Consider the following 72,089-nt stretch of genomic DNA (forward strand, 5'->3'; position numbering starts at 1 on the left):
TTATGATAAGCTGAAGTCTCCACCAAAGTAAATGTAATGCATTTCCTGAATCTCTGGACAAAAGTTATTGCAATATTTTTAGTGCAGTTGTGTTAAAGAGGCTAATTAAAATAATGCAATGGGAAATTGCCCAGTGTAGCATTATGCAAGTAAGGGATGGAAGTTTTCTGCATGCTACAAAATAGCCAGCCTGTTGAGTAGGTCTTTGCTATCCCAGGTGAAGCTAATAAGGAAGCAGCTGCCACATAAGGAAAATCAGAAGGCAGCCAGTCTCAAGGCAGACAGGTGTTCAGAGTACATAGATTAAAGGGAAGGATAAAACGATTGTTATACGTATGTGAAAGTAGGAGGGAGGAAAGAAGAAGGGAGAATGAGCCGGTGTGTGACAGATTGCTCAAGCCACTGTAGAGGAAAGGCAAAGATAATGTAGGGAAAAAAAAAGCAGGTTAAATGCAGGGCTTCCTCTATGGTTTGTTATGCAGAGTGTCACTGAAGGGCTGAAGATGAAGTGCCAGGCACAGTAAGGGCAGAGCATGGTATGGCCCTCCAATTGCCTACAAGCCCAATAAGGCCTGTAGGCAATTAATACTAACATTTGATATATGGTTTCTGAAATGTGGTGACAGTTATGAAATGTGGTAACAGGGAGGAGAAGAGGAAAAAGAAAGTGTTTGAGGCATTCCAGTAGTTCTTGTTAGGTCCTAACACCAGGCTGTTATGAAACTGGAGCCAAATGCCTATTTTATCATGAAATCACTTGACCTTGCTGCAAAACAATGCTGAGAAAATTGTGTAAGGTCAGAGGCACCATGGAATGATGGCAGATGAGGAATTGTTTTGCTTTTAAACTTTCATAAAAAAAGGAGCATGTATGGTAGAAATCCAAGACTATGACTTCTATGGAAAACAAACAGACAAATAACTACATGCAAACAAAAAAATAAACAGAAGAAAAGGACAAAGGAAAGTGAAAGGGATTCTGCTTCAGAAAAGAAAGAAATGTGTGTTGGAGGCTACATCAGTGGAAAAAGTGACTGGCCAGAAACCAGGTAAGGCAATTTGAATGAAAGAAACATTTCTGTTGAACTCTTTAGCTTTCTCCTAAGGTTGGAAACTCTTTTGTTTTTGTTTCTCTATTCAATTTGCCTCATGATGTTATATGACTAAAGTAAGAGGTTTTTGCACTACGTGTTCTGGGTATGACTCGCTGTATTTAGTTTCTATGGACAGGATACAAGCAAGTGGACTATGATCCATTTGCAGGTGGCCTTAGGAGACAAAGGTTCAGTGGCATGCAAACTTGAAAGAGCATTCCTGGATCACAGCAGGTGAAAATCTTCTGGGGGAAAGTAAATAATGTGAACAATCAAATATGTTTATATTTTACGTTTTGTATTAAAAACTTGTGTAAGGAATCATAGGATCATGAAATTGCTCAGGTTGGAAAAGGCCTTGAAGATCATCAAGTCCAACCACAACCTAACCATACTACCCTAACTTTAACAACCCTCCACTAAATCATGTCCCTGAGCACCACATCCAAATGGATTTTAAACACATTCAGGGATGGTGACTCAACTACCTTCCTGGGGAGCCTATTCCAGTGCTTAACAACCCTTTCTGTAATGAAGTGTTTCCTGATATCCACCTAAACTTCCCCTGGCACAGCTTGGGGCCATTTCCCCTCGTCCTGTCACTAGTGAGAAGAGACCAACCCCACTTTAGGAAGGTTTGAAATGGACTTGTAGGAAAGAATGAACTAAGCACTGATATTAGCTGTCTTGACATGCTGATAACTACTGCTGTTAGGATATTACAGCTACAAACCTTGCACAATTCAGAGTATCTGTCCATATCCAGACACTTTAATTATTGGCAAGTTTTTTATGTTTCTGGCTCACACGTACAGTAAATCTATGCTGAGTAAATTAGTTGAACAGTTGGCTCATCAATATTTACATAGGAGGCCTTTATAAATAACCCATCACACACGTTTGCTAAACTTACAGTCAAGACATCAAACACAAGCCCCAAGAGCCTGCCTCTGGAAACACTTGATGGAAGAAAGTTTGTACAGTGCATGGAAGAAAAATTACCAAACAACCCTTATCAATGTTAATATCTGTAAAATCTGCCTTCAGAATTACTCGTCTCTGTCACTGCTGTGCTGCATTATTTTCAATTATTCTTTGACAATTTGGGACAAATGAAAGCAAGCAAGTCAATAAAAAGCCTCCCTGGCCTGTAGTGTTGTCACCAAAAATGCAGAGAAGTGGCTTCTGATATCACAGAATACCCCTAAGTGAATACACGAGTTGCATATCTTTGTAGAGAATAATTAGCATGTTGAATTTATTTCATGATTTTACATGAGGTGTTAAGGAGCTCTTTTCTAAATGATTTGCAGGTGATTGAGATCTGTCGATATCACTTCATTTTTCTTAATGGGAATCATTTACCCAAGGCTAGAATGCTTCTTCTAGAAGAAAGGATGCATAGGGTAGCACAGGTGTAGATCTGAAATGGTTGATTTGAAGGCCATGTGCTACCTGTTCCCAGATTTTGCTTCTTGGAGTCTGTTCAGTGATGCTGAAATGAAACTTTCTTTGTGTACTTGATTGTGTAGTACCATCCTTGCTGCCTCTCACTCAGGGCTGAAACTCACCTGATAATTCTTGATGATTGCAGTAGCACCTCTTGCTGTGTGCAGAGCTGATCAACCCTGTCTGCCCTTCCTGTTGATTTCTATTTGCAGCCTGCTGAGGAATTCAAATACCATTACGTGAGAGGAAATGGGGCAGAGAGGGGAACAGAGAAGAACTCCTTAGGAGAAGCTCTGACCCAAAAGACTCATCTCATTGGACTTTGCTGATGGGGTAGGGAGCATTTTTATGAGCACTCTGAATACTTCAGGCACTGAGGAGATTGCCCTAAGGGAGGCCTTTGGAAGAACACACTGTTTGGTGGAGTCAGAGTAACCTGACAGATGCTTGTCTCAGCTCACCAAACTTTTGCACTGGTGGTGTTTTGGTTTGTTTTCTGTAAGCATCATAGCAAGAAGATCCTTTGAAGAGTGATTAAAATTCACAGGGAGCAACTTAAAGAGGAAGGAAATGTTGCCTTAGTGTTTCTAAGATGTTCCTCCTGTTGCACTGCAGTGGTTCATAGTGAGGAGGATGTCACAGGAGTGTCATGTGAAGATATGGGAAGGGACTTGTGGTGTGGAAGAGGAGAGGAATTGAGTCTTCTGACAGGAAAGATCCTTATGAAAGGGTGAGCTTCCTAGTGATTTGTCTGAAGTAAGTCTTTGATGAAGGGAGCATAATGATAACTTTGATATTTTAAGGAACTCATCTAGCCCCTGGCAGCATTTTTTCTGCCAGTAGAGCCACTTCTCAGAGCAGACATCATAAACAACAAAGAAAGTTGCCATGTTCCATGCTGTGCATCTTGCTGAGGAGTTCTCTCTTCAGAGGAAAGGATCATGTGCAGTCAGTGTACTCTGTGGCAAATTAGACAAAAACAAAATTTCATCTGAAGTAGCTTTGATCACTGCTGATTGCCATGATGTTAAATGTTGCTTGCCCTATATTGGGAACAACCAACCTTCCAGAGCCTGACAAGAAAACAAAACGTGTAAAGTCAGAGAATCGCGGGTTTGTAAACTACCTGATTTAGCCTCAGGCAGGTATTTTTAGCATGAAGACTGCTATACAGCATGAAAAATCTTTTATTCTTTCACCAATTTAATTAGTGCCTGAATGTGTTTTTAGTATATTATATTTGCTTTTTTTAGTAGCAGCTATAGCTTTTCATTGAGAATACAAAAACAGTAATAATGACATTTTGCAAGCAGTTCTGCCCTCAGTGATTGTATCTGTGCTAGCAGATAGACCAGATCAGGGCTCCTCTGGCCCTAATGACATGTGGCACAACTTACAGTCGTGTAGGTAGGCTTTTCTCCCCAAACAGCAGTCTCATCAGTATTGCCTATTATGAAAAATCCCTGGCCCGTGCTACACCCTGAAACGTGTCTTGCCACTGTTTGGGACCATTAGCACAGGCCAAAAGAGTGCCAAAAAACACACCAACAGTGAAATAGCACAGACATTCACAAGCCAGTGATCAGATCCACACCCTGGACCATTTCAGTTTGCTAGTACAATTGTAGCCATCTTGGTTTACAGCGCTGTTAATTTTCTGGGGAGGTGGCTTCTGTTCTGCTGTGCAATCACAAACATTTTGTAAAATGTAGCTCCTTCCTGTGGTGTGTCCATGGTAAATAAAAGGGCCCAATAAGGAGCTATACTCTTTCAACTAGCTGGAGAATAACAGAGCAGTTTCCTTCTCCAGGGGTGTTGTGGATTCCTCAGCTGCAGCTGGAGGAAACTCCTGGCTGGTCCCTCCAGCCAATTTGCATCTTTTGAATGGTGTGTCAACTCCTCAGTGTTTTGGATGCTTCAGATTACTTTCCTCATGTTCTTTAGAAACTTCTCAGTAAGGCCTAAGGAGCATCTCAGGGTTTTCAATGAAGCTGATAGAGGTTTTCTGAGGGACTGATAAGGCACCATGCATTTCAGGCTTCAGGAGGATTAACTCTTAATGTGCCCCCTGCATGCAGTGAGCCTGGGTAGTGTTGCAGAGGCAGCTGCCCTGCAACCTTCTGGAGGAGAAGCACCCTAGGGGATGAAGGATGAGTTTAGCAACGACTGGAAAACAAACTTATGTTAAAGGAATTGCAGTCGGCCTCCATGACTTAGTGCCACCAAGGAAGATGTGATTTAGAGGGCTGTTAGAGCAGGTACAGAGCAGGTTCTCTGCCAGTTTGAATTTGTATTTCCCTAGTGGGTCAGAAAGAAAAGGGACTTCTGCTTTTGATCAAGTTAATGAACAATCATACTGTGCTGTCTGAAGTAGATGAGGAGATATGGATATGATTTGTGTCTGTCTTTTCTGTGTACAAATATGGCAGCACATTGTATAAGAAACATGCAATTCTGAGACCAATATACAGGATTTGTCATTTTGTTTATTTTCAGAAGACTATTCATAGTAAATCAAATATCAATTTAATACAAATGGAGTGTGGGTGCCAGCCCTCCCTTTACAGCACAGTGTATGTATGCCTTCAGTCAGCTTGATTACTGCAATGGTAGTGTTGTAGCTTGAAAGAAAGCCTTTACCAGTATTCTGAAAGTGGAAAATCCTGTATAACCTTGATTATTGCTGAGGTATTTGGAGTTCACAGAAGACTTAAATTTAGTGAAAAAACAAAAACCTTCTTGTCCACTGAGGCTTGATTGTTTGATAGCAAAAACATGCCTGGCAATAAAAACAGGGAAGTGAGAAATTCCAGTTAAAGAGCTTAGGCCTGATGACTGTGCCATTTTATTTTTTTTTTTCTTTTCCAAGAAATAACAGCCCACGTCCTTTTCAGAAGACATCAGTGCATCTTGCTCAGAGCTGACTAGAAGGCTTGCTGTGGGAAACCCTGACAAAATTACTGAATGAAATCTTATGCTTTTTGTAAAATTTTCCTGATTTCCTGATTTGAGAAGAGGAAGCAGAGTTCTTTTGATGAGGTCTTGCATTTCAAGTTTTCAGGTTTTTCATAGGAAGCTGATTAGTAAAGACTGATGTGGTTTTGGATCACTTTTCATTCTAAGGGAAAATGTAATATTAGATACTGTTAAGCTTCAATGAAGAATGAACTCTTCTTCCTTGGACCTTCTTGTCATACTTAGCGCTTGATAGAAATGGTTTAACTTGCAAGCGACTTGTAAGTCTAATCATTGCCTTTCAGGTTGAGGAGTCCAGAAATGATGGTGGTCTGTTTTTTGAAGATATTTGTTTTTGTTGCACTTGAATCTTAGTAACAAGTTGTATTTAAGCTATTGAATCTTCAAATTTTTCCTTCCTTTGAGAGCAAAAATGATTATAGGGGAAAAAAAGTATCTTTTCGGCTACTTTTTAAGAAAGGAGGACAGAAGGCTAAGAATAAGTACAGAATAGGCAGAAGAAGTGAAACTGAATGCAGCAAGGAAGAGAACAGAATGGCCCTGCAGGAAGGTCTGAACTATCCTTACAGAATAGATCAGAATGACATCTAGACTAGAACAGAAGAAAGCATAAGGATGCTGTGGATGCTGTGTCTGAGCCTTGGTTACTATAGCATTGTCTAAAGTTCAGTGAAATTGTGTTAGATACCTTTGCAAAGGCTGTGCATTATGAGTTTCCACTCAATGTATAGGCTTTGAAGAGATAATGGTTTCTCTGTCTCATAGAGCTTTGCTACTTCTCCATCCTGCGCATCCATTCTCTTATGCCAGCAGAACTGCTTACATATCCAGCTGGAGAGCAGATTCACATGAAGACAAACCCAGGGAGAAAAAGTTTACAGCCAGTTCCATTTTTTGCTCTCTCAATGGCTGAGCTAGCTTGTGACAGCTAAGAGATCATGCATGTAGAATGATGATACAGTTATACACCTAGCAGGGAGCCTGCTGGTGGGGGCACATCTGCTGCTGCATTGTGCATGCAGCAGAGGTGGTCAGACAGCTGGAGGTGGCACTGTCTCAAACTTCTATGCCAAGATTTGCTGCAGGATGTTTTAAGAAGCCCTGATATACAGGATATCCTAAAAGACTCAACCACAGAAACATCAAACAAATGTGAAAAATGTGAAGGTGACAAGTGGAAAACTGTTATCAGAGACTACTATTCACGCGATTTTTTTGAGTGACAACTTTATCCTTTGAGGTTTCTCTGAAGTTCTATCTTTTTCCTCTGCACTGGGGCTGATGCTGATTTTATTTGGTATTATAAGTCATGTAAATTTTCGGTTCAGACAGAGTACAGTCCTTTTCCCCAGAACAAGTGTGGTTTTCTCCTTGCTGGGTATTTCAGCTAATATGATATATACGTCATGGGGTTTGTCCTCCTTTAAAATTCGTTGGACTGAGATTGGTTTGTTATTCACATATAATATAAGCTGACAGGAGAGATAATACAGGAGCGTGATTACACAGAATAATTCGTATTTTTTTTCTTCTAGGCAAGTAGATGCAGTTGGAAGGTATCTCTGTTTTCAAGGAGTGCTGTCTTTGTTCAGTCTGTAGCAAGAATGAGCTGTTGGATTTTTAGGATGGCAAGAGTGCAGGCAGCTGCTCTGGACATTTCCAGTCTCAAGATATACAGCAGAAAAGTTTAGATTTGCTCTGCTGAATATATTAAGAATAATATAAGAGGGGAGAGCCACAAGCTAGAAATAGGAAAATATTACTTAGATGAACAAACAACAACAATGGAAAAATGGGATGCTGGCTTTAAACCCTGTCTTTGTGGTCTCCTTTTCTTTCACACTCTGAAACCAAGGATAAAAATATCTGTATTCTCAGAAGGGATTAGGAGAGTCTAATACTTCAAAAGCTTATTCAAAATGAGTCTAGACAAACAAACAAACAAAAGAAAACCATAAACAAGCAAAACTTAGAAAAATAAGCCAAGAACCAGGAAAAAGAAATTTTAATTTTTCAGACAGAAAAATAGCCATATTCAATGTGACAAAAGCTAGATGATAAAACATATTAAATGGTGATAGTAGCTTTTGTTTTGCTTCAGTTTGGTGGATTTGGGGATAGAGAGGAGAAGAACTTTTTAAAATGAAGTTCATATACTTATTTTCCCTAGTTTCAACATATTGCTTTCCAATTGAAATGGTTCTTTGTTCAGAGTTTTACCTAATCTTAAGTTTTCTAAGAGGTAAAATGAATGACTTCATTTTTTGTCTAACCAGTCATCTGATAATACAGTTATATTCACAACTCCATTTGAAATAATGGAATGCAAATATGTCTTTCCCTACGGGGCCTACGTGCTCAGAATCCTTCTACGCTTCCACAGAGCTGTTCTTGCATCAGTAGAAAAATGTCCTGTTGAGGCACAGGGAAAACCCTTCCAGTAGTGACAATTAATGTCATGTGCATTAGGAGGTGCTGGAACTTAGAAGTTACATCCAGTACAAAGGCACGGTCTATGGAAATTAAGTATGGATTTCCTATATCAGAGCTTTGGGTGCATTGATTTACAATCTAACTTGCAAATTCTGTGATCTTCTCATTGATGCTAAGTAAAAAGCAAAAAGTGTCTGAACTCTTACCTGTAATAAACAGGTATGATGAGTTTTCCATCTCAGCTTTATGAATGTTCATTCCCTCCTGAACTGTCACTTCAGAATTTCATACTTATTGCTGAAAAGGATAGTTGTGAATGTTTTTAAAATGTTCTCATTGGGCGTATTTCACTTTTCTTTTAAGTGGCATCTTCACATATTTTTCTTAGCTAGATTCAGATTTCTGTCAATCACTTGGAGTTGAAATATCCTCATTCATTTGGATGGACTGTTTGGTCCTCTTGAGTTTTTCATGGGTTAAAGCAATGGTGTTGATCCCATGCTTCTTTGATTTGAATTTGGAGTGGGGAGGAAGATGCAGTTATTTAGTATGTGCACATCACCTTGCAATCCGTGAGTAGTCAATCCTGAAAAGCACTATCACTTGGAAATGCTCCTCGGTGCAAAAAGAGTGTAGGGACAGAAGAAGCAGAAAGAAGCTTGGACTCCTTGGACAACATCAAAGACATTTTGTGTGTCCAAATGGCCATTACTGGTGCTGTGGATTGCCTTCCTATAATTGTGCAACACCCATACCTGGACTGCTGCTCTTTATTTTCTTCTTCAGAGCTTTTTGCATACAATGAAAGAGCCCATAAGGAAAGCTGTCTGCAAGACAGTGTGAAAAGAGAACTAGGTAATGGAATCTAAAAAGGAAGTTCCAGTTATAACCTGAGATGGCAACGGAGGTATCACATCAGGAAGGCTTAGATGTCAGCTGTATTAAGACACAAATCCTGGTCTATTGTCTTGGTTCAGATAATTAACTCTTACTGTGAATCCAGTATGACATGAAGACAACTGTATATGATGAATCCTCAGCTAAGAGTAAGAATCGAATGAAGGTTCAGTAAACTACTTAGCAATGAATTCTATGACATTTCATAGGGAGCAAAACATGGGTGGAACAGGTAAGGGCTGGGCATATTATCATTTCTGGCATTATGTTAATTGCACTGCTGATGCTCTGTAAACTGCTGACAGTGCAGGAGTGGCTTGTTGCTGGACTCTGCCCTTGTTGATGCCAGAGGGGAAAGTCTAGTTCCCACCTCTTTAAAAGCCTTGCTGAGTGAAGGGGATCATGAGCCAGTGGTTGGAAATACAAGCAGAAGCGACTTGTAATTGATAAGGGGACAAAAGATGAAGAATCAGATGAGTATCAAGCAGGAAGATCAAAAGCGTCAGTGAAAGAGGTGGAAGGAAATCATTGTTATGTAGAAGTGTCTTTTAGATACTCACGTACTACTGTGGAGCTCATCCATAATGACGTGTTCACAATGTTGCACCAGAGTTTTGGCAATTCCTGTTTTATTGGGTTCATTCTTGCATCCTGAGTGGGACGACTAGCTACAGTGTCTGCTAAGCACAACCTAGGAGTTAGGGCAATTCAAATGCTGCTAATGAGCATGCGGTGCCTTATTCCTTCACAAGACAACTCAAGTCTACTCTCTGAAAATCGGCTATTGTGTACTTGCAGGGTGGTGAAGCCTCTACAGAGCATCGTGTACGTTAAGGAGAGGTTTTACTACTTCTTGTCAATCACTCAGAGAATCAGCAGGCAGCTTTGCTTTTCCTCTTGCTCAGGTATAGATTGGCATCATTTTATTTCAGCTGACACTGCCTAATTTTGTTACCATGCTGAGTAACTAAAATACTAACACCTCTGGGCACTGGAGAGAGTAACAGAATTTCCTTTTGTAGAAAGTATGATGTTCAATTACACAATTGGAGAAATTGGGATTTGGACCTTTCAGTTTCCAAGTCCCATTTTTCTCCACAAGTTGGATCAAAGAGAAAATTCTAGTGTGTTCAACAGTAGCCTGGAACAGAACCTCTCTGCAGCAATCTGCAGATAGAAATGGGACTTGAGTGGTGGGGAAGTTTTTTTTGTGGGCAATCAGCCAGACAGGGCTGAAGAGCTGTCAAGACTGTGGTGAGAAAGGCAGGCATTACGTGCAAATTTCAGGCAGAATGAGAAGTACGACTCAGTGGCCACAAGCATGAAACATGAGGTACATCTAAGGTGCTCTGTGGAGGGGCCTATCCATGGGAGTCTGAACTGCCCACACCAAGGCAAAGGGGGAGGCGAGTGACTCATGCTTCTGAGAAATTTGGAGGAATTTTGACTTGGACTAAACCCAACTGCTTTGTACTTTGGACTGTTTGGATTCCAGCCTGGAGCTAAGCGGCTCAAGCCTTTTCTGAAAAAAAGAGGTCTGTTTTACACACCATATCAGATCACATTCACCTGATTTAGTGTCTCTAAGAAAATAGTTCTTCAAAATATGTTTTTATGGAGTTAGTTTTATGAGCTGAAGTTTATGGATATCGTCTTATAAAATATACATGCAGTAATGTTCTGTAGGGTATTAAAAGTTAGTTCTACAGGCATTTTAATGACGTAAAAGATTAGATCTGTCTCTAACTCTGCTAAACGCAGAAGTGAAACCTTTACAGTAGAGAAAAGAGTAAAGTGTTTTGACACAGAGGTCTTACAGAGATGATCTGAGACCATCTGTAAAGTGACAGGTGATAACCCCGTGAGTGAAAATAGCATTTACTCCCCCTCTCTCCTTAAAAAGCAGAATTACTTGCTTTAAAACACACACGTGCAGTTTCAGAGACAATGCACCCTTTACTAGCAAGATAAGAATCAATTCAAGTTGTCAGATGACAAGGTGAGCCTTTTGCATTCCTTTTTAGTTTAAATTCATAGCTGTTGTTTAAAGCCAGCTATGTTCTCTCTCTGAAAGTAACTCTTTGAAAAGTGAGATTAAGAAGGCTGGCACCATTCATCCAGGTAATTGTGTACTGATTTGGTATAATGCAACTGGATTATGGTATTAGAAGGAGAAGAGAAAGTCCAGAGACAGGGTAAGATCCACCCTGGATGTATATTCTTTTATTTTTATTGTGAGAAAGTTGAGACACTGACAATCTGTATGTACTGTGTCACCTTGCAAGCTGAACAGATCAAGAAAATACTGCGTTCATACAGGAGGTCCTGAATATCCCTTATTCAACACCTAGTCATGCAATTTATGAGAGTAATGAGTATAAAAGGTAGGAATCTGGGTACTTTTCACCAGCCTCGAAAGAAGTTTCTGTACAATATGGAAAGCACTGCAGAATGAGGCTTGGGGACATTAAAATAGTTTGTCACACAACAGTCACTAATATACTGGGAATGGAATTATCAATAATGAAACACCATGTTCTAGCTACTAAGAGTGATCCTTTAATATCTTCCCATCTTGACAACGGTGAAGAGAAGGACCAGCACAAGATTGCATGTGTGATCTAGGGAGGCTGTAGAGAATCTGGCTTTCTACTGACTTTTTACACAGTCTGATAATGATGGGAAAAGAGGGAACAGCTTTAAACTAAAAGAGCTGAGATTTAGGCTAGATGTTAGGAAGAAGTTTGCTTTTTTTTTTTTTTTTTTTCTTACTCAGGGTGGTGAGGCACAGGCTTCCCAGAGAAGCTGTGGTTGGTCCATCACTGGATGCATTCAAGACCAGGTTGGATGGAGCCTGGGGTAAACTCAGCTGGTGGATGGAAACTCTGCCCGTTGACAGAGGCTTGGAGTTAGATGATCTTTAAAGTCCCCTCCAACCTAAGCCAGCCAAGGATTGCATGATTTCTAGCTCACTGAGATGTAGAAGCAGTAATAGGTTTATAAATAGGCTATTAACAATAGGTTTCCAGCAGGAGCTGGAAAGGTCACAACTGACTCAAATGTTCACATTATGTCTGAGAATCTGAGGGGGATTGATTGCAGAAATCTTGCTTCATTCCTGTGTAAAGGAGAACTTTCACAGAAAGCTGAATCCTAAGACCTGAATTTTGATTAATTTGTGGGTTTGCTTTAATTATTCACACCGTTCCTCTTGAAAACCACTGCCCACATATGCATGTTGAAACAGAACACCTATTTGTGATAATTTTCCTCTCCAGCAACCGCTTACTTTGAATTACAGAATTTGAAAACAGCTGACTGTGAGGCTATAGGAGTAAGTACTGCGTTGCACAATGAGGCAAAAAGTAACTGGAAGAAAAACCCCATTGTAAGCATTTGCTAAATAGTGCTGGAGAAGAAGAGTTTTTGCCTGCAAAGTGCAGCTGGTGTTTGACACGTTACATGAGGTAACTAAGAGGTCAGCATGCACTTCTAGTTAAGGTACAGGTGCTACATATTCCTTTCCTTGACCTTCCCTGCATTTCAAATCTGACTTAATCCCTCCCTCAAGAGACTTATGCAGCAGCATAATCACTTAATTTATGCCCACCCACAAGTGACCACAGGGGAAGCGTGCAAGGAAAATTTTCTATTGCTTTCGTTGGGAAATAGGAGAAGAGATTATTTTTGATGAGAGAGAGAATGAGAGAAAGATGCATATAAGTTTTTTCTATAGTTATCTTATGTATGCTACAGGCAATTATTTCAATAAGCCAAGTGAGTTTGGGTATGCATGGCTAACAGTAGAAAATAGAAACTGCATAAACTTCACAAATAGGTTTCACTGTACAGAAGACAAAGGATTTGTCTCTCATTTTTGATACCTGATATTTGTCATTTGAAATACATCTTGCATGCAATTTGTATCAGCTACAGACATAAATAACAAAGTTTTCCCCTAAAAAATTTCTTGTAGCTAAAGTCAGACCCACAAACTTTGGGTTATATCCTTTATTTCTCTTGGTACTGGCCTTCAGAACCTTCCAAAGGGTGTCTTTTGAAAACTTTTTTTTTCCCCTGAAACTTTTTGTCAGAGTGAAACCTTATGTCTAGTTCTAAAAGTCAAGACAGTGCTTACCAGTATAGTTATGGCATTGCTCATCTAATAGATTGCTGAGTATATGCACTGATATTCTGAAATACCGGGCATTTTGTATTTTAGAAGAAAAGTGCTTTAGATACTACTTACTGTATTTCCTAACTGTTGGTTTCTTTTATGATAATAATAGCAGCTTTAGAAAAGTTATTTACAGATGCTACTTTCTTTTTTTCTGTCACTCTTGCTCAGCCATTGCTAATTGGAAAGAAATTGCAGCCTAAACAGACAATCATTTGCAATGACACTGGGACATACAGAGAATTTTAATATGTGTCTTCATTGGCAAATACTACATAAAAAATACAAAAACCAACACAAAACAAAAATGCTGAAACAGAGAGCCACTCACCTTTTAAAGTTTCACAACAAATGCGTCCTTGACAGATGCATGAAGGATAACTACAGAAGGAAAAGTTACCTTAGTGTAGCAAGAGCTAAGTTGCTTGAAACAAGAGCTGCATCATTGCAGGCATTTGTGATAGGGTGGTGGAATATTGTTTAGGACTATTGGGCAGGACATGGGCAGGTTTTTCCTGCAATCCCCAGTAGGACTTAGAATCTTAAATTTTATTAAAAAAAAAAAAAAAAAAAAAAAAAAAACACCAGAAATATATGTCAGCCCAATAACCGTGCCTGGGGCAAAATCCTGACTGCTGTACCCTGGCCAGAGTAGCCTTTTGGAGCTGCTCTAGCAGGAAATGGTACTAACGGGTCCAGAGACCCACTGTAAGGTTGCATTTGTGAGTACGAGGCTTCATGGAGATATGGTTGGCCTGCAGGTAGTTTCCTAAAGAAAGATCATGTTTGTGAAGGCATAATTCATGCAATGTCATGTTAAGTGACTGTCCCAGAGATAGTGGAGCAGGCAGACTAGAAATGGGAAGGAGTAGAAAAAGAAGACAAACTATGGTCCACTTGGAGGGAAGCTGGGAGAGGACAGCTTGCGTAATCCTCCATGGACCAGGATGGGACTGGTATCCTCCACACCTTTTCTACCAGGCAAACCAGCTAGATTATTCTTCTCTACTTTCATATGTGTTTTATTTTGTGACTTGCCAAGGAACAAACGAAAATCATACACAATGAGAAGTGTACCAGGGATTTCTCAGTCCAGCCTCCTTTGCTTCCCTTCTCACAACTGTTGCATGTTCCTGTTTTATTTTAGAATAAGGTTTATAGAGTTGGCTCAATACCTCAATCAGCAGAGCACAGCACAAAAACTATCCCAGAGGGCCTCCAAAGGCCAATGCTGCATCCAGGAAAGTGCCAAGAAGCCTTGGAACAATGGCCATGAGCAGCTGCAGTAGATTTCCGCAGCTTCAATAGTTCTCTGCAGATGAAGAGAAGCTGAAAAAAAAGTAACTATCACAGTGACCTTGCTTATAGCTCAAATGTCATGGAATCCTATTTTTATTTACGAGGGGTCAATTTCATTGAGATTTTAATTGGAAGAGTCTGTGATGCAATGGAAGATAAATTAACCCACAGAATGTATAATTCATCTCATTTCCAAAGGTTTTATTGCTAGTCCCTTAGGCCCTGAGCACACCCCAGTCTGTGTTTGGGATAAGAAATACCTGATTTCTCTTGTCTCTCATCAAATTAGACTAGCACAGCCAGTACTTAATGGATGGCCATTCCCCAGAAAAGCCTGTGTGTGGTCCTGCTTCAGCTCAGCAAAAAACTCAACTATTTGCAGGCAAAAATATGAGGTTATCTGAGTTCCAAGCTCATATCCTCCTATTTTCTTAAGGCAGATTTTTTTCTATCTTGTTATGCAGCTGTAAATTGCAAAAGCTGTGTAACAAATACATTCGCATTGCCTGTCTACACGTACCTCATACCACCTTGGAGATAATTACTTCTTAGTCCCAGAATGGAGAAGTGTGATTTCTGATTTTCCTCTCAAGATATGCTATAGGGCGCTTCTTCTCAAAGTGCCTTTACAAGGCTGCCAGCTTTTTCTGTGGACCTGTTATCAGCATGAAAGATGTGCTACTTGCAGGGGCGTGAGTCTTTCCTTGCCCTGCGTGGAATATCTCAGGAACAATCCCTCTATCATCTGCAGCAACATTTCTTGTACAGCTCTTGCCAGCAGCTCCTATGCCATCCTGTAATTGTTTTCTGCTTGGACTTGCTTTCTTGCTCTTTCTTCCCAGCTCTTAACTCATTGATGTTGATCAGCCAATTACATATTCAACAAAGCTACCCACCACTCATTTGTCTTCATGATCCTCTAGGCAGTCCTCTGGCTTGTAAAAATCATGAACTGGTACAAGATGATGTTTGAGACAGCCTGTAAACAGGTCCTCAATATTGACCCATGAGGGGTGCTTCTGCTTCTGCACAGGCTAATGAATGTGCACACTGAAACAAATGTGTTTTATCACATCAGACTTTACACCACTTCCTCTGGGATAAATTTTATTGAAGCAGTAGAACTTTTTCAGCATCTTAAAAGACTCAGGTACTGAAAGACAGATTTATGCGCTCTCTGGTTTTATAAATGTGGCGTGCAATCAGTAGTCAGTGGAGTTCAAAATAAACTCTTTAAACGATTTTGCCCTTTTAACTGCAGGAATATAAGTTAAGTCCTGATGAGTGTTGAAATAAAATACTTAACATGGCATGAATTTAGAACGGAAAAAATTAGGTGTTCCACAGCTGATTGATTGTTCTGTAAACTTACTTCATCTCTTCCTTCCAAAGAGGTCAATAGATGTATTCAAAGCCTGTAGGTCCTAGTGGTGTTATTTTTATAGTGATCGCAGATAGTTGACTATTACGTAACTTAAACCACGATGTAATTTCATCATCTGCAGTTATTTCTAGATTTCTTAGCCTTTTGTCAGCTTCTAAATGATGGAAATTCTTGAGCCCAAAGTTTGCTATCCAGAAAGTACAGACTTTGAAATAGATTACTACTTAAGCCATGGCCACCTAAATTACATGGAAGTATAATTAACAGCTGGCTCTAATGCCCTTTGTACTGTCAGGGCAATGAAGAGTTAGCCTTTCTGGAATTAAAACAGCCAAATTCCACTCTATTTTTCCTGAACAGCTGCAGTACATTTACTGGAGGTAAATTTCTAAAACTGGTAGTGAAATTGAGTCCAAGACCTGAGTAATCATTGACTAACCTGAGAGCAGCACAGCAAGTTATCAATATCTGAAGGTATGATTTACTTTTTGTGCTAGTATGATGACCTGTGGGTCATGGGCTGGTCGAGCACAGGGAGTACACTGCACAGAAAGCAGCTGTCTCTTGTCCTGACCAACAGCTCCTTATGTTTCTGAGAGGCAGTATCTCTCACTTGGTTTCTACATCTCACCTGACCTTCTCTGTGGGACAGAAACATAATTGTTGGGTGCACACCCAAGGGAGATCCCTGCCTCCAGCGCATGTGAGGGATTGATGTCAGCCCTTCCTATGCTGTTTCATCAGAAGTCTGGAGTTAAAGTATGCTTCAGAAATGGCATATCTTATAACCTCTGGAGTAGATGCTGCTTGATTACAGTGTTCTCAGGCACTTGCACCAAATTCTGCTCTCATTTACACATCTACTCCTCTGATATTAATGGTGTTCCTACAGTACTTTCAGAAGTCTGCCTTTCATCTGCCCACTGCTAATTTATCAGTACTTAGAGCAGGCAAAACTTAACTTGTTTAAGACCCTTCTAAAGTATCTTCATCCCTCTGTCTCCGCCCTTTGTGATGAAGTTTTTCTTCCTTAATTACTGCTCTTGAATCTTCCATAACTTACATTTATGTGCCAAGAAGAGACATGTCCACATCTTGTAGAGTCTTAATGGGTGTAGCTATTCTTTCTGTAGATCTTCACACGCAGAGAGAGCACTTCAAAAAATGCAGAAGTCTCTTAGTTTATGTTCAGTCTATTTCTACAACCATTTACAAGATAAAAGATCCTTAGCTACGACTACTCAAGATCTTCAGACAGTCCAGCCCTTTCTTCCACACAGATGTACTTTTCATCTTCTTTGGAAACAGTCCTTCATCAGGGCTGAAATTCTGGTAAGAGTCAGTTAAACACTTTGCCACTGACTTCAGCAGAGGCCAGATCTCTGCCCAGATGTTCCTCCTTTGCTTTAACATCTTCCTGCACTCCTGGGCCCCTAGTACCACTCTGCTCCCTCCTCCATCATACACTTCACTCCTTTATTCTCCCCGATTGACAAATAACTATTTCTGGCAGGCATCGGAAGCAGCAGAGGATGCATGCTAATATCCTTGCCAGATGAATTTTCCATACAAGTGGGTCAGTGTCATGACTAGTGCAAGCATTCAGGGGAATACTCTGCCCTCATTCATTACAACAATCAGGCTCTCAAAATCCCTCAAATAAAATAGCTGGCATAAGCATCCTGTTATCTTTCTCTTTTGACTGTGTTAGCTGGTACAGGCCACTCTGCTCATGTACTCTGTGCACTGGATACATCCATGTGAAGATTTCCATTTAGTTCTCCAATTGCTTTTTCTGCTAGGTCTAATCTAATTGCTATCAGGATGAATAGCTGACTCTTCAAGTGGTAATGGAAAGACTCAGGAAATGCTTTTGAATTTTAAAATCTCCTTAGGACAGATTCTTCTCCTTCCAGAATATCTGCCAATTATATACAAATAATTGGTCAGTGCGAGAGATAACTTTAGATTGTAATACTAATGTGCTACAATTTGTTCACTGCGCTCACTGTGACATCACTTTAATAGATACAGCTTAGCAAGCATTAGATTTACAATGGTGTTTTTTGCCAGATTGGTCTGCAGAGTTAAATTCTTCAGCAGTTCTCAGAACTCTCCTGGATTATTCTCTCCGAGATAGATTTCATCTGCCCCTCTTTCCAATTCTAAGAACCTCCCACACACAGCCTTTTTCTCTTGCTATATATCTTTGCTTTCTTTGGCATTTGGATCTTAGACCTTGCTTTCATTTTTCCTGAAAGTTTTGGCTTGATTGCTGCTTGAAATAAAGATATATATATAATATATATATATATATATATATATATATATATATTTATATATATATATATATAAATTCTTAGGAAATTGTCCTAGAAAATCTATCAATAGACTTGCAGACAACCTAACCTCATCATCAATCTAGGCCAAATGATGCGGAAGCAGGAATGATTTTTGAGGACTAACAACTCCCGATTAACATCTCTCATGAATGCTCCTTCTCAAATGATAACGAATAACAGAGCTGGCTGTTATTTAGCACATTCCTTAGCATGTACAATTCTTCAAACTGGCGATCTAAACAGTTTGCTGACTCTGGCTCATTCTCTGTTCCTTGCTTTGCCAGGGCTAATGATGTAATATAAGACAAGGTATAGAGTAGGTAACAGTAAGATTTCTGTTTCCATTCCCTGTTTGTTTCTCTTTCCCATGTCAGTATGGCTATTTATTTTGATGCAGAGAGCAATTATGGTGATTCTGCTAGTTCCTAGTTGGACCACTTATTTGTCTCTCTGGGCACCAGTTATAACCATTTCAGGTGATTAGGGAATGTAATAGGAATCATTAAGCACACTACTCTTGGAAGTTAATTTCTATACCTGGCAGAGCTTTGGATTGTTCCAGTTTAGGAAGCACAATCTGTTCTGTACCTCTGGCAGGAGTTAGCAATAAGTCTGTAAGGAACACCCCTGGACCCACTGCACATAAAAATCTCAGACTGTTTGACGTACACAAAGGCACAATGGTGATGTGGTGACCTCAAGTTGAGAACTAATGTGATGAAATCAGGGACGTGCAACTTAAAGGGAAGATAACAGTTTCCAATACATAAGCATGAAAGGATGCCTTAGAGAGTGATTAATGTGGCATCCCATTAGCTTTAAGTACTGCAGAACATCTGGCATATTTCCCCCTTGACTGCAAATTTCTGAGCTCTAGTGTTATGTCATCTTACACTATTCGTTTTCTCCCCTACTCTATAAGTCATCTCAGCAATTGTTGTTCATATGAAAGTAATTATATAAATGCACTTGATTAAATTAGCTTTCATCTAGCACAGGTTAGGCATTTCTCTTTCAAAAATAACTCAGAGGAACTAATGTATTAGGCTTGTGCCATATGACTGAGAATAGAGTCCTTCAGCGCTGCTAAGCTGGTATGTTTCAGCACACCTAGAACCCAAATGTCACATCAGAGGGAGTCCACTGGGCACCATTCACATAGAGACCTAGGAAAATCTTGTCCATAGAGGTGACCAACTTACTGAAATTTTAATAGAATTTTGGAAGCTGACATTGTTCATTGAAGTTCTGTTTTTTATTACCCTTGGAGGTTTCATCTTAAAAGTCAATCAGAGAATGAAAAAGTCTAGACTTCATGGCACAGTGACCTTGGGCTCTCTTTTCTGTTGTCACGTCTTGGGTGCTTTAACATTGAGCAGATTGGATCCAAGTATAAGAGGATAAACTCAGAGTGATTAGGGATTTGTCCCGTGACTTCAGCACCGTTGGATCCTCTTGAGTGCTTTAAAAACCCTCATGAATTATGGGACATAACTGTGTGTGCCAGCACACATTTTTGAAAATTTTTCTTTTTTTTTTTGATGTCTCACAGTTGATAAAACAAAACAAAATAACTTTCAACCTCAAGGAAGGTAGCAACATGAATGCGGATCTTTTTGGCCCTCCCCAACTCCTGCCTTTCAAGTGCTGAGCGGAACTTTACCTGATGGCAGCCACCATGGTGTGAGGGGTGGTTCCCAGTCCTCACAGCCTTCTTCTGACTACTCTCAGTATCCAGAATGTGAGAGTTTAAATTCAAGCAGCTTGCCAAGAAAATATGTAGTGTGAGGAGGAGATACAACGAGCATGTCAAATATAGGGTATGTCATCACCAATCCCTCACTCAAGCACATAGTAAAACAAGAGACACAGGAGGCAGGAGAATGAGGAAGGCAAAAAGGAGGCACCCATCCCATGGAGCCCCTTGCTTGCCTTGGTGCTGTGGTGCAAGCAGAAAGGTAGGAAGCCCATCTGGGGCCTCTCTTCTGTGCCCTAGCTGGTCCTATTCTATGTCTAAACTTCTCACCCATAAAGTGGGGAGAATGGTACTGTGCCATCTCCCAACTGCAGTGTGAGGATATATAAACCTTGATGCATTAGAGTGCATGCATCTCAAACTTGTCATATGCTTTGGGCTCCATTTAACTGTATTCATTCATGTACACTCAGAGTGACTCATGGATCCTTTCTTTTCTTTTTTCTTCAGTTGGAGTCAATGGAAATACCCTGTTTTATGTCAGCTGTGTTTCATAACACTTCAATTAACACACACAACTTTTGGAATCCCTTAAATACAAATAGGCTCTGTAAAAATGCTTTTTTTTTTTTTTTTTCTTTTTAACTAAACAGGTTCTTGGCTCCAGTGTCCTACAGTTCTTGAGAGGAATCTCCATAATTCTGTAATTTATTTTATAAAAATCAAAAGCGGCTATCAACAGTATAATTAAGCCGTTTTGAATTAGGGGAGATAGAGATTGATAATGAATTATATGCTTGGAGCCCTCAATTAACATTATAATCTGTAGGTCCTCCTCCAGAGCAGGTCACTCATGCCCAAGAAAAATACAGCATCAGCATCCCAAAAACTCTGAAAAAATTCTGCTAACAGTATGGAAGTTTAATAGCAGGGAGCAAACAACAGAAGAAGTTTGATTTGGACAATCATGCACAAGTTTGTCTGCTTATTTGAAATGTATCCAAGTGACTGGAGCCTTAAAACCTTGTAAGAACAGGCTTTGTAAGATGGCTTGTCCCAGCTTTTTGGTTTAGTTGGTCAAAAGGAGAAAAATGGGAAGTATTTACAAATTGGGAAAGGTCACAGTGAGGAGACAGGGTGGAAATTTTTGTGGCTGCCTTAGATTTGCCCATTTATTTTTTGAATATTCCTTCTTCAGAAGAGAAGAAGTGTGATGTAAAAGCTTGTTAAGGCAGGGATTTTCACTTACTCTGCACTCTTTAGCACATGCAAACTCCATCTATTAAAATACATTTTTTAAGGCTGCAAAGCCACATATTAGGAATTCATATTAGGAAATGCCCTAATTAAAAGCATGTATGCAGCTTCAGCTCATCCTATTCGAAGGCCAGAGTTTGTGGGAGCCCCCCACAGCCAGCAGTCCCATGCAGCCAGTTGCACTCACCCTGCCACAGTGCCTGCAGAGGGGACAGATGGTTCCCACTTTGGAAGAAGCTGTGCCACACGGTGCTGGCTTGGCGTGGTTCAGGGTGCAGTACTGTGTTACTGCATTGTTTGTTTCTTCATGAGCCTTGCTAAGGTCTTATAAGCAGAGGGAGTTGTTTCACAGGCATCTAGAATACCCTCTCACAATAACCCTTAAAAGTGAAAGGCAGTTTAGCCCCTTTTCACACTTGGGAATATGAGGCAACAAGAGGTTAGAGTGAAGGCGTGTTTCCCCTGCAATTGCAGCTTTAAGTGTTCAGCACTTCTGCCAGTCAAACTGAAGGGTTTTCAGGCAGGAATCAGAAAATGGAGAGCAAACAGTAACTAACCATGTCAGAGCAAGGTTTTTTTGGGCAGGAGGCAGGGTGCCTACTCCACTTTTCCCTTTGAATAATTCACTTTCAGAACAGGAACATTCTTCAGCAAATTTGCATCATTTTAGCTGCGCTGTTGATTTTGAATGCAAAAATCACTTTGTTGCTATTTTTATTATTATAAAGGGCTATTTTTTTTAGATTTCAAGATGAAGTATTGTTTTAAATCTATTTTAAAAATACAGTCAGTGTTAAGCTTAAACAAAGAAGTTGCATCAGTCACCATTTCTGTTGGCAACCATATATGAAAAGCCTGTTTTAAGGGACTAGTTCACCACCTCGCCATGGCCTGAAACCTGGGAGGGCTGGTATTTCTCCATAGCAACCCTCAGCTGCCTTCAGCTTGTTTTTCTCCCAGTCCTCTCCCTCACTGGGGAGGACTTTTCCAGCTTTCTCAGTCAATGGGGGCACTCAGGTAGCATCTGTCTGGGGAGATAAGCATGCTGTTTTCTCAGTCAGGATCCTGCTCATCTGGATCAGGGTGGATGAATTCCCCTAAAACTTGCTGTTGTCTTTTGCTGGCTCTTCTCTGAAGCTTGGTTTCCTTGAAACCAGATGCAGACAAGCAGCAGGGCAGGTGTCGAGCAGCATCTCACCCAGATTCCTCAGTGGCTGAGACATGCTCCAGAAGCACGCTCAGATAGCTTCATTTAGTTGCAGCTTTTGTGGCCCTTAAATTAACCAGTGGAAAATTACCTGATCCTTCAGGAAAAAAAGAAAAAAAAGTGTGATTTTTAGCATGAACCTAAGAATCACAGCCTGTTCCCTGTTCCTTTGCCAATGTAATGATCATAGCATTTACCTAAGCTGAGACTCTCCCTACACGAAATGGGGCTTTTAAGCTCTGAAATGAGTTTAGAAGCAGTGGGCAAAGCTTTGCTACTTTCTACAGCGGAGGCCAATTGTGTTTTCAAGATTCTGCCCCAGACCCAGTATTTCACGCACTGAATGATGAGACTAGGAAATAAATGTGGGAGAGAAAGGGCAAGTTGCCAGGATGAGACATTTTCATAAGAAGCTAAAGGCTGGGTTTATATGTCTCCAATCACACTGTCCTTTGTTCCCAAACCAGCAGACTTCCAACAGAAAGATGGTTACTGTCCCTTTGGCAAGCCTCTGTTCTCCTCTCCTCCCCACTCCCCCCGCAGAGGCCCCAGCTCTGTTACAATAGGTGAAGTATGTTGGCACTTACAGCAGGACATTAATATTTGAAAACCAAAAAAAAAAGCAGACTTTGTTCCTGGGAATCAGTACTGCTGGCAACATGCACGCTCATTGAAGGCAGCTGCAAAACAAACCCCGTTCCTGGTAGCTGTTGCTACTATGAGAATGTAAAAGCTCCTCATCCACAGCAGACAAGAGCTGGTACTGAAAGACTTGTGCTAAAAACCAGCATGTGCTCACTGTACCAGAGTTAGCAAAAGTGCCTGCACAGGCTATTCCTAAATATAGCGTAGTCTTTTTCAGGATGAGCTCTGATTCACTACGTGACTGTAAAACACCATGGTTAATAATGAAAACAAATCAAATCAATACACCACTCTTCTATATGAAAGATGCTACATGTGCTCCTGTTTCATACAGAGGAGTTTTCCGAGTCAGGATGCTCTGCAGCTGGGTGAAGGTGCGGTGAGCCCCAGAGGCACTGAGCTATGTCACAGCAGAGCTGGAGGCACAGGGCACACCCACCCTGGGGTCACTGTGTTGAGCTGACTGGCAGCGCTCCTGCATTAACTTGTCCCAGGGAGTTTAAACAGAATAGGTGCCAGGACAGGAAAAAAAATGCAGAGACTGAAACCGTTGCGATCCTGAAAGCCAGCAGAGCACAACATAATATTGGGCAATTTCCAAGTACTGCAACTTAAAGAGAAGAATCAGCAATATAAAATACATTTCCATACACAGGGAATTGAATATTGTCTTTTCCAGATGCATATAAAGAGGATACAGTGCATGGCAATGCAGCACCGTATTATGCAAGATAATTCATACACAGGACTCAAGATAAAACTATGCTTTCTCTTTCCTGTATGATTTTGCTCGGGGTCATTTCACTGCAAGCATCTGCACAGATTTGCAAGCAGAGCAGGCAGGGGTGAGGGAAACAGAGAAGTGAGCACACATCAATAATGCTGGTGATGCCTCCATTAATGTCCATCACTGCCAGTCTCCAGCTTGGCACACTCATGCGTCTGATGGGATGAGTGATAGCCCAGTGGCGTGCAGCACGCACCCAGAAACCATCCTCTGAAAAGCAGTGAGGCACACTCATTACATCTGAAGGAAATTAGTGGCAAATTGATGGCAGACGGGCAGTACTGAAGCAGCAACCAGAACAGCTGTTGTTGGTGTTCTCCTGTTTGAATCCTCTGTCATCCTGCCTAAGCCACGCAGAGGCTGCCAACATATCCTCACACGCAGAAAAATTGACCGCCTTTTTTTTTCTTTTTTTTTTTGCTGGCTTATTTGTTGTGGGTTCTTTGTCTTGAGCCACTGCCTCGTTGTTTTGAGGCTTGCTTTGATTAAGCTGAGTGTTGGCTTTAATATCAGCCTTCCCACTCGTATCCTCTCTTTGGTATTCTCATTTCAGAGGATGGTAAAAATTGTACATAATCCTGTGCCACAACAGTTTAATTTTGCTTCCTGCTTTGTTCCATGCCTCTGAAGAAGTAAGTACTCAAGTGGGAAGGGAGAAAAGTCTTAGCAGAGGCCTGCCGAACCTTTCTGCCCCTCACCCCATGACAATACACTACCTGGGACAGGATACAGATGTCTAATGCTAGCAGCAGAGCCACACTTAATGATCCAGGGAAAAAGAAAAAAAAATGTGTTAGGAGCAGATTAAGGGGTTTAATGAGTTACACAGGGACAGTGCATTATCAGGAGAGGAGAGGCAAGGGGCAGTTCCAGCCATTCACCCACATGTTCCTTCGTGCTTTCTCTGCCCAGGGAATTGTGAGGTTGAGCAGAAATCGCTTTCAGGAGATCAATGTGTTCACTGGGCTGAAAAGAATCACCCTCCTCACTGCTTTCCTCAAAAGAGCAGGACAAGTGTTTTTCTCTCACGCTTAGTCTTGGTAAGTCCAGAATTACTCCGCAGAATGCAATTGAGCTATGCGGATATAGGGAAATAGGTTATAGTGGTTCAACACTGACAATCACATCATCGTTAGTATTGATTCAGAAGCGAGGCTGACTACAGAGATCTAATCACTGAAGTGCAATGGATATGATGATGTAAAATAGACATGAAAATATCAGTGATGTAACAGTTTTGGTGGCAGAACAGAGGCTCACACATCCCGCTGAGACCTTACCTGACATACAGAAGGCTTCATGACAGAGATTAGGGGAAGTTTTATAGAGAGCTGCAAGTGAATTTTGGTTCCTTGTAATGCAGTGTTCTGATTTTGGAGGTCAGCCTAATTGAAGTTTATATCTTTATGCTGTACCCTCATTTCATACTGTGTCTCTTGGAGTGATGCTAATAACATAAAAATTATTCTATTACATTTTGTTTACTGTTTGGTTTATGTTATTACTAGAGAGCCCACATCTGGGATGGGGCTTCACTGCCTTAGGCTGTACTGCAATGAGTGATGAATGAGCATCCTTGCTCTCAGAATATTTATATCCAAAAATGATGCTGTATTTTCAATTCATGTTTCACAACAGCGTATTGATATATTACTTTCCATCTCAAAGGCTCTGTGAGCACTTCTCATTACATGCTGTAGTCACAGTGCAAAGTAGAAGAGTGCAAGTGCTAAATATTTACAGTGCAATTGAACATCAAAGAGATTTTAGCTCAAGACAGGTAAATAAGTTTTTTACTTAGGGAGAGTGTCCATATAATCTAAACAAGAGCATAGTGTTTCATGTCCTGCTTAAAAGATTCATAGGTAAAAAGCTACACAGTTTCTGACTTCATCCTACAAATATGTAAATAATCCTGTTTGTGTTTGAACATTAGTTTTTGCACTTATGCGTCCAGTTGCCCAGCATAGCCAAGGAGCATCCCATTCATATCCATTTCCCTTGCCTATGCTACTTCTCTGCTGGTACTGCTGAAGTTAAACAACTCTCAGCATTGCATGTCCAAATCCCTGCTCAGTGGTTTACATAACTGTGCTTGCAAAAATTGGCTTAAAATGCTTTGTAAGCTGAACCTTTCAAGATCTATTACGTAGTTCTCTGGTAATGTGCTGTATTACAGCAAAACAGCTCTTCTTGCAGTAGAAGCTGTCAAGTTTTTGCTATTCTTATTCCCTTTGTCTTGAAAACTGGGATGGAAAAAAATAAACAAACAGTCATAGGTTCCACATACAAGATATGAAAAAAGAGCACTGCTGACACTAATGTTATAATTTTCTCAGTTGAGAAGAAAGCATAGATGCTGAGCTGAAATGCATTTCAGCTGGATGGATTGTAATGTTCATCAGTAGTAATGTTGCCCATTGAATCTGCAATGTTGGTTACAAAGGTCTTTAGCAGAAGATGAGTTTGGCTTTAACGGTACATTTCTCCCATTGTAGAGCAGGAAAAGAAATGTGGCTTTGTTGTCTCCTTGGGATATTTCTCACATCTCCTATGGAGCCAGTGGGAGGCATTCCACTTAGGCCATAGGCACCTGATGCTTATGATGAATGTGAAGATATGTGGCAATGTTCTTAAGATTTGCACAACCCTGCTCCTTTCCATCTCCCTCGCCATGTTCTCTGCTGATCACAGCATTTTCCCCAGCAGGAGTTATAATAATGTTGACCTCATCCAGGTATGTGTAAAATGTTAATAAAAGGTCCCTGAATTAAAAATTGCAAATGGCATGTATGGTAAGCAGCTGTCACTGACCTGACATTTACTATGATTGCATATGGATTAAAAGTCAGTGACATTTCTAAGGGGTTAGCAGAGGAAAAGCATTTGAAAACTTCACTTTCCCTCTCCTTTTCCTGCCACCTTAAGGAGATGTGTGTGGGTTGAGTTCCTCTGAGCTTCCCATAAAGAATCAGAAAATTTGATATCAACCTAGGAACTCCGTGGGGACAAGCATATGTTACATTCCAGATGAGCAACTGATCCTAACCATGAAAACCTTATGGAGATCAGAAAGTTTCTCTGTTTGGTTGACTCACAGCTCTAGAATGGAAATAAGGAATCTGAATTACAACAATTTTACAGCCTATGAGTAACACTGCATTCTCAAATATCCATAGAATCTTGCTCTGTGTTCATTTGTCTTAACTTCTCTGGATGTGCAATCAAGGCTCACCACAAGGGAAAAATTAAAGTACTAGAATGTCAGATGTCTCATGCTGCTTTTTAAAGTAATGATTAAATTTATTGCCCCTTAATTTTTCAATTTCCTTATTAAATTCCTTATTGCTATCAAAACTACGCAGTGCTCCATATGATGAGGCAAAGGACAGCTGGTTTTCAAAGAGTTTGAAGAGAGAATGTTGAAGGTGGAAAAAACAATGTGAAAAGACCAGAAAGTCAAGTAGTTGTACTTAGTCTAAATGTAGTTTTCTTGCTTTTCTGCCTTCCCTTGATGCATTGGGCATATTCTGTTGTGGATAAATTGTGCTTTTGAGTAACTTAGTGTTGCCGTGATGGCTTTCTGCAAAAGTAAAGCATTAGGAGGAGATGGAAGTTAAGTGTTCTGTGTGAACAGCTACCAAAGAATTAGAGACACACTTCCCTGTTGTACTGCATAAAGATGAAGATCATAAAGGAGGTCCAATGACATGGCTGTAAGGAGGAACAGGAGCGTTTAATAAAGCTTGACCGTGCAAGACAGATAATCCCACTTCTTTCCATCCTCAGCCTTTCATTTTCTCTTTCTTGCCTAGTTCTGAGGTACCTTTCTTCCTTTTCTTGCTGCTGCACAAATTAAGATGCAACTTGTGGTTCCTGTCTATTTGCCATATGGATCAGCTTTTTGTTCATGTCCCAGGAGTGCATTTTCATCAATTTTGGGATTTTGGAAACATGACTGTCATGGATGCTCCATCCCTGGAAGTATTCAAAGCCAGGTTGGATGTGGCTTCAAGTAACCAGTAGTGGAAGGCATCCCTTCCTGTGAACAGTGTTGCAACTAGATGATCCTCTAACCCACACCATTATATGATTCTGTGTTCAGATGTCATGTTGGCTCCAGCTGGCCTCAGCTCTGTCTTCCAACATGAGACCAAGTTCATCCTGGGTGAGCAATGTCTTACCTCTTCCACAACAAATCTTAAAATCTGCCTTTTTTCTTCCTCTGTGTATCAGCTCCAAAATTGTACTTTCTTATAACAGAACAGACTCTTTTCTTGACATCCTCAAGACTTAGGCATTCATCTGGGCTGATGGAGCTCCAGATTCATAGCCTCTCTGTTTCACATACATTGTGCTGATTACAGCCAAAACTTGTTGTTTGGGTCTAAATTAAACTAAGTGATATGCTACTCACTACCCTAAGAATTCCTGTAATGCTTTTATGATGAAAATGTCAGAAACTGAATTTCTGCAATAAGCAGTAGAGCCAGTGAGCTGGCCACATATATGAAACATTTCACCAAAACAAATTGCTATAAATAAAAATAATCACATTTTTTGAAGGAGTTGCATAATATAAGATTCTAAATACCATTATTGCAGTTACTATTTTTTTCTCAAAATGTCCTATTGTACCATCAGCCACAGGAGTTAGAACATCCCATTTTCTTTGCAGATTGTGACTAGAAGGGCCAAAATAATATCAGGGGCAAATGTTTTCCATGCAGCAGGTAGGCCCACATGTTCTTCTAACCTAGCCTGCCCTCTATATACTGCCCATTGAGTCCTCATATCATTCTGCAGGCCTGCATCCTCTGCTCCTTACAAAAAACCTGAGCTATGCTTTTCCTCCTTTGAAGGAGAAATTAGCACTTGATAGGGAGGAAGTGCATCCTGTAACACACTGTTATTTTTTTTATTATTATTATTCTTGAGCAGGTACAGCTGTTTTTCAGTCTGATTGAAATGCTGCACTTCATTCAAGCATCAGAGAACTTCCTCAGCAGGAGGTAAAGCAGCCAAGTCCTTGACTGCTGGCTATATAAGAACCCCTTAAATCCTTTTTCCTGACTCTGCTTAATTGTTTTGGAGTTCTTTGCATTTGCCTTTGTTGCTATGTAATTTATAGTTAATGTGGCTTCCAAGTTAGTCTCTTCGCCCAGCACCAAGGAAATGAAGCAGTTTGCTGAGAAGAGTTCCAGGGATGCTCCCACTTCATGAGCAGCCCATTATGGTTTTCAGTGAATCTGGGTCTGTCAAAGAGAGTTTGGAATCTAAAGAGATTTTTTAGATGATAGCTGATTTTTCAGAATGTTGTTAGACAGCTGTCTTGAATTTAGCCCACAGAGAGTGTGACTAAAAATCACTGCCATTTGAGGGCTTCTCAGTGGCCTCAGTGAGGTTGTAGGATCTTACCCTGCTGCCAGTAAATAGATACTCATGTTTTTAAAGCTGCTGCTGTCATTTCCACTCTTTGTTGATGAATTCAGCAGCAAGGCCAATGCTGAGTAGATGTGGGGACCAAACTGACTCCAGTGGGTCATGGTAGATGGATGCTGGTAAAGTGCCAGGGTCCTTCTTGTGCATTTTTTATGCTCGAGCTTTATACTGGATAAATGGAGGACAGCTGACTTCATCTCCCATGAGACTTCATTTCTTTGAGATGTTCCTGACTGAAGGTTGAAATACCAGATTTGATGAGAGCAATTACCAAGTATGCACACACATGTATATGTAGAGAGCTGACCATCCAGTATTCTGCTATATAATTATTACCTTTCAGCAGACGAAAAATGGCTTATGAAATTGAAGCTGGTACCCGTGATTGTGTAGTAATATCTTTGTCACTGATTTTCTATGCTATTTTGAGCCCCTTGTGTCCTTTTCTTTTTGCCTTTTTCCATCAACAAAATGGGAATAGACCTGCTTAGCAACTGCTAAATGCTTCAGAAGATAAAAGCAAAAGATATCAGGACTAATTTTTTTTCACTTTTTAAGAGATAACATAGAAGGATTTCAGAAGTTAGCATCTTTATTGCTTCTCCAAAAGCCATCAGGCTCACAATGAATTTTGGCTGAAGCAGATTTGTGATGAAAAGCTTGAACCATTGTGGTGTCTTAAGTATAGCTAGGCTCCTTTTTCTATAATAATATTGTTAAACTAGTGCATTTGGAATCACTGCTCTTATGCTACTCATATGCTGATAGGGAGCTGTTAGGTTAACAAGAAGGTAGGATGTTCATTTTCAGTTTAGTTCAGACTCTTTTTTTTACCAAGGTCTCCATGAGACTCTATGATTCTACTTAATCTAGCCCCACCTCTTCCTCTAGTAATTCAGGAAGGAGGTGGTATCTGCTGGACAGTAAATACCAATACTTCCAAAGGAGATGAAGTTATCATTCCTGGAGGTCTTCCTCCAGAAGAGGATAAATGTGGTACTGAATGACATGGCCTAGAGTGATCACAGGCATAGGTTGATGATTGGACTAGATGATCTTATTGGTCATTCCAACCATAATGATTTTATTATTCTATGTTTAGTGTGCAGTATAGAGATGGAGGCACTGTGTTCCTTTCTCCATCCAGGACCTGTTTTCCTCTCCCTGGCTTGTTCACATATTTCTCATATTCAACATTTTATGTTTGCAAATATACGTAAGAAAAGATAATGTCCTGAAAAGTCCAAACATCCAAAATATCTTCCTGTTTTCCACTGTCCCTCACAGTCCTAGGTCTTTTTCTTTTAATGCTGTATGAAGTGAAAGAAGATTTGCATTTCACACTACGTTGTCATAGATTTTTAGAGGTAAGGGCTGTCCCTTCTTGTGTAGGCAACAAAGCAGAGAAATACCAGCAATGAGAAGGAGCTATGCTTTGAATGCCAAACCTGGTGCAAACCTGTAGTGAATGGGTGCAAGAGCAGGCCTGCAAGGAAAGGGGGCATGTGGTCAGATCTGCAAATCTCTCCCTGTCTGGAGAAGGATCCTATCTAAAGAAACCTGTCAAGAGATGAACTGGAACAGAAAGCAGGAAGCCCTCCTGCCTGCTGAGCAGGTACAGTGCTTAGACTGACCCATACATTCTTCTTCAGTTTAATTCTTAATTAAGATATAACAGGCATTGAAGGATATTAGAAAAATATATAGATTTTGGGGTGTTTGTCAAGGTGCACAGCCGTCTATCTAGTCCTGTCCCTTCAATTACAAACAATCATGCCTTGCACTGCGTAAGCAATATGTGTGCCTTCCAGGACACTTATTTGAAAAGATTTCCACTTGGTGCTCAAGCACGATGGTGTTGAGGCAGTGCTAGAACTTTCGATTTGTAGACCTACTTGTGCTATTTTTGCCTACTCCTAATGGGAGTGAGAGCACTTCAACTTGAATATCTCTCTACAATTACCATAGCTCTGTCAATGCTGCGACTTGATAAATTGTTGTACTTTGTCATCATACCATAATGAGTGGTAAAACTATGTGAAATACTTCCATGACACCTTTTGAGAAATTTATGGCTTGATTGTGTTTTGCCTAGCAAAAATAGATGGCTATAACAGGGGGCTTCAAGGAAGAGTTTTATGCAGGAAGATGAGAGAGGCAAAATTCCTCATCAGCATGTCATTAGAAGTGAAAAAAGCCAAGAATGTAAATTCAGTTATAAAAATGCTGTGTGCACAATAGACCTGGATTTTGTGTGTCTCTTGTAGTCAGAACACCTATAAAAGATTTTAAATCCAATGAATTATAGGAGAAGATTAAAACCTCAGTTGTTATTGGTCTGTTTCCATGGGAAAGAACTTGAGAACTGTAGATGGGATAATAGGATGCTTTCTCACTCTTGAAAGCAAAGAGCGATCTATAAAATATAATATGCTGTTATAAGCCAGTTGATGTTTGGCTTGTTCAAGTTGGTAGCACAGCCAATGAAATTACAGACTCTGACATTGTAAGCACTTAGCTTACACTGAGACATCCAGCTCACTGATTAGACCACTCCACACTACATTTTGTTAATTATCTTTCATTTCTCTCCCTCGATGTTGCAAGCAGACAGCTGAGGAATTAAAGGAATGAGGAGAGTGCACAGTTTTGTGACCTATTATTGTTAGTTGCATAACCCTTCCTGAAATGTTATTTCCTTCCTTTATATATGAAACCATTCACTAAAAAGAATTACAAAGTGAAACATTAAAGGGTTAGAGCTGATCCATTCAGACTCCAGCTTTCATTTTTAAGATCTTTTATAAAACCTGATGTAGCTGATAATAATCTTATGGACCATCTCAGTGCCACAATGGTAAAATCTCTAGTAACTGGGTTTTATGGCTTGCTGACACCAACAGGATAATTTCCTGAAGTCCCCATGTGCCGTATTTCCAGATATGAAGCACCTGTGCACCTAATATTAGCATCTTGTGACTGGAGCTGCAGACAGAGAAGAGCAGTGAGGTTTGAATAGAGGACTTGTACTGTATTTGTGAAGGAAAACTGGGAGGATGACGAGGAGAAGAAATGCTGGATGGAGAGAACACACCAAGCACGTGCATGGTGCCCCTGGTCTCAGTCTCTGGAGGTCAGAATTTTACCAATCCTATCTCCCCCTTGAGAGGATCTTATATGCCCAGACATGCTCCCACACAACAGCTGACACTTTTGGTGGGTCAAGGGTCTAAAAGCTGGGGTCTTGATTTGTATTCCTGTGTTGAGAATCTCTGCTGGGCAAGTGCTTTGTATCTAGAGGCTGTGTCTACAAGAAACGCTTGGGAAAGAAGTCCCTATCTTGTGCACTGTGTACTGCAGTCCAAGACCCTAGTCCAAGAAGGTAGCAGCCCCTGGCCTGTCTTGTTCACAGTCAAGCTGAATAGGCAGCCACTTTGAAGAAGCAGCAGCTAGTACAGGCACCGATATACTCTGTTATTTTGCCATGGATAACAGCTTTCATGTAAACAAAGATCAAGCCATACAAAAGTAATAGGAAATAGAAGTGAGAAAGGAAAAGGATTTCTGCTGTAGTTATTGGAAATGGCAAAGCACATCTTTTTTTGCAGGATGGAGATGTCAAAGAAAAGCTCTGTGACCTGGGAACTAAATCAAATGTCACTGGGCTTCTACATGCAGTGAGGCGAGCCAGTGAAAACTGGGTTTTTGCTGAAAATGTCTCTTCATGTAATTGAATACATTTTCTCCAACCTCTTTTCATGGCAAATCAGCATTGGCGTAGAAACCAGCAAGCACATTAATAAATCAAAAAAAGCTTACCAGATTGTGTCTGTAAATATAAATTTACCTTGACTGATAGGATTAGATTAGTGATGAGTAAATACTGTAAAACATGAAGTACTGAATTAGATTATTTTTAAATGGCTCTCTTCATATGCTTATTCAAAAAATGACACCCCCTGTACTCTCCTTGTGCTAGAAAAGGTAAGGGGTCAAGCCTGTGGTGTAAACTGCATTGCTTTGTTGATTTTGTTGGCGTTAGGTGGCATGACTAGCAGAGTTAATATATTCATAATACGACAAATAATATCAAATGCAAAGCTTCAAAATGCTTTGCAGTGAAATATGAGTTGTTGTATAAGTTGAATTCCTGTAGCTATAATATCAGGAAATATCAGCAGACCAAAAAAATCTCCCCAGAAGTGTTTTTAAAAAACCACACTTTGTTGTGGAAACCAGTTTCTAGTTCTAGGTAGATGCCAAACTGGAGCTGTCAGCTTGCCTGTGAGCACTGAGTTTGCAGTGATGTGTTTAGATGGTGGCATTGCTTTAACATATACCTTCTGAGGCATTCTTTTGGTGCTGTTAATGGGAAAGGAATTACTTGAATTTGGACCCAATTCAATCTTGCCTTGAACTGTACTTAATTTAGTCCCATCTTCGGGTATTCCTCACAACTTAATGCAGGAGAGAAATAAAACTGTGAACAGATAACGCTCCTGCAGTCCTGACCAGCACTGAGCAGCAGCAGTGGTGATGGAGGAACATTGTGCCTGGCCAGGCCTCCAGGTTGAGGGAATGCATCCCTGCTGCGAATGGCAGGAAATACTGGTGATGTTTTGTATGGTTGTTGAAAGCTGTTTTCAAAAGAGCAGGGAATTCGTCTGTTGTATTTTCCAGACTTGCTTGAATGTGGGCCCAGAGCAAGGCCTGATATATCAGGAGAGCCTTGTTACCTTGTGGAGAGTGCCAAGAAAGCAAATTCCTGTGAAGGAATATAGTGAGAAAATTAAGCAAGCAGAAGAATAATTTCCAAGTAGCTGTGAAAGTTTAGCAAAGAAGGAAAAACAAATGGCAGTGTGTGCACAGACAGATACTGCCAAAAGCATCTGCCTGCCTGAACTGATACACAGCGTTGTGCCCCAACACATAGCACTGTGTGTTCCTTAATTAGAAGCATGTTTTTATTAACCCCACCTCAAAAGAGAATGTGTGGGTTTAAATTACAATGTGGGAATAGGTTCATGAACTCAGGCAGGTCTTACGAAGAGGCCACGGGGTTAACAAAACTCCATGGGGCTCAACCATCTCTTGTACAAACACTGGCTAATTGACAGTGGCATTTTTCTCCCACTTCTTATCCCACTTGCAGAACAAGACTGTCGGGGCTTGGAGCAAGATGCCTCCCTCTGTCAGTTCAGCTGTTCTGGTCGTATATCACCACATCCACCAAGCAACGTCAGGGCCTGGTAGGGCTTGAGAGGTAGTATCATAGAGAAAGAGACTAAGCAGAAACAGAGATCATGAAAATCTCTCTCCTTTAGGGCTGTTAGAATATGCTTTTGGTAGGCAAAAGTCATCCTAGTCCACCATCAACTAGAGAGGGGCACTTTTGCAAAGGAGTAGGGTATGGATGCTCTTCTGGCATCGCTTGAATCTGAAACAGCCAGCCCCAACCCTTTTTCTCTATATAGATTGCCCACTAGCCCTCCTGAGAGACCTGAAGAGCTTCACTGCCTCCTTACAGCATGCTCCCTGGTTTTTATCTCTGTGCTCACTATCAGTAAAAAAAGACAGGAGGTAAGCCCACATGCTCATTTAGAAACATTTGGGCATTTGGTCTCCAAGATAACACCAGACCTCATTAAGCTCACACTCAGAGCAAATGTTTTCCTTCAGCCCACTTGTCAGTTTTAGGGTGATGGAAGTGCATCTTTCACGTTTCTGGGTAATCCCAGGGAGATAACGTGCTGGAGCAGGGGTGGCAGGGGATTTGCAACCGTACGTGACCAAGCTTGGTACTCTTTGAAGAGTGAGCTGGTTTTCTGCAGTGTTTAAAAACAAGAAACACGTCCCTGCAACCAGCAACAGCCTCTGACACTGTCAGAATTCAGGCCAGATGGCTTTTGCATTTCTATAGCCACACATTCGCAAACTCTGTGTTTCTAGTTGTCCTTAACATGACTCCAGTGAAGCTAGAAAGTATAATGTGCACTTGGTCCGCTTGGCTAAGTATTCAACAAACTTTCTCTTCATGATGGCTGTTCAGATCCAGATGACCCTTTCCAGGCAATGTATTCACAAATTTCACTCAACGCTATCTCCTGCGTTGGAAATACAGATTTTGTCCCATTATATAAAGGCAAGCTTCTAAGAGTCTAGTAACTTTAGACAAACACAAATGCCATTTGGCCTTTACTGATTCATTGATTTGAGTAAAAAGTATCATTCAAAAAAAACGAGAGCTTTCTTCTCTTGGGATTTTCCTTTTCTTTCTCCAAAAGTCTTCTTAAAGACCCTTGAAATGAAATGCAGAATAATGTCCTCGCAGAAGACGCCATGGGGTTGAAATGCTATAATGCAGCTTATTCAGAATGGTGTAAACTGCCCAGAGGGCACATATGTCAAATAAAGTCTGACCTACAGAATTTCCCCCAAAATTACATTTGAAAAATTAGACCTCCTGAAAGTACTCTGTCCGAGTCATACACAGTAAGTCCAAATATGCTGCTTGCTCTTGGCTTTAAAAAAATGGCAAGTCAATGAATTCCTGATCCTCAGCCTGTATTTTCCTTTTTTTCCTTTTTTTCCTCCTGTGTGCCTAATTGGGGTCAAAAGCAGCACAATAAATATTTCTAAATCAGGATTTCTTGCCTGTAAAAGATCTGTAGGCTGTTATACGCTTCATTTAAGGAACATGTAGACAAGCTTGTAATTTTTCTTCTTATTCTTCTATTCATACCTCATTCAGGAAACACATATCCAAACTAAATGAATTTGCTATTACTTAGTCCCTCTGGTTTAGCAAGATAGCAGTGCACCTGTCTAGTATTAGCATTAATCAAAATCAATTGTCTCATGAGCTTAAGCACCCTGCTAATCTGTGCATCAATAGTTACTTGCAGTGACTGTGCTGTTCTTCTCAGAAAATCATTCTGGCTACAAACTGCAGAACAAATCATTTGAAGTCTGGTTATTCCTAGTTATTATTATGTGTGATAGTCAAAAACTTTCATCACAAAAAGGTGTAATCAGGGGAAAATGATGACATTTTATACTTAGTTTCAATAACTGGTGTAGGTATTAGAGAAGAGTTTCTCTTAGAAAACTGTGGATCAACTAGCCACAGCATTGTAGTAAATAGGTAAAAAGAAAAAGGTAGAGATTTTTTTTCAGTGCAAATTCTGGGAAATCGTGGGAACAAATAAGCAAAGCCAAGTGGAGCAGACAGCTTAAATGTTCAAGTTTGTCGTTTCCTTAAACTACGACTTCAAAACCCAAAACCTAAAGAATGTGCAGCTTCAGCAGAGGGAAAAATCTATTAGAAAAGAAGTCTGAACTGATGACTTCTTAAAAGAGAGCATTAGGAATTGTATCCAATAGGATACAATAGGATAGTGCTCCTACAGAACCGGTCTGCTGTGATCTAAAATTTCCATGAATTATATTCTTTCAAAATTCATTGGTACAAACCAGAGTAAGTCTCCATAAACATTCAGCAAGCATCGCTGAATGTCACTGGGTGCTCTTTTTTCCATATGGAGGAATTCAGTGACCAATGTTTGCTTCATGCATACTTCCACGTCAAATGCCATTGTGTCAGACTGCCTCTCTGCTGCATCTGTCACACAGCAACAAAATGTAACAGAATATTGGTGGGAAGGTTCAGCCTCTACTGCGATACCACCAACACCTGCCTCTGACTCTGTGGGCCAACATAATAAAACAGGAGGCAGTACTTTCAGAGCTTCCCTTGTATAATGGAGAATCTGGACATTGCTCAGAGGGAAGTAGATGCCTTTCAGGTAAGGTGAACAAAAGGTACTGAAATTCACTTGCATAAAACACTGGTAATAATAACAAGGATTTTTTGCTGACGCAGGTTCATTAGTTGGAAATGACAACAGGAAGAACTGACATAATGAAGAATTAAAAAGTAAAACTTCATCTTAGGTGCCTTCAAGTAAGGTATTTCCAATAGAGTAAAGAAAATATGGTCTCCTACAGAGATGCTGATCTTTCATCTCTATAAGATGCGGAAAAAGCCCTGTGTGGAAAAACTGCAGTATCTGGAAAGCAGGCTTGAGAGCCAAGCAGAAGCATATTCAGAAAAGCATTACTGGGATGAGCAGGAAATGAAAGCCCTATTTCAAAAAAAAAAAAAAAGAAAGAGAGAACTAGAAGAACTTTGCTTGTTTGCTTTACTAAATTAAGCCTAGGAGTAATATGGTTGCTTTCCATAGCAAGTAAACAGAAGGGAAAAGAGCTGGGAGATGAACAATATTGGCACAAGAACAAATATGTATAAATTATCCATGAATAAATTTGGGGGAAAAAATCGGAAGACTTCTATTCATCAGAAGAGTGATGTTCTGCATCTATCTTATGGCAGGAATAATTAGAATAATGAATCTCAGCTGCTTTAAATGCTATGAATGGGATTATATTGCTGGTAGCCCTGTCATTCTGTAGCTGGATGTTCAAACTTCTGCTCACGTAGCAAAAATGCTCGTGGGGTATTTTGAAAGCTTAATTGTAGATAAGGAACCAAATATGAAGAAGTACAAAGGTGAAAATTAAACTCAAGCCTGTTTACTTGTGTTGGGTATTATTCCCCTGCAAAGAAAATTACTGACTCACTCAGGTGCATTCATTTCTTGTTCCATTTTGTTCACAGTGAGCGATCTTTGCTTTAGATACAGGGGATGTAGCAAGCTGACAGTCCTGCTCCATCGCAACTGCTCTTTGGAAAGAGGCAGGCAGTATAAACCATGTTGCATGCTCTGCAGTCGCAAACCTCAAGCAAAGCTATTGGCTTTAGACCATGAATGATCAAAGCCATTTGTAATAAGTCATTACATGCTATTTACCTCCAGACACTGGCAATGTCTGCAGGAGAAGTTATCTGTGCTGTTGCCCAATCATTTATGTCTATTGTTCCAGGGCAAATTGGCTCCACTGGATGATTTTACCTGGGCACTTTCTGCTGACTCTCCCAGACGTTCACTGTCTCAAGGGCTGCAGCCCTGGAAGCATCAGGATCGCCATGAAAAAGCCAACCTGAGAAAGGGTGGGGGGAGGGAGTGTGCAGGAGCTCCACGAGAAGTGGACCCATTATTGGCAACATGGGGAGAGTCATCTGTCTGTGGAGAGAGCTGTGCTGGGGGATGAACATTTCTCCCTGGTAGAAATCAGCATGAAAATCTGATACTTCTTTTCTTCACCAGTAATTTTTTTTCTTTTAATGAAATGAAACCAAATTATTTGTTCTTTAATAGTCGCTGAACAGGAGAGAAAAAGACAAATTGATCCAAATTAAAGGTTTTATCTAAGAGATCCCTTGGTATTTTCTACATTGAAGGAGCCTTCCAGTACTCAAAGGAAATTATAAACTGGAGGGAAATAAACTTTTTACACAGATAGCTAGGGATAAGAGAAGGGAGAGCAGTTTTAAACTAAAAGGGGAGATTTAGAGGTAGATGTTAGGGCAGATTTTTCACTCAGAGTGTGGTGAGGCACTAGCAATCTGCCCAAAGGCTGCAGATGCCTCATCCCTGGCGGTGTTCAGGGCCAGGTTGGATGGGACCCTGGGCAACCTGAGCTGGTGGGTGTTTAGTGGTTGGCAACCCTGCCCGCAGCAGAGGTGTTGGAACTAGAAGATCTTTGAAGACCCTCCCAACTGAAGCCATTCTACAAATAGGGAAAATAAAGCACAGCTTTCTGATGGGAATTCCATGTGAAAAAGCAAGTGGAGCAACAAGACAAGATTAGGCAGAAAGAGCATCTGAACCTAATTCTCCCATTTGTAGTCTTGGGAACAAATCTCCTGTGTCCCACCTGAGCACTCTGAGCTCCGGGCACAGATACAGGATTATGTTTCCCATTTTTGAACAGTTATACTCTGCAGAGCTGTTCAGTAAAATAAGAAAAGGAAAAACTTGAGTGATTTGCTGGCCTGATGGCTCCAGCTGGGGGAACAGCTGGGCTCTGATCCTTGCTCCAATTAGTACTTCTCTACATACAAAAATAAAATATTTTTACCAGGAGACATTGAAAATACCTTTTTTATTAGGGCCCTGTATAGTCCAGTTGCAAGGGTACTTTCCTGAAACACAGGGATTGGGAAGACCACATTCATTTTCTGTTTCCCTCTAGGAAGAAAATAGGCTGTGGTCTCCTCTTCCCTTGCTGAGTCTGCTGACATCCACACTGCCAGAGGAAAGCCACTCTAGCTCTGGCAGTTCGGTAAATCCTCCCTAGGGCCTGGCTATAAAATCGAAGCATTTCTTCCTGAAGCACCAAAGTAAGCCGGTATGCATCTCTGCCTCTTCTCCATTCTGATCCAAATTATTAGAATGCAAATTGAATTCACAGCTATCTTCAACCTCTCCTCTTGCTGATTTGAGGTATTTTATTTGAGTCAGAGAATATACTTATCATGGGCATTTTGCCTGACTCTAGCTCAGGGCTGCAGGAAAAAGGGATCCCATTCCACTCATGCCTGCCCTTGTTGCACTCTGGGGCACCCCTTCTCCTCTGCTTTGCCTCACGCAGGCTGCGTTTGCTTGCACAGAGCCTTTTGTTAGCTATTTGGCTGTGGATCTGGAGCTGATGTTCTTTTCTTTCCATCTCAAAAGCATTTATGCAAAGACAGCACTTTGCTGACAAATTAACAGGGAAAAATAGCGTTTTTTGTCGTGGTGCTCTATAAATACAACACAACAGTATACGGTGTCTGCTCAGATCAAATGTTTGCAATGAAAGGATGTATGTGAATCTATTTAAAGGGGATTAAGATTTTAGCTGGCTAGATTCTGGGTCATTGGTTTAACATCTATATAATTCTGTACTGTAGTATCTGCCTGCTGGACAGATTGCTTTAGCATCTATCTTACGGCATACTGCGCTAATTATGTTTTCCCTCCTCTAAGAGGCATTTTCGTATCTGTGCATGCAAAGTGCTGTCCACGTGGCTGCACTGATGATGGCACTTTGTTAGCTGTCTGCTTTTCTCCTCTCCTGTGCCTCACAGCCGCTGTGTGACAGCCACGTGTCTGTGGGCTCTTCTCTGTGAAGTCCTCATGGGCACATCCCTCTAATGAGCCAAGCTTCCTCTTGCCACGCCAAACTGTCAGGGGATGCAGTCACAGCCAGCAGCAGCGGCACTGTAGGCTGTTGTTAAATCAGAATGAGCACAAATAGACCTAGAACCAATCTGATAATTTTATTTTTGTTTTAAGGGCCAGCAGGAAAGCTTAGTTGGAAAAAAATGGTGTAGAGAAGGAGATTGTTTTTGTTTTTTTTTTGTCAGAATATTTCAGTCAACCAGATTTTTTTTTACCTGGAATTATTTATTTTTCATCTTTGGATTGTTTATCTTCCTGCTTTCTCTTCTCTATTGTGGGCTGATTTATAGGAGGAAAATAGAGAAGAAGCCAAGAAGCTCAGCACAGAGAGCATTAGACTGAAACCATTCAGTCGATGGAGGCTGCCCTCTTTTCTGGAGATGTGGGGTCAAATCTGCATTTGTCAGATGCAAAATGGATTTCCTGCTCTCCACTTCACACACTGACTCACAAAAGCCTCATTTTCCAACAAATTTACTTCTATCTGGAGCCATCCCAGCTCTTCCTTTGCTGCTTCTGCCCCTGATGAGATTTGCCCAGTGGAAAAGCATAGCCTGTTGTCCTCAAGGCACAGTGGCAGCAGACCTGTAACGACAGTAGTGTGATAAATAGAGAATAATGTGTCCTGCTAGACAGAGTAATGAGATTACATCCAAGCTGCCATATCATATCAATTAAACCCTTGGCCCTTTTAGTCCAGCAAATCCATGCTGCCGCAGCAATTGGCACTCTGGGGAAAAGGAGGAGAACGGGACTGACACATCCTGCTTAAAATAACCCTGGCTTTCCCAGTGCTGCCTTCTCAGGCAGCAAGGCAAGGCTCCCAGGTGCACCATGGCTCTGAAAACTGCCAGCCGTGGGGTTCTTACCCCCCACATGAGAAAGGTGGGGTAGGGTACACCCAGCCAGCTGCCTTGCAGATTGCAGAGTTGCAGGAGCCATGTGTGCCTGTGAATTGGGAGGCACTGTCTTCTGCCTGGGCCACCTGGCTCTGCTGATGGTAGTGTTCATTTGTCCCAGGTGACAGCCAGCAACATCCTGAGCACTCTCTCTGACAACTGAAGTGCACACATCATGGGCTTGCCTCGCCCACTCTCCTCTGTGATACAGCTCTTTCCTGTGGAAGACGTGGCATCTCCCTTGGGCAAACCTGGCATTTGAAGAGGCAGCAGGCAGAGCAAAGTACTCAGCAGAAAATATCTCAATCCTTCAGTCAGCTGCAACACTATATGAGGCCATCATATACTCAGAAGTGTATTCTCATATCATCTGTGTGTTCTCAACATCTGTTGGTTTAATTAGATGTATTTTGGCTATTCGTTCTGGTTTCCAGACTGTTGTCATGAACTAACCATATACATTCTCTGAGAAAGGGCTTAAATACAGCCAACTGATTTTTTTTAAATTTATTTTAATCTGGGCAATAAAACCTTCTGAGAGATCAGGAATGATTGCTTTCCAACTGATCTGTGTTGGATAAGCATGGCTGAACTACATTGTCTGTTCCCCAGGTATTACCCTAGGAACAGGATGGGACGTAAATCCTTCCTGCTCTTTCCACAACTGCTTTCAGCTCATCTCTTGCCTAGAAAGGTTGAACAGATTGTTCCAAAAGCATAAAAGACAAGAAATGGCTGGTTGCCTATCCATTTCAGTTTTACTCCTGAATTTACTGTTATGTAAGAAGATACAATCTCCATGTGATTTTTTTCTTTGGGATTCAAGGGCTCTTTGTGCCTCTTTCCCATATGAGATCACTGGTGTCTCTAGGATAAGATGCTGCACCAAACCTCTCAATCTCATCAAATGAGACATACCTGTTGTCAGATTCCCAGCAGCTGGAGGGCCAGGGAAGAAGAGGGCAATAGAAAAAAATTGTTGTACAACAGAGCTAGTCAAAATTTCCAGGAAACGTGGTGGAGTGTCTATGAACACTTTGAATGAGACCACTGCCTACATCATGCTCAGGCTTCCTGCACTGTGGTGTTCCATTCATTCCCTGTGCTCTGTCCATAATGTGGGCACCTGGGACTGGCTTCTTTGCTGTGACCACCAGTGCTCTGATTAACAAGGTCCCCTTCTGGCCTGCTTTTTAGGGCAGAAGAGGATATGGAGCAGTGGGAGATAGAAGAGCAGAAAGCAGAGGAGAGTGAGGAGTGTGCAGAGAATTAAGCAGCCAAGAAAGGGTTGATGTGTAAACTATTTGGAAGTGACCTGCAGCAAAGGGCAAGAGAAAAAAGATAAAGGGAATCAGAGAGAATTCCAAGAGGAGACTGAAGATGAAAAGATTAAGTCTTCTGAAGGCAGACAAACATTCTCATCATGTACAGCACCATTTCTCAGGTGGGGTAGCTGGTACCAGGCACAAAGCTCTCATTCCTGCTGCAGGGTGTAAGGTGGCAGGGGTTACAGCTACATAGCAAAGGTGCAGGGATGTCATTGGTTTCTAAGCCAAGGTTTTTGCTAACTCAAAAGCATTATTTTCTGGGTGTTTTTTTTGTGTGTGTGGTGTTTTGTTTTGTTTTGTTTTGTTTTGTTTTGTTTTTTAACAGTTCTTACAGGCTTTTAAATGCAAACTACCAGTTACAGTAAAAAAAATAAAAAATCCAATGAGTTATCTTTTTCTTAGTGAAGGATTTTGCATTGGAGACAAGAAAAATAGGCATGATTGCTGCCTGAAGGATGGCAGTTTCAGAGTGGGGCCAGCAATTAGCCACCTTTCCTTTACATGCCTGCTTGGCATAAGCAATAGTTACAGCATGATATGAACAAACACATGTACTTCTTCGGGTGCAGCTCATTGCTTTCTTAAGTATGTAACAGTGAAGTATTGAGGACCTACCACTGTGCTTCAGGGGAGCCTGGGAGTAGGAATTTGGGAAGCCCCCAGGTGCTTCTCACTTGATCCAGGTTTTCTGTCCCTCCAAAGGACACCTTGGAACATCCTATCTTTTGTTAATGTACTTCTGAGAAGTGGTTCTAGTGTGGAGAAAATGTCTTTGTCTTTTAGAGCACATTTAATACACTGTGAAAAAATAATGTTTTAGGCTAGAAGTAATGCCACAGATGGTCTGTGTTCTGCAGAGAGGTAGATCTGATGAATGATGGTCATCAGATTTGAGCTCCTGGGCTGCCTGGGCTGGTGTGGCATAAAGGAGAGGAGCTGCAGGAAAGGAGCTAGAGAATGTTATTCTTCCCCTTCTGCAATCAGAAGGGATCTGTAATATTTCAGCACTCAGTAAGAGTGGAAATGAAGGGCTGAGTCACACTCATGCATAGGACATTCATTGAAAATGCCTTTATGAAACTTGCAACAGCCTCTGATGAACCTTTAAAAGGATTTTGCTGTGTAGTTTCAAAAGAGATGATCTGTGAGGTAACTAAGAAAACCAGTGAGATTGGTAAGAAGTAACAAAATCATCTTAAAAGCCACATTAAAAAAAAAAAATTGTTTAGAGGTGGGGAGGAAAAAGACCTTCAGGTGTTTCACCATTGCACACCAATTCAGAAATGCCAATGAAATTCTGGAAATACCAACAGCTTGGGGGAGTGAAGCATGGCTTTTTACTCCTGTACAGAGTCAAACTTTCTTAATGGTATTGCCAAAACACCCATGGTAGGATTAGAGAGCTAGCTTTTAGGACCCTCTGAAGGCAGAGGCTCATTCTGATGTCCTTCTACAGCTGTGCCAGTCTAAGCTGGCTCTGCCTTTCCTGCTGTTGTAAAAAATCCAGCATTTCTTTTGCTTCATCTTTTTGACAGATCTGTGCATTAGTCTGAGAGTTCTCCTGCCATTGCAGGGAGCCAGAGCTGGAGGCCCTGGCGGCATGCAGCTGGCAACAGAGCCAATGCACATAAGGAAGGAAGCCTGCAGAACCTCCTGACAGCCCTGCTTTGCTCAGGGGGAGGTTTTCTCCCTGTGGAGTCTGAGTCGGGCAGTGTTTTAAATGATGTATAATAATGGCACTGTGGTCATCGGGGTGAATTCTTGCCTTGCTGCAAAAAAGGAGATGTGAAATCCTTCTACTAAATTTAGGGGGAAATTTCTACATCAGCCGAGCTTCTTGGTGAGCCTGTTCTAAGTGATTGCCCAAGTTGTGAGTAGAATGAGCAGTGACATTACAAAAGCGATGTGACTGCTGTGTACTGTCTGTCCCTACCTGACCTCCATATCTTCATATTCATATTCTCACCTGACCTTCATATCTCTCTGAGAAGCACTAAAATTTGGGGGTTGCATCTGGGCCTTCATTGAAATGCTACACAAATGAAACTGAGCAGAATCCCACCTCCCACCTGGGCCTTTGTGACACTGTCACCTCCTCTCTTTTGGGACACCTCTCACTGCTGTGCCCTGGTTAGTTGTGCAGGCTGGATGCTGTCCAACACCAGGCATGGCTGGAGAGGTGCTTCCTTCCTTGGAGAGCTTCAAAAGCCATGTAGACGTGGTGCCAGGCAATCTTCTCTAGGTGACCCTTCTTATGCCCTACGTGTTGGACCAGATGGCCTCCAAAAGTCCCTTCCCTTCCTTCAGCCCTTCCATGATCCCATTAAGAGCCCTGGACTCCTGCTGCTGGATGCTGAAGAGGCCATGCAGTGTCTGAGGCAGCAGCGAGGCTGGACCAGCACCAGCCCCCGCATTGCCTTACCAGCGGGAGAAGGGCTGCCCAGGGCTGGGAGATGTCCACTGACAGGGCACCACATCCAGTGAGAGCCTCTGCACGGGGGCTAGGAATCAATCCATTGGACACAGTCATATCTCTCATTTCCATTTGCAGGCGTGATTTGACACAGCAGCCAAAATGAGCTGGGTCACACCTGTAAGCATAGGGGCAGTTTACATTAGTATGGGATAACAAACAATGTGACTTTTTTCAATTTGATAGTTCTAGAGTTCCTTTTTTTTTCTTCCAGCAATAAAACATTTCAGTAGCAAACAGTTTACATTAAAATCCTACCTTCTAACACCATGATTTATCTATCTATTTTGTATAATATGTGGATTTATACTATCCTGCTACGCTTGCCTTTTGGAGTAGTTAGGATTTTAGTATCATTAGCCTAATATTTAGTCAGAATGCAAATTTTATTATCGCAGTAAAACTAATTGTGGTGAGGCACTCACCTCATAACTAAAAGAGTGCTGGTGCTTTGAGGCATTACACGTGCTATCACTGAGCTTGAGGAAAGCTATAAACATGGTGGGATGCAGCACAGTGCCTAACAACAGAGTAGGAAAGAAGATGATCTTTGCTGTCAAGTAAGAGATGTTTAGTGACTGGCCTCCCACTGTTAAAGCCTTTCTGTGCATTGGGGAAAGTATGCTATTGAGTCCACACTTTTACTGTGCTTAGAAACCAATTTCAAATCATACTGGATGGAAATGAGGTTTTCACTAGTTTTGTCTCTGTTCCTCACCTCTCCTCTGTGCCTCTGCTACCTGCTCCCATCTTCTTCCCAGCCTTAGAAGCCAGCTTAGCCTTTTGCCTGGCTGATGACAGCTCCATACCATGTAGTGGCTGCCTCTAGGAGGTGAAGGGGCTGCCAAGCTGCCTTTGTGGTGCTTTTCTCCAGATTTTGTTGTGGCTTTGATAGAAGATGGGTGAACCAGTAATTGCCTTTTGGCCTGGAAGTGGAAGGACTCTGAAATTACCCTGAAAGGCCTTGAATCAGTAAATAGCAATTACAGTAGCTCCCTCAGAGGGAAGGGGTGATGTCATGATGATTTTGAACAAATGAAAGCACTTGAAAATGATAAGAGCACAGGCAGTTTTACACTGTCATCTTTTCAAATTTGACTATTTGTATTCCGTGTTTCAGCTCATTAAGGCTGCTTCACAGGCAGCTGTCTGCAGAGCTTTGTATCTTCTTCCTGCTCCTGTGCACCATCCCTTATCAATTCACCTGTGCCTGGCCACTCAGACACAGCTTTGCCCTCCCCACCTCAGGTCACCCTGGCCCGCTACAGACAACTTGCCGAAGTTTCCTATGGGCAGGCACTCTTCATTTTCCTAAACCACCTTCCCATCCACACCAGCATAGCATGGTTGGTCACCTTCTCATATCTGTCTTCAAAAAGGAACATGTCAGCATGGGACTCCTTGGTCATTCATTTCTCCGTTACTGTATTGCTAGCCTTTGACTGCTGCTGCTGAATTTCTTGATTGCTCATAGGCTGTAGGTTGGATGGGATTGCTGTGACCATCTGGTCTGACCTCTAGAATAATTTAAGCTACAGGTCTTTTCTGAATTATTTCCTACTGTCTTTTCTAAAAAAAAAAGAAAAAGAAAAAAAGAAGAAAAAAAAAGATATACATTAAAAAATGCCAGCCCTTAGCTTGTTTGTTCTGATGATGGAGCAGCCACCACAAGCTGCTAATTATTAAAAATACATTCTTTACTTCTAGTCTGAATTTGTCAGCATCAACTTCCAGCTGTTAGATCCAGTTGCATCTTTATCTGAAGAGTCCTCCTTCACATTTCTGTTCCTCAAATAGACTCTATGATTAATTCATCTCTTAAACTTTGTTTTGTTAAAATTAACCATCTGGGTTCCTGAGCTTTCCTGTATTGTTTTCTACTCTCTGATTTTTTCTGAAGTACCCTTAACTGAGTCAGGCCTTTCTTGCACAGACTACATCATGGAAGGGTACCACAATATCACTGTCCAACACTAATTGTCATTCTACATATTGAAATATAATGCTTACCCTTCTTTACCTCTTGAATGGCTTGAAAAAGGTGCTCCCCTCTGCAGGGAATATATGCTGCACTATTTCAGAGTGATTCAGCAACACAAAGAAAGAAAACTTTTTATCTTTGCCTTTGTAAGTTGTAAATCACTTTGAGGATGTGAGATGCATATCAATGCTATATCCTCCTTCCCTGGTTGTTTCCACGCTATTAGCCTAAACCACAGATGATAAGGTTTTTGATGCCTGGTGTGGGTTCTTTCTCCCTAGGCCCAGGATTTAACAGCTGGTAATATTTCAGCAGGTACTTTCCCTTTACACCCAGCTTACAAATCCATTTACAAATACTTGTAATAATTACAAATATTACAAATCTCTCATTATCAGGTTTCCAGTCTTTTTAGTATCTCATAAACCTAGTAAGGTATTATTTTACATTTCCTTTCAGGTCAATGGCAAATACTTGGCATAACATATATAGAAAAACTAAGTTTCATGGAACATCTACAAAACATATTTGTTGAAAATGTACTTGCAGATGATTTCCCAGCTACAATTTTGTTTCCAGATCTCCAAGCCAGCTAGTTCTTAGCCCCTCTAACAACTACTATGATCATTTTGTGTTGTTCTAGTTTATTATTCATAATACAAAGTGGTACCAACCAAACATCTATCAGGAGACGCTTATTTCAACCTTATTCTTTATCAGTCAAATTTGGAATCTGATTGATTTTTAAAGGATAAAATCACCTTATTTTTATTTTGTCAAGCCTTGTAAGTCTGCATAAATTGTATATTTCTTTTTTCTTTCCTTATGAAATGAAATTATCACCTGTGTGCATATTCTGCAAGGGATCAGTTCAGTTGCACAGGGCTGGTATCATGGGATCATCTCATTTATCTTTTTTAGTATTTCCATCTTACTGGCTTTCTGCCAGTACCCTGGAACTTCCCCAGTGTTTCAAGATGCATAGAAAATTAACATTACTGATGCAGAGAGCCGTTCATCAGCTCTTCTGAAGTTGCTGATTTCAAGTTTTCCAGATTGTAGAAGTCTAGAGAGAGTAGCTGCTCATTAACATCGCCTTTGGCTGCTTTTGGAAGAGAAGGATTTCTGTACAGCTTTGAAAATCTATGTGTGCTCTGTCTTTCCCCTAAATACAGAGCAGATTCTTGGACTGATCACTTCTGCTTTTTTTGCATTCCTTCTAGTGGTGGCCAAGGGAAGTGGGAAAGATTACTTAAGATGTCTTCCTGGTTGACAGTGTTGACCTCTTTCTGAAGAGGCCAATCCACAGAACTGGGAGAATTTATGTGGCTAAAAACATGCATGTGTGCCCTTACCTGATATGATCCTGGTAGGAATATACATCATTCCAATGGCTCAGCACCACAAAAGGCTGGTCAGCTTTTCTCTAATATTCTGACCATTCCAGTTTGGATCAAGATACCAACACATGTTTTCATGTACCAATTCATAATTTGTAAGAAGTTACTGTTAGCAAATAAAAAAGATACAGCATGAATAACACTTTTTTTTTCTAAAGAGATTTTTTTAGTTCTTTTTTTCTTGAAAACTACACTGCTGACCTGTCACTGAACCTTCATTCATCTATACTGTATGTTCTGCATGTGCATACTGTAAAATGGTGGCAAGTATTAAATATTCATCTTTTTCTCCAAAGCAAAGCTGTCTGAAAAGGCTGTGCTTAAATCTTTGCTCTGCTAAAAGCTTGCACTCACAATGAAAAGGGAAGCTAAGACAAATATAGCATGTGTCACCACTGTTGCTCTCAAATACTAACTGTTAAATTCATAGAGGGTAAAAAAATACAGCTGTCTTTTAAATTGTTTCAGAATCATTCTGAAGTATTGCACTATATGTTCCCTTCAGCAGCAGTGTAAGTCTGCTTATGGAAGGTTCATATATGAATTGAGTGGCCATCTGAATGAAATTCCACTTAGCAGAGCCAATGAAGGTGCAAAGGGAGTTGCAAAAAATCTTTACTGCAAGAGGGCTTTGCTTTACTGTGTGTTTAAATTAGTAGCATCCACGCTCTCATACCAGTCATAGTAACATATATGGTTAGCAGGAGCTGTGGATAATGGATTTAATGAACCACTGCCTCAAGTGAGAGTGGCTATTTTGTTGCTTAATAGCCATCACACATTAGTTAAACTAGACCCCTGAGCCATGAGGTGTTTCTGCTCTGCAAAGAGTAGTAGGAATCAGCAACATAGAGATACTTCTTAAGAAAAGAGTAAGAAAAAAACCTGATTTTTTCATATGAATGGAGAATTTTTTTTCCAGTTTTTCCAAAATAATATTTATGGTAAGACATGCAACAGAACAGGAAATTTCACCAGCTGAGATAAGGTAGCAAAAAAAGCAGATTGTAATGGAGAGCCTGTACCACCTGTAATGGAGAGCAACCACCTGTTGCTCTAATGACAACTTGAACACTAGAAAGCATGGTGGGAGCATGTGTCTGCACACCTATATCCATTAGCATATTATTTTTTATTATATTTTTATGCTGGAATTGTGCCCAGCTGCAACTAGTCTTAATGCTACAATGCACACAGACACCATTGGAGAGAATCTAACATGAGAGAGAAGAGGAGAGGAGGAGAGGAGAGGTCTTAATACAAAGCTGAGGAGAAGACTCATTTTCCCCACCTCCCCAAGAAGAACCAGCAGTTACACTACTCAGATAATGCTCAGTGCTGAGTGGCAATGAATGAAACAGATCATTATTAGACAGTTGGCTGCAAGAGTCACTTGGGAAAAAAAGCTATCTTGGGATACAAACAGAAAAATTGCACTGAAAAGAATTTTTTTCCTTGTTATTTAAGCAGTGTCCAGCACAGTGAGTCTCCCTGATGTGATTTTGTGTTGTGTGACAATGTAAATGTTTACCACTGATGCTGATCATCATAACTGTAGCCAATGTAATTTACAGCAATTGAAAGCGCACAGCTGCCAGACTATAAAATGGTCTGAGCTTTGGAGTGCTTGTTTATGGTGATGTGATGTGCCTCAGTGGCTTTTTGAAAGGTCTAACTGTAGGAACTTGCTCACTCTGTACTCTGAAGGGGAATGGCCTGAGATCAGAATAAATCTAGAATAAATCTAAATTCAGCAGAAAGGTGTCTTTTAGAGAGCAAGAGCTCGGGCTAGGAGTCCTACTGTTTGCTGAGGCACCCTTTGGAGGCTCTGTTGTGGATCTGTATGTATTTGACTTTTAAAATACTCAATGTAGCAACAGAGAAAATGGAGGCATCCAACTTGCAGACTTGGACGTGGAGCAGGGCACATGACTGGGTAGAGTTCATCTTTGCCAAGGAAGTGAAATTAGTGTGGATGTCCTGGAGCCAGAGTCAGGCAGGAAGGCTTCTGGTGGCACAGTCTTTGGGGTGAGAGCTAGAGGCATAAGATCACTGAGGTATCTAATGATATAGAAATGCTCTCCGAGCATACTGTCTTTCTTCTTCCAGGTAAGCAGTTTCTGTCTGACTTTCCACTGAGAATTTATGAGGGTGTTATTTTCTCATACAGACAATCTCAAGTGCTCAGTCACCAGTTGATGTGCTGATCTCTACTCATGTCTGAAAATGTTGGCCTTTGGGCCTAATGTTTTCAGTAAGACTGAAATATTATTTATTCTGTCATGCAATTGTGAGTATAAGTATCTGCAAACATCCTCAGTATTTGAAAACCTGCACTTTGCAATATTGCAAGATTTGCAAGGTCTGCAAATACCCCAGAGCTTGAAGAGCAGAGGTAGTTATATTATTATTTAAAATGTTGATATACACATGGCTACACAGTCTCCTGCAGTCTGATTCAGATGCCTCAATGCTATGTATACCAGACTTGCTGCAAATTAAATGTGAACAGCTATGAACTTGAGTGGGTTAAGGCATCATGTAGTGCTGCTCTGGAGTTCACTGCTATTTATCATTGCCTCCCACTGTGAGGTTGAAATAGGCAGCCTGAATGTCACATACACTGTATTTATAATGCTGTTTTAAGGTCATCTCCATGTGCAGATGCTCTAGACAGTGTGGCTTATAAGTACAGATGTGGTTGTTGCAAGGCACTAAATAGATTTGAGATGATTAATTTGTAAAAGCCATATTTCAGCCAAGAACACTGCTGTGGACAGTCTATCACTGGCAACCTTCCAGCCACCAACAGCTGGCAATTAACACTTACACAAAGATGCCCAAACTTTGTCCAGCTAAAGGCTTCAGTGGCCATTTGCCAGAGCTCAAGGGCTGTACCTATTTTACATAAAATGGAGCAGATTGAGGCAGATTTAATCTTTCTTATGGAGCTGTGGCCCACAAAGGCTTTTGCTTCTGGCATGCTCTGCTGTACCCTGATCAAACCATTGCCCCATTGTGGAATTCAATGGGCCACATTTAGCCTCAGGGTTGTAGTCTGGTTTTCCATGAATTATGCTAACTATTGACAACATACACAAAGCTTTTCAATCCAAGTGTGGAAACGCAGCAGTTAATCACATCCCTTTGTACATGAAGAGAAGAGACTTTGCCAAGATATAATGCATGTTCTGATAATATAATTTAACAGTAACTACTAACAGACTGCTAGTCATTTGTGCTGAGCATTATGCATGAGGGAAAGTTTCTGACCTGAAAATGTGCAGACTCATAAGACAAGGAAAGAGATATCAGATGCACATAACTCTTTCTGAAGTAGAAGGTTGAGGAAGAGAAGATCCCAGTCAGCACAAAGGACAGATGGCAGCTTCAGGCCACATCACAGGGAGAGGGAAAGAGACACTCTTGGACTACTTCCACTCCTGCTTCTGCAGCTGTCTTCCTGTTGCAGAAGCTCTGCAGCAGTCAAGTGAAGAAGAGGGTGAATCTGTGCAACCTGGTTCTGATCACTTGCCCTAACTGTTTGACTCCAAGAAGATTCATCTTTTTTTTCACCAGAATGGCAAAGAAAACATTGGGTCTACATCATCTCAGGTTTTACTCTCTTAACTCTGGTGAATGCAGGCAGGGACCAATCTCTCCCTGATCTGACATAGTTCTGGGCACGACCTGGCACCTGAGTGCTCAGAGTTGCAAAACTATGTGCCGTGTGTTACCACTTGAGAAAAAAGGGCTCAAACCCATGCCTTGGCTTCTCTACTCTTTAAACTTTATTTCATAAAGTCATGCCCTGGGGTCTCTGACTTGATGCAAATCAAAAGTCCTGCATTCTATGAACTAGCCAAGCATGAGCAGGAGAAATGGAGACTATCCACCTTCTCTCCCATGTCCAGGAGCAGCCAGGAACTTGGTGATCGCAGGGTTAGTTTCACCCTCTCACACTGGAGAATTAGTCGAAGGATGGCTCCAATTAACCATGTGGGTGTTGTAACACTTCCCCTGTATGAAGTGAGATGTGGGCACTCTGCCCCAGCCATATTTTTGCAGAAAAGACTGGCACTCTTTCTCTCTCCCCCAGCTGTTCTGTTGGAAGAGATACTTAACTATCTAACATAAATGAGAATTATGGGCTGTGAATCTTGGTCTGGAAGACTGACTTGTCTGCAGCATGAAAACAGATGACTAATCTCCTCAGTGGGGTACAATTTAAGAAGCAATCATTTCCTTGGTGTTTCCTATTGGCTATATGCCTCCTGGCCACCAAGCAGGCTGCTGTGGCTGCACTCTGGTTCTGAGCAGGGACCTACTCCCAGAGGGCTGAAAGTTCTGCTCAGGGAAGGAGGTTTGTGGGGTTTCAGAATCTGGCACGGTGCTCAGAGGTATGCCCAGACTTGTAGTTATGACATCCAGGGCAAACTGGCGTCCAGGCATTCTCATCTACTTGGCTTCCAAAGAGCACTGATAGTGCCATCATCTAACTACGTTTCTGCATACAGGCACTGTACCCGTGTTTTCCTTCTTTCTTTGCTGTACTGAAATACACATAGACACCATATTCAGTCTAAATAAATGTAAACTAGTATATAAAGGGACAGGGCACAACCTTAATTCTGTGTGCCCAAAAATTGACTCAGTTATTTTTACCTTTCAAGAGTGAGACCTCAATGACAGGAGAGAGAGCGCTACTGAAATGTCAGCTCAATATTTAGAGAGGTCAAGAAAGCAAATAGAGCATAAGCAACTAAAAGGAAAGGAAAGAGATAAGAAATCATGATCCCTTATTACTCCCATGAATACATCCAGGATGCATCTACATTTTTTTTTTTTTACTGTGTGCAGATCTGATAGTTCTATGGCCTCTAAACCATGACAGAACAGAGAAGACTGCAGTCGTGAGAACTGAAATGACCCGATATATGGAGGATGTTAAATACAAGAGGACTGGTAGCCTAGAAGGATAGCTTCAGAGGAATGTTACAGAAGTCTGCAAAACAATCAGAAGCATAGAAAAGGTGAATTGGTGATGTTGTTCATTGCACCTTGCAATACAAGAGCTCTGGGATGTCAGGTGGAATCACCTGGTGGTAGCTCAGGTCACACGAATAGATCATCTGTTTTACTCATCACTTCATGATGTTCTTGACAAGCAAACTTTCATGCCAAATAAAAATGAGAGGCAATCTCATGGCAGGTGAAGCTATTTTGGATTACTAATTGCAAGGAAACCACTTGCCACTCATAAGTTGTGAAGGTGCATGCCACTGGAGATGAAGAAAAAATAAAAATAAATCAAGAAAAAATAAAAATAAATTCTGCGTACCTGCTCTGTTTTTGCATTCTTTCTGCGAGCACTAAAAGGAAAAGGAAAAGGACAAGGACATGTATTTGAGTCAAATTTATTACAGGTCTCAAAATACCCTTAGCCTTTCTTGAAAAGGCTTTGAAGGAAAAAAGAAAGAAAAAAAAAAGTTCAGCCCAGACAGCTGCTTGCTTCTCTTCCTGCATAATAAGAGATTATTCTTCAGACACTTTCACCTTGGCTCAAATGTGTTGGCCTTATGTACTGTATTCTAAGGTGGATATTTCACAAGATGCACCTATGTATAAGCATTTCACATAACTTACTTTCTTACTCAATTGCACCCTTGCAACAATGAAATATTTACATGCATCTTTCAAAGGATCCCACAGAAGCTTACCAACACCAGATCCCCCTCACTCCTGAGAGACAGGGTTTTAGGACAGGGGGACCAAGTGCAACAGGGAGTCGAGTCCTTGCCCAAGTTCACATAGCCTCTAGTAGACTGGAAATCCTAGCAGCAAGGATTCTGCTCTGAATGCTAGCCCTGCCTCTTCTCAACAGCCTCATCCAACCCACAGATCTTTGGCCCCTCTATTTAAGAGTAGACAGACATTTGTTTTAGTGACACATGTGAACACGCATAAGCACACATTACAAAAATCAGTGCCTCCAGTGCTTCCTCCATACATTTGTAGGACTTCATCCTTGTTTGAGGAGCAACTGCTGACAGGAGCAGACCTTGGACCACCCTCCCCCACAGAAGCCAGAGTACAGCTGCACACAGTCAAGCCTAACTTCCTTGCTGTCAGCAGAGTACCCAGTTTGCCTCTGCAATAGAAAAAGGCCTGGGCCTTCAATGACCACAGCTGATCTGACTTTCTGAGATGAGGAACAAGCACATACAGACAAGTACAAGGAGATGCTTCTCTTTTGTGAATTGGTGTGTTGGTGGAAGGAGAAGGAATACTTCAGTGAGTTATTCACCACTGTTCTCTCTGGAATGGACTAAGGAGTGGAGGTAGGCTTCCTGCTGAACAGGTTGAAAGGTATGTTGTTTTTCAGAAGGACTGAGCCAACTTTCTGCTGAACTCAAGTAATTCATGGTAGGGATATGTGTTAAAAGGGTGGTGGTAAAACGTGGGTGTAAAAAGCTGGTGGCTAACTGTGCAGATGCATTAAAGAAAAATAGCAACTAGATGATGACATGGAGAGGGAAGAAAGAGCAAGTGGAAATGCCCACAGTAACTATTTAATTGATAACAGGATGGAAAAAAAATATATTGCTTTATTCTGATGGAGGGCCAAGCCTCCCATTCTCCTCCTAATAAACTTTTTTTTGTTGTTTTTTTTTTTGTTTTGTTTTTGTTAACGTGTATTGGAAGTCCTCAGGGGACAACAGTCCTGCCTATGCTGTGTTTTGTGCCAGCCCAAGATGAGGGTAGTGGTGGCCATTCTGCAGGTGGGCTGGTTTCCAGGGGGGATGTGGTAGACTGAGAAAACAGCTTCTTATGCCATGCTGTCATAGTGACTGATGAAATATGTGACATCAGAGGCAGTGCCCCAGCTTCAAGGGACTTTGGTAGGCAGTGGACCCAGCTGTGCACCAGCTCCCAGCAAAGGCACATGTCCAACTGCCCATTAGTAGTGGAGAGGAGGAACTGTCTCAGATGCTGAGCATCTCAATAGGCTGGATCCCAGCTGGCAGGCTAGGTGTTGCTTTCCACCAAACACATAGTGCATCACTTTTGTAATGAGAGGCAACAGCTCCTGTATGATTTTTCTTTGTGCACCAACAGGGAGGCATTAATTAACAGGAGACAAGCACTGTCTCGTGGCAAGGCAGCTGCCACCTTCAGCGCAACCAAGACTGAGACACTGTTAGTGTTTTTCTCAAAGTTACAGGTGATAATTTCCACAGCTCCCATAAAAATTATTGCATTTGTCCAGCTCTCATGGGGATGGGTAAAGATGAATTCACTGCTTGTCCAGAAGCGCTGGTTGCCTAGGAATCAGCAACCATGACCCCATTGCACTCTCTGTGGACAGATGAAATATAGTTGCAGTTAGGTTCTTCAGAAAGGTCTAATTTTCCAAAGTTAAAGAAATTGCCAGTGAAATTAAATGAGAGGAAAGGTAAAAAGAGAGAAACAAGAATCCTTTGAGAGAGCTAATTAGCTGGCCAGAATGCCACAGTTTCAAACCCTAGAGATAGGGGAGCTTTAGTTACCGGACCATTTTGGCTCATCTGCAAAGTAAATGCAATTAGAAATAACAAAGTGATATATCACACTTGGAAAACAGGTAATGAGGGATGTAAATAATTAGCTACTTTAAAGCAGTACCTTGCAAGCAGTAATATGAAGAACCAGAACTATATTAGAAACAGGACAAATATAGGCAAAATTTAGGCTATTTGCTAGATAGGGATGTATAATTGCTAGTGATAGTGTGGAAAAGATTAAAAAAAAAAAAGGCAATAAACAGTCTGAAGGAAAAGACACACAGAAGATAAATATTACATGAAGCTGAGTCATATAACAATTGTCAGATATTGTGTCGATATTTTTTGATGGATTTGATATTAAAATTTTGGAGAGCATTAAAAGAGAGTCACAGAAATTATTTGGAGTCCTAGTTACAAGGGCTATTTGATTATCAAATATTTTCTCCTTTTTCAGGCATTTAAATTGCCTTTATTTTGGCAGAGAGCAGTAAAACAAAACCAATGCCTGGAAGCTGAGTCCAAAGTGTGTATTTTTAGCAGCAAGGGTAATTAACCATCAAGAGAAGCAGTGAAAACCATTGCCCTTCTGGAAGGCATGTTTTGGCCCCAGCCAAGTTTGACAGACCAGTGCCTGGGCAATCTCCTGCAATTTGATGCATATAAAAATTATATTGAGGCTGGTGGGCTAAAGAAGCCTGGCAGCTTCCAGCAGAGTAACACAGAGGTTACTAGATGGAGCTTACTATGTAGCCACTGAGAAGGGAAATTATTCTCTTGAGGAGGAAAAGAAAAAAAAAAAAAAAAAAAAAAAAAAAAAAAAAAAAAAGCTATCTGCAATTTAGCCAAGTGTAAAATTGAGTGGGAAACTGAGTGGGGACAGATCAGCACCACAGCTCACCTCATGCACCCTGAGCCTCAGTGTTCCCATTGGCAATACTGATACCTTTTTGGGTGTTCCCAGGTGATTGCATCCGGATCTTAAAAATTTGGGCTTGGTTGATACGTAGCTTCATTCAGTACAGAATGTATGCATCTTCCCACTGCTAAACCAACTGGTTATTAAAAACATTTCCTTCTTCTTGATGAGGAAAGAGGGCACAGGTGAACTCTGGTTCACAGGTGAACTTTAAATAATTCTCATAATCTCCAACATTAAATATATATATATATATATATATATATGTATTGAATAGGTGCATTCTATGCTTACCATGGCTCATTAGAAAATGAGCTTCTTATACCTGAGGTCTGTGACTGCTGATGGTGATCCTGCTTGTGAGTTGGGTAGTGACACGACCCACTTGCAGTACCACTCTGTACTGGTTACGTGTTCAAGCCATAGGCTACAATTTTACAAGAGCCACAGCAAAATTACCAAAGAAATGCATCATCTATTTGTATTTTAGGGGAAGTAGAGAAGAAAGAGTCTGATCTGGATGACATTAATGTAACGGGAAGCTTTTCTAGTCAATTAAGTTGGGAGTGGATAAGACACAAGAACAGAGAATGCTCCTCAGCTGAATGAAAAGAAACCTGATAAGGCACAGGGTGAAGCATATTAAGTACTCTGCAGTGTGAGAAAATATCTGTTGGCTAGCCAAAGAGAGCGTGAGAAAATTGTGTTTTGTAATAGTACTTAATAATTTTACATCAAAGCATATTTTGAAGTGAAATAAGCAATATACAAATATACATAAAATAAATACCTGGCACTGGTGGTTATGTCTTTAAAATGGAAATCCAGATGGTATATCTCACAAATGACCCAAGAGCAGGACCAGTGCTTGCAGTGTTCAGAGCAAGGTCCCATGTGGCTGGGATTGTGGCCACAGAAGTGCAAAAGTATGCAGTCAGGAAGCATGAAGAATGGCATTATAAATTCTCTTCTGCTATTGCTATAATGGCATTATAGCTTCTTCCTTCAGTACTTATGGAAGGGAGATAAAAACCCATCAGTGGTTTTGCATGCTTACAAAGACAGGTTTCTGCTCAGGGTATTATTTGTTACAGCCGCTAGCTCTGATTTCTGAAGTAGAAAAGGTTTAGTACCCTGACGTTGAAAGTGCTGCACAGATGAGAGCACAGAAGTGGATCAGAATACTGGATAGATTCAAAATGCAAAATATCAGCACACTTTGCAGTATTTTCCTGTTTGGATTTTAGTTCGTGAGGGCTCTGCAAACTTATATGGTCCAATGACTATTAGGAATTTATGTCCCTACTTTACAGATACAATATTGACTCCTAGGAAAAGGAAGACCATAATATACAAGAAACAATTTGATGTTAACTTGCAGTCCTTCATTCTATCTGCTGGATCATGGTCTCTACCTGTGAGTGCAGTATGGTTGCTTGATAGAATCAATAGTCCAGTAATTAGGAAGAAATACAATGTACTGGAAAATGGCCATATTTTCTCTAAGGAGGTTTTTTATCAAAGGAGTCACTGAATTTAATTCACATCATCTAAAATGACTCTGAACGCAGCCAAAAACTGAGTCCCCAGATGCCTTCATCTGCAGAGCTTCAGCAGTTAATCTCATCATTCCTTGCAGCCTGAGTTATGTCTGTACGTTTATGTCAGCGCTTGGCTTGTGATAAGGTGCACTGAGGAAGCAAGAAGAGGTGCACTTATTGGCTGATAATAGGACTCTCAACAATATATAACTGTGGTGTGGCCAAATGAAATATATTCTATGAGAATGGGCTACTGTCCAACACTTCATAAAAATGTTTTTGAAGTGCTAGTAGATCTGCTCTATAAGATACCTAAAGCCTGTGCGAAGAATGCTAATCCATTTTGACATCCAGGAGAAAAAGAGAAGAAATTTAATGCTAGGAATGTTTTTATGAGCTTGAGAGGAAAAACTAGTTTTTGCCAGTGTTTTTCCCTAGACACTAGATTAGTCCATGCTGCCTCCATATTATTCCTCAAATCTTCAGGCTCAACTGCTTCCCAGCACAGAATCTGTCATCCCAGCTGAATCCAACATCCACTTTGTCATGTGGAGCCCCACCTAAAAGGGCTCATTGAGGTGTACTGATGGATAATACGCTTTCACAGGGTTGTTAGTCCGTTTTTTGCTTTTTGTCAGTGTGACCATAGCTTGCATACATCCTGACAAATATGAAGAACGGCTCATGTTTAAACAATTCATGTCAGACCCCTGAAAGGATGTGTAATTGCATATTCTTTCTGAAGCTAAGCCCATAGGGAACCAGAGATTGTGGAGGCATAAAACTGCAGGAAAACATGCATTTTAGTTCTGGGGGGAGGATGCTTTTCCCTAAGGACAAATGATTCAATTCAAGAGTGCAAAGATTTTGTTTCTTCTAGCCCCTTCCAAATTAAATTAATACATTTGAATTCAGGTAATATCAGATTGTTAATACACTCAAACAGCTGCTTTCTCAAGAGAGGAACTACTATCAGTGAAAAATAAATGGAAGTTTCATGCATAGAGTGAAAGACTTTGTTTCATAATAAGGAATAGAGCAATGAAAAATGGCTCCAAATATTGCAATTGTTCTACATAACAATGTTGGGGATCTGCAATACAGTCAGTAATATGAGGCTTCTCTCTCCAGCTAGAATAAACTGAGCAATATACAGCCTCTTCTGTATCTATTACACGGGTTCAACTTCACTGACTGCAGCAATTACTCCTGATTGACATCTAAGTGAATTAGAAACGTGTACTGCACATCTTAGCTGCACATGAATTACTGCGTTGTGCTGAGCAACAAACTTGGAAGGCCTTCTTTTTGCATCCCAGGGACCTTTTTGTTGTCTACTGAATGGCTTTAGACCACAGCCTGAATTTCTAAAATCCTATCTGTGCTGTTATATCAGTTGTTCTAGCATGTAATCAGCTCTATTTCATATCTGAGACATCTCATCTTATTTTGCAAAGAAGTATATAAGTAGATAGATTGTGGCCATGTATATATATATTTTAAGCTTGTTTGACTTTCTAAATGTGTTCAGCCGCTGTAAATATCTGAAAATGGTCATCATGGACTGGCAGTCACAAGTCCGCATCTGTGAATATTGTATGTTGTGATCTAGTCAGCTGAGACACATAAAGGTTTTTACTCTGGAATTGAATTGTCCACAGTTGGACAGCTGCATACCCATAAGCTGTGTGTTCCTGTGTCTATGCAGAAAAGACAGTGTCTGGGACAGGGACATAGCAATCCTACAAGCAGGGGCCACGATGCAACTTTGGATTCCAACACCAGTGGGTATGAAAGAGGAGCCCCAATGAGGGACTGACAAGAGAGACGGAGCAAGAGTTGGCATCTGTCCTACCACAGGTGCAGCACCAGGTGGTGCCAGGCTCCTCTGCCATCCCCACCGCTGCCTGCACCACTCCTCACAGGAGGGCTGTCAAGGATGGGGAAACACTTTGTGGATGTTAGAGTTGCAGTGCTCCTCTGAGTAATTCTGGGGGTGGCCTTGCTGCTATGAATTTCTAAGGTTCAATCTTTCATTGCTTCATATACTGAGGTTCTGCTCACCTGTTAGATTCCTTGACCAAAACCTGAGTTTCACTTATATATGAAATATCTTCTGTATTTCTCTTCTTGGTGAAGTGAGAGCTGTGTTATATTGCCATTTTCACACAGAATCACAGGGATTGGAAAGGACCTCAAGTGAGCATCGAGTCCAACCCCCTCCAAAGCAGGGGTAGCAATAGGTACCTACAATAGGTAGCACAGGTGGGTGTCCAGATATGTCTTGAATATCTCCATAGAAGGAGACTCGACAACCTCTCTGGGCAAGCCTGTGCCAGTGCTGTGTCACCCTTACCATAAAGAAGTTCTTCTGCATGTCAGTAATTGATAGGTCATAGATTGTTTGGATCCTTAGGGTATCTAAAACCTTCGTTGTAAGGAAAACAAACGTATTACAACATCCAGTGAGATCACTTAAAATTAGCAAAAAAGGATTGGGAGAAATATGTGCAAACAATAAAATAAAACATAGTCTATAGATTTTTTTTCCTGTTTTTAAAAACATAAATTAGCCAAAAACATTTTGTAAGTATTGAGAATTTGAGACAAGACGTTGTTATCTTTTTAAATAGAGAATTGGAAAAAAGAAGTCAATGAATTGCCTTCTGGTACTTTTCGTTAATTAAGCATTTTGATATTCATTCTAAAATATAGTTTACTTTTAAAAGCTAATCACATTTTAAAGGATTGAGTCAAACAACAATTAAATAGATCAAGATGATGCTTTTGTTCCATCACAAAACTGAACACGTTCCCAGTATAAAGAAGGTAATTTTTTAAATTGTTGATAAAAATCCCTGAACGTTTTCCAGGTGCTGTCAGCTGAATTAAGTTTCCCCTCTTTGTTTTTGCATTTGCAATGACAAAACCGAAAATCAGCAGTTTGCTGAGCTGTGCTGAGCAGGGCAAGGCACGTGTTGCTTTTTTTCTACATCTGTAGCTGGTGAAAATGCATGGATTAAACCAGGATCCTTCTCTCTCTAATTTTACATCCCCCTCAGCCATGGACAATCTCTGTTGACTTCTATGCAGGATGATTGGATTAGGAAAGCAGGAGCAATGGTGGAAGAAAGCCTCTGAAATGAAAGCATTGGCAGTGTTCTTGGACCATTTTTAGACCTTCTTTCACAACGTGTTTGCTGAGCTATTATCTTGCAAAGAGAGTTTTGTATTTCTAGAGGTGTCAATAGAATTGGTGGCTACCTGGGGAGAAAGATATTTTAAAAACATTAATTAATACATTAATACATATTTTAATATGACCTATTTATTAAAGGGGGACTAAATGTTGAAATGCTGAGTGGTCTTGTTCTAATGGAGTTCTTACTTCTGGGAGAATCATTCAAGGTATTTACTTCTTTAAGATTTTGTGACAGGGAATTCAATCCAGAGAAAAGTGCTAAACAGCTTTGGCTTCCAAATCAAGTACAGTCTGTGTGATGTAATCTCCAAAGATCTTTGTCTGAAAAACAGGCCCAAACACACTGCAATACCCAAACGGAAATATATTCAATGCTGACAGTTACTGGTAGATTAGAGCCACAGGCTTGTCACATTGAACATGAAATCTGACCTAACCATACTCAAAATTCATCCCAAGTTCTCCTAACAGTGCCTGATGATTTTCTGCCTGGCAATGGATTTTATTACAAGGGGATTTCAACAGTTCTAAACCATCTCAGTAATAGTAATTATTTCAGTGTTTCCTGGTTGCTAGATAGAGCCCAGACTTTTGGAACTGCACAAAAAAAATTTAGTAATTTTCTGTCAGCTCAGCATGAAAATGTTTTGGATCTCTCACAGAAATGAGCTTTGTGTAAAATATGTTTAAGATTCAATGAAACACTTTGTTTAGCCCAAAACAAAATATTTTATGAGGAGGAGTTTTTATTCTTGCTAAATGAATGTGAGTCAGTCCTATTTAGAAAACCTTGTTTCAAAAGATAACAGAATAACATTCCTTCTTTCCCAAATGGGAAGGGAAAGATAGGTGATGTGTGTGAAATTTCAGTACGTTTAAATTCATTTGTAAATAGTTTAAAAAAAAAAAAAAAAAAAAAAAAAAAGACAACAACTGTGTGTGATTTTATTTACTTCTTTTTTTTAAACACACAGTTTTTCTGGAATTGTTTCAGCCAGTTCTGTTTGGGGTCAGTACTAGTTGTAAGCATTTACCACTTTGCCTACTGCAAACAAGCCCTGTGGAGGGTAGGCCTGAGAGATAAGCCTGGGTTATCAGTGGTGTATATGTGGCAGATGTGCTGGAGGATGTGTTGCTAATTACATGACTAATGTTGTTTTCCTGAGGTTTGGGTTGAAATGGATGTGCAGGTCTGAAAGGTTTGTGGCATGAGAAAAGTGAGTTCCCCTAGAGCTTCCTCACACCTGTCTCACAGACTTTCCTACAGAGGCTGATAGGGGAATAGGTATATAAAAAATGAAGGACAACTTCAATCTTTGCAGTTTTTGTTTTGCTTACAATAGACAATAACTTATTTCATGCTAAAAATGTGGCCACAAGGAGCTCTCTATGTCAAGATCAGCAGTAAAAAAACAGATTATATTTCTCTGTTGTTATTTAAGCAGATAGCTACTTGTTAGCAATTTGATTTAGCACGGCATCTTCCTTGTGGCAGAACTGCAGAAGCTGTGGATCTGCCTTCCTTTCAAGTTGAAAGGGCTCCTGAATCTAATTTTGATGAAACAGGTGCACACTGATGGGGACTGAGGACATGCAGTTGTGAAACAACCTCCTGGGGAGAGGATGGCTGGAGGCAGCTGAGCAGGAACTGGCTCAGAGTTGATGAACAAGTTCGCACCAAAGCCATACGGTGTAGAAACATCCTTGCTCTCAGACCCTCATCAAGGACTTTTAGTGTCTGTGTCGTCATCCCCCTCGTCCCCATTGCTCTGAGATGAGCTGTGCTTTGCAGCTGCTCTAAAGCAGGACATGTTCAGCTTTGTTTTCTGATTTTGCCAACTGTGTCTTAACAAGTGCACTTGAGTCTAAAAATAATGCTAGTAGTAGGAAGAACCAAATAAAATATTCTCAAAGGTTTATACTAAACAACATTTCTTCTACTTTTTCAAATGATTCATTAAGCACAGTTTCTGTATCTTTTTAAGTACCCTGGAGGTCCCTGAGTTTGACAAGGGAAGACAGAAAACAAATTCTACCTAAATCTATTTTCGTCTTTCTCTAATAGCTTATGGATCTTTTTGTTACCATAAACAGTCTTTGAAAGGAAGATGTGGGATTTTAATGTGGGATTTTAATGGCTTTTTGAATTCATGTGGGTGTCTGTTGCTTTGATGTACACCAAACACAGAACAAGAGTATGGCTGGAGGAAACAATCAATGAGTTTTAAGGTGAGTGTTAAGCACCGTGTTTAGGAATACACTTAGCTGGGGAATATTGCACCCTGAAGACAGCAGTAGCATTGAGTTACCACTCTTTTGTGTCTAAGGAGAAGTCTCTTTATTGCATTTTAGTGGGCATAGTAAAAATGCATTATGCTTTTACGAGTAAGATATTTTTGCCCATTGGTGACAAGTTACTTATTACCACAATCTTAAAAGGAGTGACTGGGGACTCTGATTGAACTCAAATCTAATGTAGAGACAGATTTTCAAAAGCTTTTTGACACAAAAGAAGCCTTTTCTGAAGTTATCTGGCTAAGGGAGGTACAGAAAAGATGTAGCAAAATGTTTTACTGTTGCAATATTAGAGATAAAGCTGAGTTGTAACACACGTGGGAGAAGCTCTGAGGCAAAATCATATTGGGAATAATTCTCAAAGAATAATTTGTGAGGAGATAATTAGGTTAAGGCTTCTCCTTTAAACTGTTGTCTGGCCAGGAGGGAATTCATCTCTCTTCTGCAGCCTGTCCCGTTGCAGGACAGCACCAATGTCCACAGCTTTACAGCCCAGCTGTACCCACCAGCACCACTGCACCACAGAGCAGGACAGCGGTGCTGGGGGATGCTCACCTCTGGGCTGTGCCCTGGGCACCATACATCCCACCAGCTTTCCTACCAGTAATGCTGCATCCTCTTCTCTCAGCTTAGGTCTGTCCATGTGTGTTCACACTCCTGCACACAGTGTGCCTGTTACTTAAACCTTGGATTATTGTTTCATTTTTATCACAGCTGTGGATCAGGACTTTGAAGGCTATGCAAAAGAGCAGCGCAAAGCCAGCCAGTGCTTACAGTCTACAGAGAGCTAGATGTTTCAGCTCCCTGACACAGAAGGTGAAACTGTGGGAAAAGCACTATCTTGCTAAAGTTACTATTTTTGTTGAAACATATCCTCCCCTATTAAGTTTCTGAGTATCAGGAACATCCAGACCCTGTGGATGACAGCCTCAGTACTTTCAAAGTAACCTGCAGCAGTTTTGTCTTTTTCAGGGGGTTGAAAGCAACTGGATCAGGGAATGTGTGTCCCTGGTAGGGCAAACAGAACAAATGGGAGTGAGAGGCAGATTACAGGTTTTAACTGAATGTGCAGAGCCAGGCCAAGATTTAAAGGTGCATGCAAGTAGCCACAGAGAAAGAAACTGTTGTAGACACAATCAAAAAATTTTCACATCATTGCTGCGATTACTTTCTAAATACACAAGTGTAGCAAATGGAGAAACCTATGCAGACCGATACACAGAAGTGAAAAATGCCAGCTTGGGTCAAATCACTAAGCCAAAGGGAGGATTTGCTACCTGATTTGGGAAAGGAATGTGCCTTATTGCTTGAGGATAAAAATCAAGAAGTGTTTTCTACATGATCCTTCTGGTTGTAATGGGAATACTGGGAAAAGCAACATCTGTACTTAGTCCGGGGCTAGCTACTGTGGCACTCTGGTTCCTTTTGACTAGCAAAATATTCGAATACTTAATTTTCATAAATCATTACTAAAAAAATAGAAGATCACTGATCCTTTTTATATAGAAAAGAAGTAGTTTTTTGATCTATTTTGTGCAGTTGGCTCAGCTGTTACTGTGTCCAGTGGAGGATGGAAAAATGTTGTTAACTGTGAGAATTAACTAACTGAATTTGGGTTGTGATTTATGACTTCTGACATGACCCTAAACAAAGCTGACATGGCATACAACCAAGCTGAACTGACTGATCCATTAGTAACCCAGAACTCTTGACCCAGAGAAGGGTTGATTACATGAGGAGGAGACTGAGAGGTGGCCAGCAATTACAATAGAAGCTGACTCCCTTCCAGAGGATCCCAAGGTGTATGTTGTCATTTTTTGTGGATGTCATTGTCATGCAGGTAGTGCTCAGTATGTCCTCCTCCTGTTCAGCCATTATATATAGATGCTGTGAGGGCCCTGCTGTATCTTGCATTCTCAATAGGCTCTGCAGAGCCTGCTTGAATTGCAGTCTGTGAAATGATTACTGCTCTGTGCTTGCAGCTGAAGCTGAGAATTCAGTACTGCCAGGAAAAAAACAGTTCTGCATTCCATTTCCGTATTTCTTTTGCCGTTCCTTGCAAGCACCCTATTCACAGTTTGATCTTGCCCAAAGCAAGTGGATCAGGGGGAAGTGAGGAGTGAAGAGCAGCCTCATGCAGGGCCCTGAGAGGAGAGAAGTGTCCTGCTTTCTGTGTTCTGTGGCAGCTGTGCTGGTGCTCAGCTCAGAGCAGGCAGGCAATCTTTCCACACACCTGCTGGCTCTGCACATGGGGGGCACTGCTTGCTGGAGCACTGCAGGAGGGCCACAGAGCAAGGCAGGCATGACGTGGCCTGTTCTCCTGTGGTACGACACCAGTTCATCACACAGGCCCAAACCTGCTTGTCCTTGACATCCAACTTCCGACTGAAGACAGCAGGAGTCCTGTGGAGAGGCATGAGAAAAAAAATAAAAATAAAAAATGAAGAAATAAGCACTGTCTGCCAAGTTCAGGAGAAGAGTACTGTGGTGCCATGGGGAGTCCCCCAGCTCAGGGCTGGCTGCTCCCTGAGGTTTTCTAATTGAGGCATTAGAAGAGGCTGAAGCTTCAGAGAAGCAGTGTCTGGGAGATGAACAGGTTTGCATTAGCTGCAGCTGTGGTACTTTACATTTCAGCAGCTCTAGAGAAGCCCTGACAAGGCTCCTGCAAGATTAACTGCTCTGCTGCAGGTGTCTGCTGCCACTGACCTATACACAGCATTGATCCTGGGTGCCAGCTGCTGTATGGAAATGCAGATTTGTCAGATAGCTCAGTGCTGGATGGAGTCACATGAACTATGCTGCAGCCTGCAAATTAATGGGGAATTGGGTGGCATTTGTTAGAGGCTGTAGGACAGAAACCAGAGTGATTTCCCAGAACATTCCCAACCCTTTTCTATGCAGGCCTTTAGGACTGTGATTTCGCCTCTTCTTCCCTCTCTATGTTCCCCTCCCGTTAGCAGCCAGCAGCCTCTGAGCCCTGCATTGAGATCAGACAGAAGGAGGAGATGGACTGTGGCTCACATAGTGACACTGCACCACAGCTCTGCTCCTGCTTATTAGCACAGTTCTTTAATGCCTTGAGACTGGGCTCAAGAAATAAGAAATTGCTTAAATAAGAAAGAGGGAAGAATCCAGTTTGTTGTGCTTCTACCCTCAATAAGAATGTGGTGTGGAGAAAACAGTTGTGCTGTGGAGTATGGTTTCCTGAGCCACATCCAGCAGGGACGTTCGTCACACACAGAGTACAGTACTCCCTGTACTCTGGCTTGACAATGGGAGGGGAGAATGGGAGGGAGCAGAGATGATACAAGTGCAGAATGTCATGCAGGACATTGCTGCACCTAGTGGTGCTGTGTTAAATAAATGAGGTGTGTTGAGCATGGAAGTGCTCTGCACTCATCTGCTCTTCTCACAATGCAGCTTATTATGGTTGTTGATATTCTTTTTGTTTCTAGGCTGCTTAGGAGCCCTGCTTGTGACCTGGCACTTATCTGTGTACGCTACAAAACCAGAATGAAGACAGTCCCCAACACAAAGTTCACCCAAAACTGAGACATGAGCAGCCAGTTTCAGGCACAGTCCCATGGCCTCTGTGGCAGTGCTTTTCATTGCTGAGGATAGACATCAAGCTCCCCTTGGGATCTGTGAAGGAGCATAATTTGATACAGGTGCCCAAGTGAGTGGCAGCAGCATGCTTGGCTGAAAGCTATCCACATTACAGCCAGTGGCAGGCATCTGGAATCGGCGAGCTAATGATTCCATCTTGTGTGGACATTTCATTTTTCATCAGCCATGGTGCTCTGTTTTTCCATAATGAAAACTAATTTGCTCAAATGTTTTTGCACATTTTTCTTCTGCTAGAATGATCACCTCGTGCGTGCCAGCCGCAGGAGAGCCTGCACTCTTAATATGCAGCAGCTGGGGCTGCTTGCAGCATCGGGTGCCAGATGGGCTCCTGCACTGCCAACCGCTGTGCTGCCGCGACAGGCAATAGATGCAGGGGAGAGAGAGCCTCCTCTTTCTCAAGGTACACGTGGGCTAGTTTATTCTTATGGCAGAATGCATGCAAATAGAAGAAACTTGAAAATGGTTCTTCCAGCTTGTTCAGTCTGGGATACAGAATTGCCTCCATGTGTTCTGTATTTAAACTCTGGGATGAGTTAAACACGATCAAACTAACTGACAAGGTGCAGCCACCTCACCATACCCTTCACAAACAAATTCAAGAGGGGAACACAAACTATGTCTTACTTAAAATAACAGTAAAAACCTGTAATAATCCAGATTATGGAAAAAAAAAATCAGATTATATTTGTCCACTTGGCAAAGGTGCAGATTCTGGACTTGGTGTTGTAGAATGCTTTTTTAAATTAAGATTTAGTTTTTTGCCTGAAGCCTTTCCTCCATCCACCCAATAGTAATCCTCTCCCCGAAAAGATGTCTTGTTAAGCAGAGTGATCACTCCTCACTGCATGATGATAGGCAAGGGATACAACATTGACTGTATCCCTGTTCATGCAGCTGGCCTAAGCTGGTCTAAGCTAAAAGCTCGACCTGCTTATTATTTTCAGGGCAATTCATTCTTTTTCCCAGAGAAAAAATAATTTATGATCTAACTGGTCTGAGCGCTAAATTCAAGAAACAAAAATCCAGACACAGATTCCTATTAAAGAGTTAGTATCCATTCTAATTGGCTGATGGGGTGTTTTGAAACTCCATTAATCACCTTGCTGGCAGTGAGCAAATTAGAAGCTCTGTATTCTGCCACTGACTTTCCATTGCACCAAGTGAGTTAAATAGAAAGCATGCATTACTGGCATCAGCGATTTCAAAAGTGGGTGTTTCTGTGGATGTAAATGGTGCTTAATAATGTTCCACCTTTGACTGAAACTAGGGCACGCCCTGCCATGAGGTTCTCATCATCTAATTAAACTTACTCAATCTGAACCTGGTGGTATCATGCAACGCGGGCTGGGTCTCCCCGCAGATTAACTCTTCAGCTTGTTTGGCAGAAAGACCATAGTCCAGGAAAACAGTGGTGGCTGGCAAGGCCACCCTCCTGAGCTCCATGGGCCACTACACAGCCACCCACGGCTGCCTCCCTCAGATCCTCGCCCTTCCGCTCTCAACTACAAGTAATTATTTTGAAGAAATGGGAGGTGGTCACTTGCAGGAACTCAGTGTTTTCCTGTACAAATAAATAACACTTCCTGGGGACTGCTTCTAGGTGCTGGGGCCGAGATGTGTTGCTCACACAGCTTTCTCAGTCCCCAGAGCAGGTGAATCGCTTCTGGCTTGTGCTCTCCTTGGCTTGCTGGCAGTGTACTGGCACCGGTCAGAGCCATGACAGCCAGCGCCTGCCCTAACTCTGCTTTATTTCATGGTCTGGACACATCCAGCACTGCCAGATTTGGCTGTGCTTTCCACTGGCCTCATTACCCACACAGCTGCGCTGCAGAGATGCCTCGTGCACTCTGCTCCAAGCTGCATCCCATTTGCTTCCACTTTCCTCCTTCCTTCCACATTCACAGCTGTCCTGCAGAGCCCTGCTCTCCCTCTGCTCTACCACCAGGATTTCCTGTGTCTGGGTCTTTGGTGCCCAAGGGTGCTGCTGGACACATATAATATAAGGCAGAGGCATACGACAAGTTTTGCCCTCTTTCCTTTTCTCTAAGGAGGGAAAGATTTGGAGAAGCAGGTGCATGACTGGAAAGCTGTCCCTCTTGGATGCTTGGAGATTTAGCCACACAATCACCATAATAATGCTTTTAATTACATCTTGCATCTTTCAACTGTACATTTCAGCTGAAGTTATGAATGTTTAATTAAACAAACCTCACAGATTGCTTTGGGGGCAGGTCGGCACTCAGATCATATCAGCTTTCATGAGGTGTTTGGAGAGCTGCAGGGACACAATCATGGGAAAAACCTACCCTGTGGAGTGGTGCAGGAGCCATCTGTCCCACTGAAGTCAAGGCAGATTGATCCATGCTCATCCCACCTGCTCTGTGGAGCCTGAAATTATGCAGCTGTGATCCCAGTGCACACACAGTCACACAATGTGGACAGAGTCTGGCATCTCTGGCAGCTCGAAAGGCAAATGGGATCCTGGGCTCCATCAGGAGAGGGGTGGTCAGCAGGGACAGGGAGGTGATTGTCCCTCTCTACTCGGCTCTTGTGAGGCCCCACCTGGAGTACTGTGTCCAGGTGTGGAGCCCTCAGTACAAGAAAGACGTAGAGATTTTGGAAAGGGTCCAGAGGAGGGCGACTAAGATGATCAGGGGGCTGGAGCACCTCCCCTTATGAGGACGGGCTGAGGGAGTTGGGCTTGTTCAGCCTGGAGAAGAGAAGGCTGCGGGGTGACCTCATTGCAGCCTATCAATACCTGAAGGGAACCTACACCCAGGAGGGGAGTAAACTCTTCAAAAGGGCTGACAATAGCAGGACTAGGGGAAATGGATCCAAGTTGAAGGAGGGAAGATTTAGGTTGGATGTTAGGGGGAAATTCTTTACAAGGAGAGTGGTTAGGCCCTGGAACGGGCTGCCCAGGGAGGTTGTGGATGCCCCGTCCTTGGACGTGTTCAAGGCCAGGTTGGACGGGGTCCTGGGCAACCTGATCTAAATGTGTATGTTTGGTGGCCCTGCCAGGCAGGGGGGTTGGAACTACATGATCCTTGAGGTCCCTTCCAACCCGGGTGATTCTGTGATTCTGTGAGTCAGGTCTTCCCACTGTCAAGGGGCACTGAAGCCAGCTTGGCTGCACAGTTCTGCAAAACAAATGCATCCAAGTGAGGCTGCTCCTGTTCTCTAGTATCTGTTGGCAGATCCTGGCTCGAGGCTTGCCATCATGGCAGCTTCTCCAGAACTTTTCTGTTCGTGGTGCTCTTTCCATTGTGGTAGGGGCACACTCTGCTTCATTCATGAAGTATTTCTACTGGCACCCAGAATGTACTCAGTGCAATCTGGCTTGTCAGTATTCCTAAATGCATCACAGGCTGCAGCATCGTACAGGGAATTTACCCAGTGCTGTGTCTCTGAGGCACCTTGAAGTGTGTTGGCCAAGTGTAATGCTGAAGGTGCCTCTCCTGCAGGATTAAGTTCTCTCTTCTAAATGCCAAACCATCGTTTGGCCTTTCTTTCCTTCTGTCATGCAATTATTTGTAGCATATTTCAAGCCCTTATGGCAAAGGACTGTCACTGCTGTCACTTCTGCATCTTTTTCATTTTTAAATACTGAGTGAAAAAAGAGTTCTTGGCTGTCCTCATTCCTACTGGCCAGGAAGGTACCACTCCCTCTCCGAAGGAAGTCCCAATCTTGCATGCACTGCTCGTCACAGGCACAAAGGGGGCATATGACAGCAGATTGATATCAGGCCTCATCTGTATCTTCTGGACAGAGAAACATCCTTTGTTGGGATTTTTTGTGGAGGTTCATTTTCCCTGTAAGTTCATATGCATTACAAGAATTGAGAGTTCACATCAAATATTTATTCATGCTTTTAATTTGAAAGAACTAATGAGTCCACTTTGCCATCTGTGCTGTAGCATGCAGCAAGCAAAGAAGCTGATTACATGGATCACCAGGGTGTGAAGGACACAGAGGAGATGGCAGAGCTCCTTCCCTTTCTGAGTGCCCACAGAACTCCACTGCTGTGCACTACAGGTGTGCCTAGGCTTGTATTTAACTCAGGAGGCTCCTGCACCCATTTCAGCAGCAGCCCAGCTGCAGCAGAAAGGCACCAGACCAAAGGAGGCACTTTTATTGCCAGCTGATGAAAACTCAGCTCTGGTGTGTCTTGACCCCTAGCCATGAGCTGCCAACCATGATGCCTGGAGAAACGTGCTGCAGAGAAACGAGGACCTTGCAGAGAATAACTGTATTTACACAGGTAAACACACAGTGAAAGACCAGTGCAGAAGAAATTGTGGCATGGAGAAATTGTAGGCAGCAGTACCAAAGGACACATTAACTGTATGATTATATGGATAATAAACAAGAGAGAGAAATCTTTATTTTCAAGACTGAAGATTTGTGATAGGGAACATGTGTAGGTCAGCAGCCTATTAGGAAAGGAAACCTACCTAACAAAACTAAGGGACTGAGCTTTAGGGGAGTGGTATCATGGCATCAGCAGGTGGGAATTTCTGCATGGATGGCACTGCTGCAGGACCAGGGTGAGCCCCAGTAATCTTTCTTCCCATCTCACCATTGATACAAAATTATTTTTGTCTGCCTGGGAAGTTCAGCAATTTTAACTCCAAATAGGCTACAACTATAAAGGAAATCAGTCTTAGT

The sequence above is a fragment of the Lagopus leucura genome, unplaced genomic scaffold, assembly GCF_019238085.1.
Source record: "Lagopus leucura isolate 7727_CA_CO unplaced genomic scaffold, USGS_WTPT01 Super-Scaffold_73, whole genome shotgun sequence".
In the NCBI taxonomy this organism is placed as follows: Eukaryota; Metazoa; Chordata; class Aves; order Galliformes; family Phasianidae; genus Lagopus; species Lagopus leucura.